General features: G+C 29.7%; 1 protein-coding gene across 2 annotated transcripts; it reads right to left on the bottom strand.

Annotated features, from left to right (window-relative positions):
• Positions 1-24453: 24453 nt before the first annotated feature.
• On the bottom strand, positions 24454-71561 carry LOC107450960 (uncharacterized). 2 transcript variants are annotated; one of them, XM_087164057.1, is made up of 7 exons: positions 71340-71561; positions 45964-46008; positions 40103-40376; positions 36251-36278; positions 34887-35127; positions 30559-31164; positions 24454-24810 (listed from the first exon to the last, which is right to left on the bottom strand). In XM_087164057.1, exons 1-7 carry the CDS (start codon positions 71374-71376, stop codon positions 24545-24547), a joined length of 1497 nt encoding a protein of 498 aa, XP_087020183.1. In that variant the 5' UTR covers positions 71377-71561; the 3' UTR covers positions 24454-24544. The 2 variants fall into 2 exon arrangements, with proteins under 2 accessions (XP_087020183.1, XP_087020184.1); XM_087164058.1 differs by having other exon boundaries at positions 30571-31164; positions 71340-71552.
• Positions 71562-72089: the final 528 nt, after the last annotated feature.

Raw genomic sequence — 72089 nt, 5'->3', positions numbered from 1 at the left:
GGAAGAAATTTAGAAAACTTCCCGTGGATCCATCGGCTTATGTTATACTTACGAGGTGATGTGTAAATGGGCTTTCTAAAACCGGAAGAAATGTAGAAAACTTCCCGTGGATCCATCGACTTATGTTATACTTACGAGGTGATGTGTAAATGGGCTTTCTAAAACCGGAAGAAATGTAGAAAACTTCCCGTGGATCCATCGGCTTATGTTATGCTTACGAGGTGATGTGTAAATGGGCTTTCTAAAACCGGAAGAAATGTAGAAAACTTCCCGTGGATCCATCGGCTTATGTTATACTTACGAGGTGATGTGTAAATGGGCTTTCTAAAACCGGAAGAAATGTAGAAAACTTCCCGTGGATCCATCGGCTTATGTTATACTTGCGAGGTGATGTGTAAATGGGCTTTCTAAAACCGGAGGAAATTTAGAAAACTTCCCGTGGATCCATCGGCTTATGTTATACTTACGAGGTGATGTGTAAATGGGCTTTCTAAAACCGGAAGAAATGTAGAAAACTTCCCGTGGATCCATCGGCTTATGTTTTGCTTACGAGGTGATGTGTGAATGGGCTTTCTAAAACCGGAAGAAATTTAGAAAACTTCCCGTGGATCCATCGGCTTATGTTATACTTACGAGGTGATGTGTAAATGGGCTTTCTAAAACCGGAAGAACTGTAGAAAACTTCCCGTGGATCCATCGGCTTATGTTTTGCTTACGAGGTGATGTGTAAATGGGCTTTCTAAAACTGGAAGAAATGTAGAAAACTTCCCGTGGATCCATCGGCTTATGTTTTGCTTACGAGGTGATGTGTAAATGGGCTTTCTAAAACCCGAAGAAATTTAGAAAACTTCCTGTGGATCCATCGGCTTATGTTATACTTACGAGGTGATGTGTAAATGGGCTTCCTAAAACCGGAAGAAATGTAGAAAACTTCCCGTGGATCCATCGGCTTATGTTTTGCTTACGAGGTGATGTGTAAATGGGCTTTCTAAAACCGGAAGAAATGTAGAAAACTTCCCGTGGATCCATCGGCTTATGTTATACTTACTAGGTGATGTATAAATGGGCTTTCGAAAACCGGAGGAAATTTAGAAAACTTCCCGTGGATCCATCGACTTATGTTATACTTACGAGGTGATGTGTAAATGGGCTTTCTAAAACCGGAAGAAATGTAGAAAACTTCCCGTGGATCCATCGGCTTATGTTTTGCTTACGAGGTGATGTGTAAATGGGCTTTCTAAAACCGGAAGAAATTTAGAAAACTTCCCGTGGATCCATCGGCTTATGTTATACTTACGAGGTGATGTGTAAATGGGCTTTCTAAAACCGGAAGAAATGTAGAAAACTTCCCGTGGATCCATCGACTTATGTTATACTTACGAGGTGATGTGTAAATGGGCTTTCTAAAACCGGAAGAAATGTAGAAAACTTCCCGTGGATCCATCGGCTTATGTTATGCTTACCAGGTGATGTGTAAATGGGCTTTCTAAAACCGGAAGAAATGTAGAAAACTTCCCGTGGATCCATCGGCTTATGTTATACTTACGAGGTGATGTGTAAATGGGTTTCCTAAAACCGGAAGAAATGTAGAAAACTTCCCGTGGATCCATCGGCTTATGTTATACTTACTAGGTGATGTATAAATGGGCTTTCGAAAACCGGAGAAAATTTAGAAAACTTCCCGTGGATCCATCGACTTATGTTATACTTACGAGGTGATGTGTAAATGGGCTTTCTAAAACCGGAAGAAATGTAGAAAACTTCCCGTGGATCCATCGGCTTATGTTTTGCTTACGAGGTGATGTGTAAATGGGCTTTCTAAAACCGGAAGAAATTTAGAAAACTTCCCGTGGATCCATCGGCTTATGTTATACTTACGAGGTGATGTGTAAATGGGCTTTCTAAAACCGGAAGAAATGTAGAAAACTTCCCGTGGATCCATCGACTTATGTTATACTTACGAGGTGATGTGTAAATGGGCTTTCTAAAACCGGAAGAAATGTAGAAAACTTCCCGTGGATCCATCGACTTATGTTATACTTACGAGGTGATGTGTAAATGGGCTTTCTAAAACCGGAAGAAATGTAGAAAACTTCCCGTGGATCCATCGGCTTATGTTATGCTTACCAGGTGATGTGTAAATGGGCTTTCTAAAACCGGAAGAAATGTAGAAAACTTCCCGTGGATCCATCGGCTTATGTTATACTTACGAGGTGATGTGTAAATGGGCTTTCTAAAACCGGAAGAAATGTAGAAAACTTCCCGTGGATCCATCGGCTTATGTTATACTTGCGAGGTGATGTGTAAATGGGCTTTCTAAAACCGGAGGAAATTTAGAAAACTTCCCGTGGATCCATCGGCTTATGTTATACTTACGAGGTGATGCGTAAATGGGCTTTCTAAAACCGGAAGAAATGTAGAAAACTTCCCGTGGATCCATCGGCTTATGTTTTGCTTACGAGGTGATGTGTAAATGGGCTTTCTAAAACCGGAAGAAATTTAGAAAACTTCCCGTGGATCCATCGGCTTATGTTATACTTACGAGGTGATGTGTAAATGGGCTTTCTAAAACCGGAAGAAATGTAGAAAACTTCCTGTGGATCCATCGGCTTATGTTTTGCTTACGAGGTGATGTGTAAATGGGCTTTCTAAAACCGGAAGAAATGTAGAAAACTTCCCGTGGATCCATCGGCTTATGTTTTGCTTACGAGGTGATGTGTAAATGGGCTTTCTAAAACCGGAAGAAATTTAGAAAACTTCCCGTGGATCCATCGGCTTATGTTATACTTACGAGGTGATGTGTAAATGGGCTTTCTAAAACCGGAAGAAATGTTGAAAACTTCCTGTGGATCCATCGGCTTATGTTATGCTTACGAGGTGATGTGTAAATGGGCTTTCTAAAACTGGAAGATATTTAGAAAACTTCCCGTGGATCCATCGGCTTATGTTATACTTGCGAGGTGATGTGTAAATGGGCTTTCTAAAACCGGAGGAAATTTAGAAAACTTCCCGTGGATCCGTCGGCTTATGTTATACTTACGAGGTGATGTGTAAATGGGCTTTCTAAAACCGGAAGAAATGTAGAAAACTTCCCGTGGATCCATCGGCTTATGTTTTGCTTACGAGGTGATGTGTAAATGGGCTTTCTAAAACCGGAAGAAATGTAGAAAACTCCCCGTGGATCCATCGGCTTATGTTATACTTACGAGGTGATGTGTAAATGGGCTTTCTAAAACCGGAAGAAATGTAGAAAACTTCCTGTGGATCCATCGGCTTATGTTATGCTTACGAGGTGATGTGTAAATGGGCTTTCTAAAACTGGAAGAAATTTAGAAAACTTCCCGTGGATCCATCGGCTTATGTTATACTTACGAGGTGATTCAAATTTACTAAAAATTTTACAATTCATAATAGTTTTCTGTAATTTATAAGTTCTAACATGTGGTGAGTCTAAAACAAATATAATATCGCAACATAAATAAACTTTAAGGTTTGCCATAATTTTTTGTATTATCTCTCAGCTGTTATCTATCTCTTATTTGTGTTATTATTTGGCTATATTTGTGCAAAGTATCGCCGTTTGTTATTTTTTTTTTGGAGTAACATCATAGCATGCTTGCGGAGTGTTCCGAAATCATTTGTGTTTTGTTTCGTTGAAAGTTAAACTGAAAGAGCGTGTTATATGGTAAACACTATAAGCATAATATTATCTGAAAATGTGTTTTTTTTTAATTCTTAAGCTTAAAAATGAATCGGAATTAGTAATTCGAAAGTCTTAGAACGAATTTTAGCCCCATAGCGCCATGAACCATCCATAGTGTGTGATGAAAACGTGACTCAGAAGGAAACGCATGCGTACTAACTTTTATTAAATCGACAAATATTTTGCGTAGCTGTAGTAATATTTATATTTTAACTTTAAAATAATACACAAGTATATATATGATATTTGTTAGTTATATATATATTCTATCTCATGTTGGTCAAATATTAATGAAGGAAGCATTTTATAATAAATGAGTCAGCATCATCCTGGGTTACTTTAAGACTTTTTTGTCGTTACAATTAGGTTATTTAGTCTTTTCAATTTAAAATATCTGGCACTAAGGGCATTTATTTACGATAAAAATTTATTGTAAAACTATCGTCTACACTTAGACTTAATGTTTACAAGCATGACTTTTTTCAAAAAAATTTCGAATAAATTTTGGAAATGAATACCAATAACGAAATCAATTACACTTTATTTTTAAAATTTCCATAAAATTGAAAGTATTTCATGTTTATAGGGTTCCTTATTAAAGTGCTTTATTTGAACTGCTACCTCTTGTTTGGACAAAACCGCATTCATGTGAATTGCCAGTTTTTGTACAAAAAGTTTGAAAGCCTGTTCATCAGTTCAGGGAACAAAATTTATTTTAGATTTTACTCCAGTTTAACACGTTCACGCCGGGAAAAGTGAAAATACTGGTTTGGGAAAAGAGAAAATACTGGTAGAAGAACTATTTCAATATTAGATAATATTCGGGAGGAGTAAATCTATTCTCAACAATAACAATTCACTGAAAGGAAATTTATCACGGAGAAAAAGCAATTCAATATAAAAATTGCATTCGTTAAAAACAATTGGTAGTTATGGATTTTTATTATTCCTGGAAAAAAACTAAGAAATGAAATTTATTGTTACCAGTTTTTACTCCGGTGCGCTGCCAAGATGAGACAATCTAGCGTGATCTAGAGCCCCTGAATTAGACAGGCCGACTTATTATTTATTGTTATCATCATCATCATCAATATTTATCTGGGCGCCTGGGGCCGTTAGCGGCCTTTTATTTTTTATTGTTGGAGCAAAGAGCTAACATAAGCACAGCGAATAAATATTTTAAAGTGGTAGTTTATTAATTGTAATTCTTGGTTTAATAAGTTCGATTTAGTAGATATTAATCCGCCACTATTTCTAAACAATGCATTGGCTTATATAATTCACCACTTTATAGTACATATTACATGCTTTACATTTTTAAAAGCAAGCAAATATTGTCAACTATTTGCAAAATTTACTTAGTAGTTATTTACCGTTTTTTAAATTATTTTGGCGTGTCCAGAGCAGTTGGCATCTCTGTAATAACATAACGAATACTAAAATTACGTTAACTTGCGAACTTGTTTGCTCCAATATTGCTTGATAGGTCAGCTCTGATAGTATAGGAGCCTTAGCGTGACCCACCGGTGGGTCACCCCGGCGTGAACGTGTTAAAAAGTAAACATAATCGCTTTTATTCCTAGAACAAAATTATTTAAATTGTACCGTGATAGATAAATTATTGTCTCTTTTATCTAAAAATAGGCGAAATCAAGATTTGATATTACATTTAAATGTTATTGTACTGATTAATGATACTGATGATTTTGACTGAGCATTTATCAGAGATTTCAGTGTGCTATGCTATCAATTAACTAAATTTATGACAAGATTTACGACTCCTTAAATCAGCATAAGATTAGTTTTTAAAAAAAAAACAAGTTAGCACTCTTTTAAGCCACGCCCCATTTTGTAAGTACTCTTCTACCTGTAATATCATAAAACTATCTTCTATCGAATGAATTGTGACTTAGTTAGAAGTTTAATTTTACTGGCGTAGATCTACTAGACTATATACCAGAGTTGGCCAAAAATGTAATCATTACATTTTTTGATTACAGTAATCAATTACTTGTAATCATGATTACAATTTTCAAAAATTTTTGATTGCAGCTGTAATCATGATTACAATTTTGATTACAGTAATCAATTACTTGTAATCATGATTCCAAGTAATTGCGATTACAAGTAATCACAACAAAAACGATTACAAGTAATTATGATTACAAGTAATCAAAATATATGATTACATGTAATTTGATTACATGTAATTTGATTACATGTAATTATGATTACATGTAATCTAATTACACGATTACAAGACTATTGTATTCTTATAAATGATTATATTTTACAGTAGATAGTAGAATGTATTTTATAATGATACATTTTGCACGTATTAACATGTACTGCATTTTGTACGTATTTGTATACGTGCAAATGAATGTAACTGAAATGTATGTACATATGATTTTATCTAGTGCATATGTTCAGACATTTTAGTATCACACACATGTACATACACTTATATTGTAGGTATAAAATATATGTACGTATATATATAGATAATAATTACGTATGTATGTGCAAACAATGTAGGCATGTACATTTATACACAATGAATATATGCATTTTATGCAAATATTTGTGTATGTAAAATGTATATCTATGTTCATGTACGCATGTATATATAAGTACTTGTGTTTGTACGAACATACATACATTGTCTGTACAATGTATGTCCCATGTATGTATGTGCAATTTATTTATGAAGAGTACAATATATGTTTGCATGTACAATATAGGTATATCTGTAGGATGTACAATATATGTATGTATACATGTACATGATATGCATGTCCAGTGTATTTATGTACATGTACATAATATGTTCATGCTCAATGTAAGTATCCAAATATGCATAATACATTTGTGAACTATTGTACGTACATTGGGCGTATTTATATTTCACATATATTCATACATGCATTCGACATGCATAACGTACGTACATACACACATTTGAGATGCATATATTGTACAGATGTATATACATATAGCGTACAGATGTATATACATATAGCGTAAAGATGTATATTCATATAATGTACATATGATGAAATGAACATATAGTGTTCATATAATGTACATATGTGTGTACATATACAGTACGTATGTGCATAAATATATTGGGCATAATTCTTTCGTACAAATTTTACATGTGTACATGCATGCTATCCCTATCTATGCATATGGTGCAATGTATATATGTACAATGAATGTATCCACACATGTGCAATACACCTATGTTCTATGTATGCATATCCATATGTACTATATATGCACGTACAATACATGAATGTATGTACATACATTGTACATACATTACACGTATACATATGTACATTACATTTATGTCTAAATATGTGTACAATGCAATAAATAAAATGCATGTAAGTTAAGTTTTAATGACTCAAGCAAGTTAAATGGCAAAATCAAACGATATTTAAATTTAGTTTTCAGCTTTAATTGTTCTATATCATTTTAAAATTCTCTGAATAAAAAATTATTTTCATGAAATGTTTGACAATACAGATTTATTTTTTTTATAACGTAATGCATGATTCATAGAAATTTTTTAAATGGTAAGAAAAACGGTAAATTTTATGAGTGGAATTAATATTTAGAAATTCCAAATAAAATTATCGTTTGCTTTCTAAAAAATATGAGGTCGAGTTTCATATACCTTAGAATAATTTTAAATCAAATTTCAATAACTTTACTCATATAAATTTTTTTAATGTACGCACAATGTATGTGTATATTGTAATTACATATATTTAAATGTACGCACGTATTTGTACATTACTTGTAATTATGTACATGCATACGTTGTATGCACATGCATACATTGTGCATATAACTATTTTTTTGTACATCCATGCATTACATGCGCATAAGTATTAACAAAGTATGTAGTTATACAAGTACATACGTAAGTTGTACATAAGTACATACTCTGCGTGCACATATATCGATGTACATATAAATATGCATGTATACATGTACGCATTTTATTTACGCAACTATGCGCATATATTGTACCTTTAAATAACATTTTTACATATTGTACGCAAATACGTACAATTTTATATACAAACGTACATTGTATATACGTGCTATTATCGTAAATTTATACAATATATGCACTTAAGTACATAAAAGCATGCAAACGCATAAACATTATTTTCATATACGTTCATACATACATTGTCCATGTATACAAAGATACAAAGCATTGCCTTTTTGTACAAACTAACATACATGCGTACATGTATCATAAATGCATAATTATATGTACTAAGCATATGCGCATTGCATTAAGTATATTACAATATAATTATGAATATTGTACGTACAAACAACGTTTGTGCATACATTGTATGTATAGGAATCGCAAATTGTACGTTCATGCGTGCGTACATTCTATGTACATAAAAATATGTAAACACATGAATACTTACATAAAAAATTTGACTATAGTATACAATCGTAATAACTTGTAATCGTATAGTTTGATTACAAGTAATCACAATTACATGTAATCAAATTACATGTAATCATGATTACATGTAATAATATATTTTGATTACTTGTAATCATAATTATTTGTAATCGTTTTTGTTGTGATTACTTGTAATCGCAATTACTTATAATCATGATTACAAGTAATTGATTACTGTAATCAAAATTGTAATCATGATTACAGCTGTAATCAAAATATTTTTAAAGTTGTAATCACGATTACAAGTAATTGATTGCTTGTAATCGTGATTACAAGTAATTGATTACTGTAATCAAAATTGTAATCATGATTACAGCTGTAATCAAAATTTTTCGAAAGTTGTAATCACGATTACAAGTAATTGATTACTTGTAATCGTGATTACAAGTAATTGATTACATAGCTGTAATTATCTGTAATCAATTACAGTTGTAATCGATTACTGTAATCAACGGCCAACTCTGCTATATACTGTATAGTATATAGGAAGTTAATTATGACTTTACTTTCTTAATGTAATTAATAACTAGGGACACATTTTCCTACATTTTCATTTTTAACAGCTCGTTGAGACCACTGCAATATATAATTGATAGAGCATCTCTATAAAACTACAATAACTAATAATATTCTTCTCTTTGTCTCCTCATCTCCAGAAAAAACTCACCATCGGTCGAAACAAAATAATGCTCAAAATTACTGGAGCCAGATGGTATATCCATACCTGCCAACTTTTAATTCTAACGAGGATGATTTTTCCCAGTGGTAGTAAAACAGTGTTTGAATTACTATTTAATGCCGAAACATCCGCTGTATTATGTAAAAGTTTCTGCGGATTGTCTCTTAGACTTAGACTAATTTCTGTCACGGAGTACCTGTCCGCGAAGCGGACACTCCACTCCTTCAACTGAGATAGTGCCCGTGGGCGCCTGTGGTACTGTCTTTAGCATGAAATACAAGAGAAGTAGCAGAAGCTTTGGTTGGCGTTGGTTTATACCCTGAGCCTAGCTATATAACTGTAAGATATTTGATCAAAAAATTGAAAACTGATAGATTTAAAACTAATACATTTTTATATATATGCTTAAATTTTTTGAAAATAGTGGTGGTCAAAAAGATAATAAATTAAGTTTATAAATGTAAGGTATAAATAGAAAGCATACATTTTACTACCACTTTAAATATAGAAATAAAATTTTACGCCAAATGCGTAAAAGTTGGCAGGTGTGTATATCTGAAACACCAATATCAAAAGAGATCACAGAATTCCCTCTCTTATGAAATACATTTACAAATTAAGCGCCGATTTCTTTTACTGATCAAATCAGCTATACTGAAAGAACTACAGCTATACTTAGCTATACTATATTCAGCTTCAAGATGAAAATTTCACCCAAGATATTCACTTCCGACCAATTGCTGCCCACTAATGCTTTACTAACGACTAAAACCGTTAGCAGTTAGTAAACCAGAAATTCAAAAATAAACCATTCGAAGTAGGCGTTACCTCACTTGTGTGTCCCGCCTACTCACTGACTACCTCGACCATACGTCATTTCTCCGCTTGTCAACTTTCCAGTTGGACATGATAGAGCAAGTGTGCTTTGCTTTTTTCATTTCCGACTTTTTTTCCATCCACGGGTAGACTGGTGTCGACTTCTGCAATAAGCAGAAGGCTTCAACAATGTGGTTTGTTCGCTATGGGATCAGCCATTTGCGTGCCACTGCCGCCTTGCCATAGAAAGGAGTATTTGAGGTGGGCGCAGCAACATATTAACTGGATGGCTGACTGCGGAAACTAGTAATTGGTGCACCAGAGTACCTGGCCAAAAAGGCCACCTCCGTAAATAATATGATTACAAACTGAATCAAAGGCCATTTATGTTAAAATTATTTGGGTTAGTAAACTTAATGTTAGGTAGTTAAATAATATTGTGGAAAAAGAAGATAGAAAGGACAGCACAAAACAGGGATATCACAGAGAGGTAATAACATAGACAAGCAAATGAAGTCGTTAGTCTAAGACAGGGATGGGCAAACTACGGCCCGCGGGCCAACTGTGGCCCGCCGGATGGTTTTATGCGCCCCCGCGGAGAGAATTTTAACTTACCGATCCGTGGCAAATATAAACTATATACATTATACATCCATTCTCTTGTCTACTTTGTTTAATGCTATTTTTGTTCTTTTTTTTTTAACAAATTACTGATGACCTTTTTATCTATTTTTTTCTACAAAACATAAATTGATGGAAATAGCTGACACAGACAGAATTATGAAGATGGTTTGAAAACACTCCATTTTGAGTTTGAACGTAGATTTCAAGATTTCAGACAAACAAAATTAGTTATTTTTACCATGTTTTTCAACGCAAATTGTGAAATACTGTGTTCGGATTTGCAGCTTGAATTAATTACGCTGCAATCTAACAATCATCTGAAACAGTTGTTTCGAAATAAGCCTAAGTTGAGTTTTACAAATCATTGCCAAAAGCTAGTTTCCCAAATTGAATATCTCATGCCCAGAAAATCCGTATCATATTTAGTTAATCTTATATATGGGTCATTCTCACGAAAACTGTCATTTTTCAGTTCATAAAATCCCAAAAAAGTAAAGTGAATAAAAAGCTCTGAAACTTTTTATATTAATAGAAATATGTAATGGCATTATAAAAAAAAGTATATATCCTATAAATTATACTTAATATTTAAATAAATTAATTAGTTTCACTTTTTAGGAAGTGAGGGAATGATATTTTATTTTAATACATGTTTTTCTTTAAGTTACAGCTACCGCAAGTTTGAAAATGATAACATACTAAGTATATCTAACATTTATTATAATTTAGTTTTATATTGTTAATAGTTTTTACAGGTTTGGGAAATAAAATTGGCTGGTACGATTGAACAAAAAAGAATTTAATAATATACTCATCTTGAGTCATTCCCTCACTTCAGCGTCATTCCCTCACTTTATACACTAGTGAGGGAATGACAAATTTAACAAAATTTAAAAATAACAGTTAGGCCTAATTAATTTCTGAAATCAATCACATACAATTATATTCATACAAGAAAGCAACATATAATTATCCACTTTCTCGATGAAGTTGTATTTTATTTTACTCTAAAAAACGACGTGAGGGAATGACAAATGTAGAAAATTTTACCTGGTTTGATTCATTCAAATTAATTCCACAGCAAACCTTCTTTAAGTTGAAGATGGAAACATACTGCAATTTTGTTCTATGATGCCAGTTGTTAATTGCTAAAGTTTTTATTAAAATATTTTTATTCTTAGAAGATTGCAGGTGATGAGAACATTGTTGTGAGGGAATGACGCGAAACACTGGGGACAAAGTTTAAAATATTGCTGTGTTAATATTTTTATCAGAAATTAAATTTAAAATTGATTCTCTGAATTCTATATTTCAGTATTCTGAAATAAAAAACACGAATTTGTAATTTTTTTATTTTTATTTCAGAAACATTTTTTTCTTTTTTTAAATCATCAGTGGGGACAAGTGAGGGAATGACATATTGGTATATTTCAATTACCTAAAATAAATAAAAAATGAAAATTGATTATTTTTATTTTAATTCTTTCGTTTGCCTGCATTCTGAAGGACACTTTCCCTGATTGATTGATTGATTGATATGAGTGGAATCTCGGTGTTAAGCGCGAAGCACTTCTAACCGATTCATCTATACTGTTTTGGCATTTAGTCCAGAGGTCATATACAGTTCATAGTTCTAAGTTAGGATCAGATAATAAGTCCATGATGAGGTGAGGCATGAGTTGATTCAGTAGTACATCAGTTGTATGGGGAATTCCCCTGGATTAAAGTTGGACACTTTCCCTGAAAATTTTTTTTTCGTAAGTTGTAAAACAAACATAAAATATACTGGGGACATGAAAATGACTGTTTTTGTGAGAATGACCCATATATGAACAAATGTTTTCAACTATGAACCTTAGAAAAAATCATTTTAGAAGTAGACAATCATTAAGTCTCGTTCCGTAAAATAAGTACATCTCACTTCGAACCTCAATATAAGGAACTCTTAAAGACGAAATCGCAATTTCATTCATCTCATTAAATATTTAAATTAAAACTTGCATATAGTTTTTTTTATTTTATTTTAGAAGTTTTTACTCAGCTCACCAAACTTTTTTTTCCCGATTTTTGGCCCTCGACCAAAAAAGTTTGCCCATCCCTGGTCTAAGATAATATTTTATTTTTTTAAAAATTATAATTGTTAACAAATAAGCAGTTAGTGATTAGCATTGTTAGTAATTGTATTAGTAAACTGATTCAGAATGAGCCGCAGTAATTCTGCGAAGGAAGGGGCCAACGGTAGAAATCATATAAATCTCGGTGCGCTGCCGCGAAGCGGCATTAACCGAATCATCTGTAGTAGTAATTCGATGAAGCGGAGTAGTGAGGTGGAATGGAGATGGGGGGAAGAGGTGGTGCTTAGCACCAAAAATCGAGAGTGTATTTCGTGTGCTAGGGCAACGTCATATCCCTAAGGAAAAAGGCAGTGATTGGGCTAAATTTAGTGTAGTCGTCAATTAATTCAATATCTAGGAGTGAGTTAAATCGCTGGTGGTACAGGTTTTTGCTTCATCGTGGAAATTTTGGTTTAACTTTTTTATATAGACGTTGATGTCATCAATTTTAGAAGGGGCCAACCATGGCTGAAAGCCCTTATATAGCAAGACGGAAAAGATGAAAAACTGGTAGGAAAGACATTTTATTATAGCATTTTTCCGAGAAAAATAAACTATCTGCAACTACCAAGATTTCTTTAAAATTTTAACATATATATAAATGTGTTTCTTTATAAGATAAAGTTAAATATTTTTCAAAAATCAATTATTGTACTTATCAAATCCATACCTGACAACTTTTAATCCTTTCCATTATCATTTTTCCCAGTGGTATTTAAATGGAATTAAAATTTCAATTTTAAGCAAAAAAATAAGCTGTATTTGAAGAAACTTAAGCTGGCAACCATGATAGAAACACACATTAATATATGTGCTTAATTTTTTTAAGAATAGCGGTGATCAAAATCAGTTAAAAATTAAGTTTATGAAAGAAAAAATAGCATATATTTACTACCACTTTAAATATGAAAATGAAATTTTACGCCAAATGCGTAAAAGTTGGCAGGTATGCAAATCATATTTTATCTTTATTTTTAATTTAAGTCTACCATCAATATTTCTAGTGCTATGCAAAAACGCCAATTTGTCATATTGAATTTTTTCATTGTTTTATTATTTCACAAGTAAACGGCTTGATCTTTTTTAATGGCTACCACAAATCATTAAAGCATGCTAGATGGCGCCACTACGGGTTTGCAAAATTTATGTAGAATCTTCATGATTTTGAATCCCGATTTTCTGTATATATGCTATCATCAATTTTTAATGCTCAATTCCAAATTTCTACTGCAATTAATGTAAATTTCACAGATTAAGCTCGTATTTCATGTATATCCATCTAATCATGGCTGTATTCATTTTTCAATGGCAATTAATGTAAATCTCCGATCAGGTTTGTACATACTTCTAATCATGGTTACTTTATTATAATGTTACGACATTGTTACATAATTCAAAATGTTTTATTCACTGTATATAATTTTCATGATGAATGGGCTAGGGGCCGCTGCGCGGCCTAGGCACCCAGTTTTGGTTAAATAAAGAAATAAAAAGAAAGATAAAGTTAATACAGATTTGACTGTAAATTTTTACAGAGGCTTCACTGCCACAAGTCACAACTACTATATTACTAGCTAGATGAAGAAGTGAGATGCCCGCTTCGCAGGGCAGGTACTTTGTTCAACATCCTATCAAGTCAAGTCAAGAATGAGATAAAGTAGATATTGTTGAATAGTTTAAAAAAAAGAATAAGTAAACTCCTCCCGAAAACTAGAAATTACTGAAATGGATTTACTACCAGCCTTTTCTCTTTTCCGTCTCGCTTTCACCCCTGGGGTCAACCCTAGCAGGTGGAAATGGGTAATGATGATAGAGGAGATGAGAAACCAGTCAGGGGGAAAGAGAAGTCAGCAATACGACTCAAACGATGTCTTGAAGATTTTTATAGCAATAGAGAATGGCCGTCTCCTGCAATTAGGGTCATTTGGGTCGTAGTCAGAGGAGAAGTTAACTGGATTGCTGACAAATGGAGGTCTGTCCTCTTCACACTCCAAGTTAAGCCTTTAAAGTGATAGTAGGCTCGATTTATTATATACAGCTATTTCATTGTCTGCTTACCCCCCATATCTGAAAACTTTTATCCTTTCAAGGTTGATTTTCCCAGTGGCAGTGAAGATTGCTGATTACCTGAGGGTAAATAAAACAGATAAAACCAACATCCTATCTTACTTTCCGCGCATATCAAGTTGTGCAGAAAGCTTTAATTTTGTAGATAGTAGGTGTAATTTTGTAAACTAGACAGGAATTACTTACTTACTTTATTTATAAAAAATTGGGCACCTGGGCCGCGCAGCGGCCCCTATCCCATACATCTAGAAATTTACATAAGTTTAAAGTAATAACATTTTGAATTTAGCAGTCGATGTGGTAGCTAATACAAAATTACAAGCACTTTGCATGGGTAAATAAACATTTGAATATCGAAACTAAATTTACACATATAAATAAAAACATAATTTGAAATATATATACATAGGCTGACATAGATAAATATGGTAGATATAACATTTGAATATCAAATCTAAATTGACACATATAAATATAAACATAATTTGAAAGGAACATATTTACATTGTGGTAGCCATAAAAAAAAAAATCAAGCAGTTTGCTTGTGAAATAATAAAACAATGAAATTTTCAATATGACAAATTGGAGCTTTTACATAACATTCGAAATGTTGATTCTAGACTTACATTAAAAATAAAGATAAAACATGATTTGATATGTACAATAATTGATTTTTGAAAAATGAAAGACATAATTGATGAATATAGACAAATCATACCTTGATACATGATAAAATAACATATTTGGAGAAAATGCAGTAAATATATCGTATCAGAGAAATATTAGAAATATGCAATAATAGAATTTGCAAAGAATTTAACGTGCATAAGTTGATAAATATATATGCAAAAATTGGCTATATTACCAGAAAATAAATTTTAATGTAATTTAATTTAACTTAACTAAAAGTCTGCTGTGAAAAGTTCAGTGAATTTAACTTGAGAGTCTTGAAAATAAAAATAGAACTCACTGGGATTAAGAGGTTTCTCCGATGATTCCCCGCAGAAGGCGGAGCACTTCTTCATTTTTGAGCAATTCCTGTAATTCGTTGATTAATGACACTAATCGATGAGCAGGTTTAATCTTCAAATTTGATGTTGCTCGAGGGCTCCTTCTGCTGGGTCGGGTCTCGCACCCAGAAAAGTTGGCTGTGTGGTTTTTGTAACAATTACAGCATTTTGGAGTAGTTGTTCTGTCTTTGTTGCATTCATGAGACCTGTGGTTTTCAGCGCATTTTACACACCTTGCAGGTGCATTGCAGTGGCTTTGCGTATGTCCATAATTTTGGCAGTTGTAACATTGTATTGATCCTCGACCTCCTCGAAATCGCTCGATTTTGATCGGGATCTGCTGTATGTTGGTGACTTCGAAAACTCTATGGTGATTCGCCGTTGATGTTAGGATTATGAGAAAAAGCGGGAGGAGTCGATAGGCCTCTCCCGTTCTCTTCTTAAACTGCACAATTTTAAAGGTTTCAATATTGTTTTTCTGTAATTCTGTATTAATGGCATCTGTATCAAAGTCCACAGGCAGGCCCCGGACCAAAACCTTAATAAATCTGGCTTGCGGTGTTATTTCAGATTTGCTGGGGGGATCCCGTACTTTGTCGATATCCTCCTTAGGTTTTGTTGTCGGCAAGATAGTGGCGTCATCTGTTGAGTTATGTTGGCTAGAAGAAGGACAGCTGTTTGTAGACATGAGTGTAGAATTATCTTCAATTATTTTAACTGCATTTTGCTTTTTCTTCTTCTTTTTTCTTTTCTTTGCTGGTGGTTCTGTATTATTGTTAATATTGACGTCCGTGTCAGTTTCTGTATTCGGTGTTGTAATCAGGTTTTCATCTTTATTTTCCATTGTTATGTCTTCAGTGCTTGGATTAGTTTCAATCATTATTGATTCGACTTGAATGGATTTCTTATTCATATCCTTGTTTTCTTCTGCTTGAAAGTTTTTCCTCTTCCATCTGACGTGATAAGCTGCATTTGTCAGTTTTAGGAAGTATGAGTATTCATAGTCTCCAGGGTAACTTGATCTTATTTGAATGAGCAGTTTGCTTAGTAATTTGTCTAAACGAATCAGTTCCTCTGTATCAAACTGAGTGTAAAACTCTACAAGATCGTCAATATGTCTATGTTCAACTAATGGAAAATATCTTTTTGAGATCCCACAGGTAGCAATGATTTCTTCTAATGACGTGGATTCTTTGCAGTACGACGGTGAATTACGACCAGAAAGTGAAACCTTTCCACCACGAGCTGTTTTATGATACGGCATGACTTGAAAAAACAAAATGGCGGGCTCAAAATCTAGACAATCAAAATGGCCAGTTGTCAGTATTGTCTCTCCCGACTCAGGAACCTGACGAGATCAAAATCAGTATCACTCACCAGGATAATCAGCATGACCGGCATCGCAAGGGAGAAGAGGACATCAGTAGAGCATGAACAGCATCAGTTGGCAGCATCCTTGGGTATCATTCACAGATGGCTTTCTGTACTCGGACTGTCCCTAACGCAACATCGGATACTTCAGCATGACATCAAGGCCGTGAACCAAAGGTGGGAGCAGAGTTGAGATTTGATGTCAGGATCTAAGTCGTTTAGCTATCGAGTTGCCAATTCACTCACAAAAAATCAATTCTAGACAGGAATTAATTTTCTTAAAAAAATATATATATAATTCAACATAGTTAATTACTGGTGTATATCTCAATAAAAAATTTCAGTTGCATTATGATACTTGAATGAAAATAATTAACTATCCTCTTCTTAAGAGACTATTGTCCATTAGATTTGCCCGTGTTTGCTTTGTTTATGTTTGTGCTTTTAAAACTATAGAGTAAAACAATTTTTAATCAATGGTAATTTAAATAAATAAAAATATTAAACTAAAAATTAAAATCAATAGATAAAATTTCTTTTTCGTGCAAAGCCATAAAAAGTATGATATTAAAATTATATTTGATTTTAAAATTATATTATACGATTATATTATAAAATTGTAATATTATTCCTAATTTAAAAATAAATTAATGCCCATAACTTTCAAAATTAAAAATAATTAAATAAATAACAAGAGTTTTGCAAAAACATTAAAGAACATTAGAATATTATTCAATAAAATTTTAGGTTACTTTGAATTTTCGATTTCCTAGAAATGTACTTTTAAATCGTTACTTTTTAAAAAAAGAACTTTTTACTCGTTACTTTTTTTAAGAATACTTGTACTTTTACTCGTTACTTTTTAAAAGTAACGTTGCCATATATGTTAATAACTACTAAGTGTTTTTTCCTTTCCTAGAAGCAAAATTTATAAGGAATAAAATGCTTCGTGGCGCCATCTGTTGGGTCCATCTTTACTGACAGTCTCGTTGATATATACCTTGAAAAATTTTTTTAAACAAAATGTGGGAAAGCTATGAAGAATTTCATCAATATGGTGAGATTTTTTTTCTGACAACATTACTAAAAATTTACTTATTAAGTTTGTACTTTGCTGTACATTTAATTACGAAATTAGTATTCTTTAAAACGAAATATCGAATTAATGACATCATTCATCATTTTTAAATGCCAATAACTCAACTACTGAAATTTAGAGATAAGATTTTTACTGTAATAACGTCATGAAAATATTAGTAACGAGAAGAATAATGAGTTTTAAATAAATATTTTATCTGAGCTGAAGTCTTTTTTCATGTTATTTAAAAATATTACAAGAATTAAAAAAGTTCCCATATTGGTTATTAAAAATTATACTATTTTATAGATTGGTTATTAAAAATCATACTATTATATAGATTGGTTATTAAAAGTCATTACTTGTCATAAAAATGACTACTAAGTATACGATTAATTAATATAACTAATTACATCAAAAATTGATGATATCGATTAATTTAACTATAAATTATATATATAAACTAACTATATGAATATACTATATAAAATAATTTAACTACAAGCTAAATATATTGATTATTTATTAAAACATTTAATCGATTAATTTATACCAAATTTTGATAAATTATAACGATTAATCGTATTGATTGATAGAAAATATTGATTAATTTTATATCGAAATAATCGCAGTCACTACTATTTGTCACTGTTACTTTTTTGAGACCCAATAGCAGAAGTAACAGCGACAGAGATGCAGCAGTTTTGCCTATCTTTAGTAGAAAAATGGAATTTGAATTACAATTTTAGGTAGCAACATACGATGTATCTTGACTTTTGAGGAGGCCTAAGCGAACTGCCACAAGACTATTACGTGATAATATATATGCTTAATATTTTTAAAAATAGCGGTGACTAAAAAGATCATAAAAAAAAAAGTTTATAAATGCAAGGAATATATAGAAAGTATACATTTTGCTACCATTTTAAATATAGAAATAAAATTTTACGCCTAATGCGTAAAAGTTGGCAGGTATATAATCCCATACCTGCCAACTTTTCCGGAAGATTTTATTTTTATATTTAAAGTGGTAGTAATTATATACTATTTTTTCTTTTATAATCTTAATTTTTAAATGATACTGATCACCACTATTCTTACAAAAATTAAGCACATATATTAGTATGCATTACTATCCTGGTTGTCAACTTAAGTTTGTTCAAATACAACGTATTTGTGTGCTTAAAATTGAATTTTTAATTTCCTTTCAATACCACTGGGGAAAATAATAATGGAAGGGATCATAAGTTGGCAGGTATGTAATCCCATCGTTTTCACTTCATTCCGTTATCCACTCGAAAATATTTATCCACTGTCCGGGCAAGTTGACATTTCAGCATTCTTCTCAGATGGAGCATCAAAAAATTACAAACTCTTTTCAGAGTTCGCGGCAGCTGCTCGCTTTTGATATCATGAAAAAATAGAAATTTTGAAAAGAAATTTTACGAAATATTGTTAATTCGAAAAGTAATTAAAAGTTTCACAAAGTTGTCAATGTCACAGGTTATACGAAGTATTTTTTTACAAATTTTTTAATTACTCATTTATAATGGTAGGCAAAATCTCTCTTAAAATGATGTAACCAGGACTTGAAACTACTACGCTTTTTGAGAAATATTTTATAGGGTGATAGGCAATTAAAATTAAAGTTCCCACAGTTTATGGATTTGCAATTACAAAATTTTGAAAATAAAGTATAATACAATAAAACATAAACTTAACTACCACAAGAGAAAAATTTCCTTATCTCAACATCGATGAATCGGTTAAAGCCGCTTCGCGGCTGTGTACGGAAATACATAGAATTTCTACCTTTTTTTCAGTACTCTAAGGTCCTGTATAACCATCAAAGAAAATATTCTCACAGGCGCTGTAAGCATGGCTGAAAGCCCTTATATAGCAATACGGAAAAGTGCAAAAACTGGTACGAAAGACATTTCATTTTAGAATTTTTTTGGAGAAAAATAAAGTATCTGTAACTATCAAGATTTCTTTTATAATTTTAGTCTATATATGAAACTGCTTATTTTACAAGGATAATGTAGATATTGTTGAATAGTTTTAAAAAGAATAAGTAAACTCCTCCCAAAAACTAGCTATAACTGAAAAGCTTTTACTACCAGCCTTTCCTCTTTTCCGTCTCGCTTTCACCCCTGGCTGTAAGTTGCAATGTCAGCTGTAAAAAGTAGGCGTTACTTTTCATGACGAAACTGATGAATCAGTCAGGGAAGATATAAAGTAGTTGTTACTTTCATTAATATCAATTAAAGTAACGCCTACACAGGTGATCTTTATAAGGAATAAAACGTAACGATAATTCTATATAAAACGAGGCGACAAGTTAAAATATGTCATTCAACACTTTCTGATACTGAATTATTCAAATTTCCCATCATATAAGCAGTTAAAGCTTTAAATACTAAGATAAATTAAAAGAACAGAATTTTTTTGACTCTCAGGTTAAAGAATATTGCAAAAGATTATACTTCTTAGAAGTTCTAATTGTCGGATTGCAACACTGTCAATCAGTAAGTGTCTGAATTTCTAACTCTTCTGATGCTCTTGGACAGTAAATGTTGCAAAACGCTGGTCAAAGGTCATTTTAAATATGTATCCTCGTTGGAAGGCGAGTGCTTTATCACCTGAGCCATCACGGTACTGTTGCTTTTATTTACATATATAATAGTTTGAATAGTTTTAGTTACTGCAACTTAGAAAAATTCTGCAAACCCTCCCTTAAATTTTTCTCCAGTCTATAAAAATAAACGCCTTAAGTTTGTACTAGATATATTTTGGAAGAATCACTTACAAATATAACTTTTTAATTATCATTTCTTTTTCCAATGCCTACCTGGAGAATGATCTTTCGTCATACAGGCATCTGAAGGGCAGATTTGTTGGCCACTTTTTCAGGGGTACCATATTAGGGGGAGCAACGTTGCCCCAACAGTAAGGACAGATAGTATAAAGAATGAAAGAACGTCCATGCCATTCCCGGGATTCGAACCCAGAACCTTTCTGTTTATTTTTCTTAAGAAAAGACTTTAATTGCGATTTTCATGAAACATTTATACATAGTGGATAGAGCTTTCGCCTGCCAATGAATTTAACCGGGTTCAAATAACAGCAGTGGCTGGTTGACGCGAATTCCGCATCCGGCTTGCCCCGACCGTAAAAATATGCTGTCGTAAAAATATCCTCAGTGATAGACGGATTACGGGTTATAGTTCCCTTGCGGGCAGGGAACTGTCCTTGCATCAGAAAGGTTCTGGGTTCGAATCCCGGGCAAGGCATGGATGTTTCTTTCCCTCTATCTGTGTTCTATGTCCTTTCTCCTTTGTGTGTGAATGTGTGAATGTGACCTGCCCTATAAACGGGTTGTGGTAGTGTGACGTGGGCGACGCTGTTCCACCGCCGTGGCTTCGCCACAGGTGCCCACTGGGTAACGAAAAGAGAATTAGCAGTTCTGGCACTTTCTGTGGCCAATGGACAATAGCTCCAAGTGCCCGCCATTAAAAAAAAAAAAAAAGTTCCCTTGCACCCAGGCTAACCATGGGAGGTTTTCGTGGTTTGACTCTCCATGTAACTCAAAGGCAGGTTATTTCCATCCAAAAGTCCTCCACGAAGGCAAATTTCTCCCAATACTTGATCCAGGAGTTCCCTTGTCTTCTGGATAGGGTTCAAAATTACAAGGCTACGGAGTTGAAAATTACTAGTCTTAAACCCAATAAACTGGGTCAGCTGTTCAATGAAATATAAAATAAAATAAACATTACACTTTATGGTATGTATGGTGTATCTAATACATTTGCTTTCGTGATTTTAAAATAATTTTCGCCATTATTTGATATTTTAAATATTTTTACACACTATTTAATATTTAAAATATTTCCGTAAATTATTTAATATTTGTTTTAAATATTTTTGCAAGCTATTTGATATTTTAAGCATTTGTTTAAATTATTCGTCGCAATAATTTACAGAGTAATACAGGTTACAAAAATAATATTTACAGCTAAATAAGGCTAATTTTGTAAAAATATTCAGCTTTCGATAAAATGATGGTAAATGCATAATATTTTAATTAATATGCTGCAGCGATAATTATGTTGAATTGCGTGCACGTTTATAATTTTCAGTAGTTAAGTAAAACGTTACATAAATCGGCATAGAAAAACCACACAGAAAAGATTATAATTTAACTTTTCGATTCCCTTCCTTCATTTGTATTCGAAACGCGTATCTCGAAAGATGAAATGAATCGTAATTTTGAATTTTGTTTCCTAGAAAGATTAGCTCCACCCTTGTTTTTGCTACTATTCTGAGAATCTGAGAATCTTTTTTAGTTTCTTTTATCATTTTATATTTATTGTAATTCTGAATGAAATTGATGGCCCAAGAATTTGATAATAGTAATTAGTGCACAATATATTAAAGGGGCAATGTATGTGCTCAGAGGGAGAAAAAATCCTTTAAAATCAATTATTTGGATTTTGAAATATTAAAAAAAATTCCCATTTTACTAAATAATATGAAATCAATCGTTTTCAAATCAGAGTTTCCTTTATCGAGTTAAAAAAGGATTTGAATTTGTAAAAATCTACATATTAGCCACTTCCCTCTCACCCCCCCCCCAAAAAAATAAGAATCACTGATGGGCTTTTGTCTCATATTTCTCGTGCCCGTGATATTTTCGGACTAGAGAGTTCAAAAGTAATGCATCAAAAAGGAAAAAAAACTTTCAGCTCTTACTTTAAATTTTTTTTTTTTTAAAGTTTGTACTCAGACATGCATTAATATACAACCGATATTCTGATAAAATGTGTAGTGAATAAAAATTGCAAATTTTTTGTTTTGAACATTCATTGTCCCCTTAATGCAATAGTAGAATTAGGTAAGTTGCACACTGAAGGAGCGAAGGAAAACAGAAGGCCGAATTCCATACTTTCGCATTAGAATCTGCAGAGATGATGTGCACAATGCGCATGCTAGAGGAAAATCCACCACCCTCTCACTCCGTGCTCGCTCCCTCAGAGTGCAACCACACGCAGTAAGTGGGAGAGGTTGACGTATACCCATTGGTCAAAAATTTCGTGTAGTAAATTTTACCTTTAAAATATATTTTATTGATTATTAATAGTATTTTATTTTTAATTGAAGAATGAAATTTGTTTCAAGCTTTGGCGACGAACAGCTAAAGCAAACTAAGCTATTAGTTGTGTAGAAACGAAAGTTAAAAGCAAACTAACAAACATTCTATTATTATTATAATTTTTAATTTTAAAGTTGTTAAATATTTTATGCTATAAAGAGAAGAACTTTATTGAAACGTCAGAATAGAGATAGGGAGATTAGACCGAAACACTTCAGTGTTAGTCATACTTAGATCTTTCTAAGGTGATTTTCTTTATCTAAAGTTCCAAGTTTACAATACTGTATGTGGTGAAAATTTATAAATTTTCAGGATAGTCCACTTTTATATAATTTATGCTGTGCGATTTGTTTTACTTAGTACTTAGTATTTGTTTTACTTACTATTTTTTTTACTTAGAACTTAGAGAACTACTTCCATTTTTACCTATTCCGTAGCTAAATTTTTTCCATTTTCTTGTCTTTTTTTTGGTTACATGCTTTTTATGAAACAGTTGGGGTAAAACTCCTTTGATTTTAATAAAATTCAACTTCATGGATTTTTCTAAAGACTCCTCCGTTATATGCAGAGAGAGAGTGAGAGATTTTCCCTGTTTTTTGGAACTATAGAAGTATTTATATTAGTTTACACTTTTCTTAAAATTTGTATTGAATTTTATATTAGAAAATCCATTTAGCCGATTTTATTAAAAAATTTATTTGCTTCCTATTGACTTAACTGATGTCTAATTATGAACTTTTAGGGTGTTTATTAAAAAAAAATGCATTTAGATTAAAATTAAAAATACATGTTTTTAACGTTGTAAAATATATATAGATCATTTCATTCCACGAAAATTTACATCAAAAATTTAATGTGGAGAAATTGGAAAGTGTCCTTTTCTTCCCGCATATCCCTGAAAATTTGGGAGAACATTTTAGACCGGGGCGTTCCAGACAGACCCCGTGAGAAGGCTGGGGCAGCATTTAGACTTGCGGTGGGTCATGACTGTCTTGCGCACCACCTCCACCGCATTGGTAGTTTTACGAGTCCGAATTGCCCACTCGGTAGGAAATTCGAAGTAATGGATAGGAAGCACTTGATGGGATGTTCGGCTGTACATGGGAACTCCGAGGGGAACAGATATTGGAGTGCTAGACATCTGCTAATGAGTCATTGATTTTTTTCTCTTATCTATGTTTATTCTTCTTGTTAAGAGTTTGTCGATTTCTGCCGTTAGAAATAAAATAAAAAAAAAAAATAAATAAAAAATAAAAAATAAACTTTGTAAAATTATGTTCTGATTATGATGTAAAATTATGTTTTGATTTTGATTTAAATTAAATTCGCATAACATAAATGATATATGAACAATTTTTTTTTTATTTATTGAAACTATTGTTTTAAAAATATAAGTTTCTATATCACATTGCACTATCACAATCTTCTACTCTACATCAAACTCAAAATTTGAAGCTTCCTCTATATCGTAGACATCGGAATCATCCATAAAATCTGATTGCCCATAATTTTCATAATTTTCTGGTTCTTCCGGTTGCTCTAAAGTATCGTAACCTCCTGACACTTCGATAAGATCCGGTTGCTCGTAATTTCCGGTATTATCAGTCCCTTCCAATAAATCTGGTTGTTCAATATTTTCCCTATTTTCAGCTGCATCTTGGTAGGCTGGCAACTCTGGAAGCTCTGTGTCATCTATGTAAGTATATAAATTGAAATTATATAATTTAACGATTTCGTATACAATTGAACCGTTTATTTTTCGAAACTGCGTTAAACATCATCCTCAGCCAGTGTTCCATTTTTGGAACAAGTCTTTTTTTTGTTCGAAATGATAAAGACTGGTAACTTATTTATTTCATTGGTAAGATTAATTTTGTGCCATTAAAACTTTCGTACCCAACAATATATTTCAACAAAACCAAAAATCTTTATTTGATTTTCAAATGTTCCTGTTGTTATATTATAACACCAAATTAGTTGCAAAGTGAATAAAATATTTATTTAATTTAATCACATATAGGCTATCACTTGATTGATTTCCTTTTCCCATTGTAACAAAATCTGAGTTCAGAAAGTAAACGACTAAAAACGATAAGGTTTTATGAATAAATATTTGGTTGTTAATGTTATGCATAAAACAAATATGTGTCACAAGCAAGGTATTAAGAAAACATACTTGGTATTCTTAAATCTTTTAATAATTATCTCTTAATAAAATCCCTCGGTATTCATAAATCCCTTAACAAACTACATTCAATGTAAAAAGATGAATTTTTCTTTATGGACCATAAATTTTTTTTATTTTTAAGTAAGTAAATGTTTTGATCTCGTTGAGTTTTGATCTCATAATTTTTGATCGTGAAAGTTTTGATCTCATACATTTATTTTTTGAAGTAAAAGTTTTGATCTCATACATTTATTTTTTGAAGTAAAAGTTTTGATCTCGTTTAGTTTTGATCTCATAATTTTTGATCGTGAAAGTTTTGATCTCATACATTTATTTTTTGAAGTAAAACTTTTGATCTCATAAATTTATTTTTTGAAGTAAAAGTTTTGATCTCGTTAAGTTTTGATCTCATAATTTTTGATCTTAAAAGTTTTGATCTCATATATTTATTTTTTGAATTAGCTTGAAATGCTAATTGTATTGTAGTCATGTACTTAAATATTTATTTACATCTGAATTATATTTGGAATTTGATATTTATTTGATTTTAATTATGCTTGAGAAGCAGAATTTTGTATGTATGTTTAAATGTTATGCCAGTTTTGTCTGTAATTATAAGAATATATTTTATACATTGATTTTAATATTTGATTTTCAAAATGTTGTAACAATTGCCTTAAGGTTGCTTAGATCTTAAATCAGATGTTATTTACATACTGTTTGTACACAGATTTTAAAAATTACTTACTTCTAATAATGTTTGATGAAAAACTTTGTTCTGATCGTTCACCTTAAGCTATTTTTTTTACTATTAATTCGCATATTTAAAAATAGAATTAAAATTTATTATTTTTGAACGAAATCTTCAATAAATAGTTTGTCACTTATGTCTTTTATGAAGATATTTATTTACAACTTATATTTTGAAAATTTTACTATCTGAATTAACTTTCAGCAGAGACAGTTTAGTTTGGTTAATCATATAATATACCAGTTTTTTCCCCAGTATTTATGGAAGTTGATTCCATCTAAATTTTATTGCTATTTCATTGAACTTGATGCTTCTGTAACGTCCGTAATGCAAATTAATTTTTATAACTTAACTATATGAATCATTTTCTTTTCTTTTAATTTAATTGTGTTTAGATAAATGCTTCAGCATACCAGCATTCGTTCAAGTTTTACTTATAGACAGAATTTAAAAGTATTTTAGATTTCATAGTATTTTCAGAAAGGTCAGCTAGTTTAAGCATTGTGATGTTTTTATTCTATAGTTTGTAAGCATTTTACATTTATGTATTTGTTTTGTGTTTTCTTGTTTAAGCTTTGAATTTGTAATTCATTCTATTTTCATTGCTCTTGGGAGGAAACATTTTTCGCCAGTTCAATTTTGAAAAAAATTTCAATTATTATAAACTTTAAAGCACTGTATAATATTTCAAAAATAAATTTTCAAAATTGGAATTATGGGAGTAAAATTAATTAATTTTGGATTATCTTTTTATTCTTGGATTAAACACTTAGCTTTAGGTTATCTTTTATATTTTCATCAATCAATTCGGATCTTTTCTTGTTTATAAATACTTTTATTTTACAACACTTAAGCTAAATTAAAAACTTCAAAACACGAAGTTTTTCATGCTATTAAGTCCCATTACGGTTTTGAAATAATCAAATATTCTCCTTAAAAACTCATCGTTGACATTAAAAAAATCAATATGTCTTCTGGATTAAGAATTTTGCTAAAAAGAAAATATAACGGGTTTCTGAAATAAACGATTCATGTGCAATTTTTTCATGCAACTACAGAATAAAACACAAAATATCAAGAATCAATACCTTTAATACTTTGAATTTTCTACAAATATAAATTTAATTTTAATAAAATTTCATATTAAATAATTAAAAAGAGTTAAAAGCATTTATTGCTTTAAACAATTTGATTTTTAGATACAATTAGTTTTATAATGATATCTCACTATTAATTTTTGGGCATACAGGGTAACCGTTTACAATAGAAAATATGTATATTAAAACAAAATACCCTCTTGCTTTAAATCCTTCTGAAATATACATTTTCAAATGTCTTTTTCGTTTAGTAGATGTGAGAAAAATATTTTTAAATATTACAGGGAAAGTCTATTTTTATAAAAATAATAATTTTTTTTTTATAAAATCTTCAACTAGATTTTTTCAAACTTCATGAATTTATTATACAAAAGAATTCTAATAGTTTTAAACTGTAAACATATTTACAGTTTTTAATCATATTTTAAATATTTATAACATGTTTTAGCATTTTTCATCAATTCTAGTAAATACGAATTAATTATAAGATTTAAGGCCAATGTAATAGTTAAAAGATAATTTTTATAATGAATTTTATATACATACATATATATTAAGTCAATCTTCACTCAAAAAAGTGATTATTCGAACTTCGAAAAAATTTTCTACGTTTTTGACGAAACAGTTTCCTTGGGAATAATGGGAATATGTCGGCCATTGTCGAAAAAGGGATTTTTTTTAAGGAAATGAATATTTTCTTCTGTTAGCTACTATTTGATTTTTGAAAAGAGTAAAAAATATTTACTTAATATGAAAACAGTCCTTTTTCAAGTTAGAGGAATTCTTATAGAATTATCACAATTTCCGTGACATATGTGTCATGCCTGGTTAAAATTAGTTAATACTTAGAAATTTAATTAATTAGTTAATTAGATTAACTGGCAATAAAGCTGTTAATTAAGTCTTTTCTAATATTTCACACAAACAATGAAAAAATATCAATTTAAATTTAGCAAAATTACAAGAATGCTACAGCATTAAAAGAAAGAAAAAATAATCATTTTTCAGATGCAGATTGGAGAAATTTTTTCATCTTTTTTCGAAATCAAAATTGAAATTTTAAGACCTATTGTTATTTTAATTTCGCACACGACACGAAGATGATACACGGAGGAGGAAGCAATTCCGTCAAATATCTAAAAGTTCGCATTTCGTCAAAGACGCACGATTTCGTAAATAAATGATTGTCAAAAATAACGAAATACAGCTCCCGGCCTGTTTTATTTTCAGAAATCAGATTTTTATTTAGGATAGTGTTTTGGAAATTTTGGTAAATTTGCAATAAATAAAAGAGAAATGACGTTTTATAGAATTCATAAAAATCAATGAAATTTTTAAATATTCTTAACGAGATATAACTGAATTTTTCTTTGCAATTATTAACGTATATATACACAGCAGCAATTTTATGAAAATTATCAACATTATGGAAATGAATTAATGTTTTTTTCGTTATTAAGTAAAACTTAAAAAAAACGAACACTTGCGTGTAATTTAACTGAAACCGTGACTATATTAACTGTTGTGAACCAACACAGTAGCGGTAAGTTTTTTTTAACAGTGTGAATAATTTTGAATAATTTAGGGAAAAATATTTAATTAATTTTTTTCTAAGTAAATATTTTTGCATAGTAATAGTAATAATTTCAAGTCAATATTTCACTTAATGTTGAATGCGTAATTTTAAGTGTAATCATGTCATAATTTTAATTTTTTTGTAATAATTCGAATTTCAAAAATTAAGAAAAGATTTTCCTGGATAGTGATACTACATTTTTAATTTTATTAATTCTTGTAGTTGACCTTACTTTTTGTTTTCTTTCTACGTTTTTTGTAAGTTGTTGTATTTGCTGTTGTATTTGAAAGTTAATGATTAAGTGCTGCCAATTTTTACATTAGGAATTTTTCCTATCCAATTTTAAGTTTATTCAGAAATATTTTTAATCTGTTTTCTTATATGTTAGGTGCGTTGCTTGGATATTGGTACACGTAATATAATAAGAATATTTTTTAAACCTATTGACATATTTACGACGCGTTAAACATATTAACAGCTAACATTAATAGGAGAAAAAAGCAAAAGATTATTATCATGCCGAGATTATTAACAAATCTATAGATACATACTGGTATTTTCTATTTTTAAATATATATGCTAAAAAGAGAACAAATAGGTAATTGACTGAAAACATTTAATATAAACTTGAACTATACTTATATAGACGAAATATTTCCAACGTACCGTGCATTTTGTATTGAAGGAAATCACAAAAAAAAAAAAAAAATGATTTTAACTAACGTAACGAAAACATTGTTTTCCAAACAATAAAAAAAATATATTTTAAAGCAGGCTTGCAACAAGTTTCATTAACTAAATATGTTTGAACACAGAAGATATATTAATTCAATTGTGATTATTTTGTTTTAAAAAATTATTTTCAGCAATTAATAAACATTTTTAAAGCCTGGCTTGTTAAAGGTTTCGTAGACTAAATAGTTTTAAACATAATAGTACTGAATCTATTAATTATTTTGTTTTAAAAAAATTCTAGTAAAGCTGAAATTAATATTATTAAAGATACAATACGCTAAATTTATTAAGTTTTTTATGACAAATTATTTGTTGGCCCAATTGGAGAAGAACAGTTTTTAAGGAAAGTAAAATTTAAACATCTAACATTTAAAAAAAAAAGCTCTAAAATATATTGTATTATCTGGTATAAATTTTTAACTGTATAAATTTATGAATGGATTGCTTTAAAAATTTGCATTACCACATTATTATACGAATCAGCAAATATTTACGTATAATAAATCTAAAGTGCGCTTCATTTGTCGTATAATATTACTAATATTAAGTTATTATAGTGTGTTAAATCATTAAGGTTTAGAGCATTTAATTTACAATCATTGCAATTTAGTTTCGTTTGAATAATTCTTTTTGCAGATTTTCGAAACATCTTAATAATGGTAACTTGATGCAAAAACCATAAAATATTTCTTGGAATACTTAAAAACTGAACTTATGCTGAACTGAAGACTTGCTGTAGTTCTCAAAAGCTTTTGTGTTTCGTATTTAATTTAAAGAAACGCTCTCATTTAAGCTGAAAAAAAAGGAAAAGGGGCAATTTTTCAATGACAAATGTAAAAATTTGTGTAACCTCTTAAGAGTATTTTGGAATCCTTTTTGTGCCTTCTAGACACAATTAAGCGTACTTTAGTTATTATACGTATTTCGTGATACAAACAATGTTTATAAATAAGTGCAATATTAATTTTAATACAAACAATTCATCAAAAAGTGCAATAGAACACATGCAACACATGCATTTGTTTCTCGCTTAAGGAACTTCCATATAAAAATGTTTTATACAAAAGCCTTAAAACCACGATTGCATATCTGTTTTCTTAAAAGCCAATAGCACCTCCAAAATCACCTCCTCCAAAGTCACCGCCTCCGAAATCTCCTCCAAAATCCCCTCCACCACCAAAATAGTCGCATCCATCATCATACCCTCCTCCACTATATCCGCCATCATAATCTGTACTGATGTTATTTTCCACTGGCACATATTGTTCAACAGCAGTTGTTTCCTGCAAGGGAAGTGCTTGAGGTGCTTGTGCCTGTTCGATAGCAGTGTTATTAGTCATGTCCAGGTTATTATTTACGATAGTAGTATCGTTGTCGTAATAGTTATTGATTGTTACGTCGTTATCTTGAGTACTGTGATGATGATTCCAACCGGAACCATGTCCCCAACCAGATCCTCCGCCAAATCCACCACCAAATCCTCCACCAAAATAAGATCTCGAACCCCAAGCTGTACCAAGAACACCACCTGCAAGCATGCCCATAGCAAATTCACCACCTCCTAATCCACCACCCCCAACATAGTTTGGACGATCTTGTTGAACTACCACTGTAGTTCCCCCTGCTGCAGGAGCTAGGTAAGGCTGTGGTTGTATTTGATTGTAACCTTGATAGGGAAGAGGGCGGTATCCGGAAGGTGGTGGGTATTGAGCTGGATTTCCTGGAAAAAAAAGCACATAATTAATACGAGCATAATTGTATAATATTTACTATAACGAGCATTATAATTAATGCTATTATAATTAACAGTATAATTAATACTAAATAAATACATTGTAATTTCATTATAAAATCCTCCTTCTGAACATTTAAATTTAAAGGCTCCTTCAAACAAAAACAAAACCAAAAAATAGGAAAAAAAAAGAAAAGGGATTTTACTTTTTTTATATTAATTTGCGGAAAATTACATGTCTAGAATTTTCGTACTTATTCAGTTAAATAATTATTATTTTTGAATAAATATTGTTTCATTTTATTCATTCAAATGTGTTCGAGTAAAGATTGTAAGTATTCAGAGTTCAAGTTTAAAAAAAAAACTTGCAATTTTCAAATTTAATGTTACTTAACTAAGTTCAATAGAACGTAAAAATCGTTCGAATGCATTATTAATTACTGAATAAATAAGAAAATTGCTCTCCCGTAGCTTTCAGCAAGTAAAGACGGAAGACTAATATCATATTTTTAGTATGAAAAAGGATTTTAGTGCTTATTTTTTTAGAACCTCTACTTTTAAGATTTTTGTAGTAATGGTTAGGAATTTTTTTATTTCTCTTTCAGTATCATAATATGGAAGTTATAGGAAAAAATAAAAATATGATAGTAATACAATATGGATTTCATTACTTATCTGGCTGTGTAACAAAACCACTTTATTTGTTGAGCAAAATGAAAAGGATCTAGATGGTTTCATGCATATAATAATTTATCTTGAAATGCGGATCAAAGCTAAAAGTCATTGCTACCATCTGTAAATTAATAAGCTCTATCTTCTAAAACAATGATATTCTTACAATATGGATTTCATTACTTATCTGGCTTTGCAGCAAAACCGCTTTATTCGCTGAGCAAAATGAAAAGGATTTAGATGGTTTTATGCATATAATAATTTTATCTAAAAATGCGAATGAAAGCTAAAAGCCGTTGCTACCATTTGTAAATTAACAAGCTCAATCTTCTTTTGAAACAAAATTGTTCATTTATGCTTCAACTGTTTTTCTTTTAACTGTTTTATAATGCCGAAAATTATTTACTTTTAAAAAGCAATACAGCATGTTGTAACAATTTAAGCTTCGATATAGCTTTCAATCAAATTGTTTAAATGATAAAATTTCTCTTAAAAATATTTGTTTCGAAAAACAAAATTGTATTTTTTTCTTCTTTTTTTAAGCAAATAACCCTTACAGAGATTTAAGGTATATTTGAGGCTGTTTTGAGGGGTCAAGGTTGATTTGAGGTTTATTCAAAGTTGATTTCAAAAACAACCTTAAAAGATCAACCTTCCGAAGTGTATAATGAAGGTGTATGAAGTTGTTTTAGTCACACTTGAGGTTGTTTTGAGGTTGATGGAAATCTCCTTCAGAGCAACCGAGCTTAGGGAGCTTGTTTTCGAGGTGTATGGATTATTTTTTCTGAAATGCAAGCAAATAAATATATTTGAGGTGTGAATAACTCCTCCTGATCTAAACTAAAATTATTTCTGAGTTACATAAGAGACTGATTTTCTGAGGTGCAAATGAGGTTGAAATTAAGGTTTATTAATGAGTTTTTTTTGGTGCAAAACATAATCTCATTTTCTATCTCAGGTGTATTTTTGATATCAGTCAACAACAAAACAACCTCAAAAACACCTTTTTTTCGTAAGGGAACAAATAAATGGCTTGATCCAATATAAAATGTGAAGATAACAACTTTGTTATGTTGGTATTCGTTCGAAAATTTGTTAATGCTAGTACTGAATAAAATCGATCGTCATCTCAGAAATGTTTATTGAAACTCTTAATTATTTTACTATAGTTAACCGGCCGTTATGTGAGAAGTTTGTAATAGAACTTTTTTTATGCTAGTGCTAAATTCAATAAATCCTGTTGTTAGAAGTTTTTCTTATGAGCGCCTTCATTTCAGCTAGTACTAAATTTAAAAGACTATTACGTGCAAATCTAGTGATATTATTAAAAATCATATTGCAACAGTCTGCATTCGACGACTACGTTAGTTCAGTTTGTCACAAAACGTCTAAACAATATGAACTGTCAGAAATATTGATGCAGGTTAAACCATAATAATCATTCAAATGCGTTACATCCTCAATACAATACTAAGTTGAACCACATTATGCAGTAAATTAATCAATCTGTGATTTAGGCTTAACTGTATCACTTTATAGCATTAGGACGATTATAAAGATTAGATGTTAGGATTGAAAGTACCGAATTTATGGTTTGCTGTAGAACAGATTTTTTCTAAGAGTGAACATAACTAAAATTAGAACGAATAAAATTTGTTATTTTTCCCACGAAGCTTCTGAAACGTTTGTGTATACACTTAAGTGATTGATTTGCAGTAATTTTACCGTCGGAGTAAAATATTTCTGATGAATCCTAAATTTAAAATAATCTTAAATATAATTTTAAATGATTTTAAATATTCGCCTTTCCACGTTCCTTAGGAATTTGAAGTTTCATAAATTGTATACAGTAAAAAATTTCGGCTCAAATTATGGTTTAAAGTACAGGCATTTTGGGTACATCATCCGTAAAATCCATTTTCATCCTAAAATATTATACCGTAAATTTTACTGTAATATTTATTTAATAATAGTGATTCAATGATTTTATGATAATTATTACTGTAAGAATTACGGTGAATTAAATTTTTTGTTTCGTAGCATGTCTCCATAAAAATGGATTTTACGGTAAAACGTAATAATTACTGATATTTTTTATCATAATTTGATTCAGAATTTTTCACAGTATATTTGTTACATACAGATTGTTAAAATAAAGTATATTTTCATAGTATATTTGTTACATACAGATTGTTAAAATAAAGTATATTTGTATGTTTTCATAGTGTATTTGTTACATACAGATTGTTAAAATAAAGTATATTTGTATATTTTCATAGTATATTTGTTACATACAGACTGTTAAAATAAAGTCCATTTGCATATTTTTATAGTATATTTGTTACATACAGATTGCTAAAATAAAGTATATTTGTATGTTTTAATAGTATATTTGTTACATACAGATTGTTAAAATAAAGTATACTTGTATATTTTCATAGTATATTTGTTACATACAGATTGTTAAAATAAAGATAATGCAAACATTCCTCACATTACCCGTTCTTAATTCTTAAAGAATATTTTTTCAAGTACTCTAACTTTTACCTGATCTTACTTGATCGAAAACTTCATTCCCTTCAGAAATAAACAAATTACAGTTGACATGTTTTAAGCTCTTTAAAAATAGGCGCCTATTTTCAAGACTTACCAAGCTTGAATCTAAAGAAACAAAATGATTTGAAATAAAAAAACGTGAAATTGCCACGAAAAATAGAAAAATAAAAATGAGAACCAAAACAGAAAAAACCACAGAAGCCGATAGAGAAAAAAAGTTGAAAACCAGAACAAGAAGAATCACAATGGCCGAGTGCCAAAACAGGGTAAAATGCATTCCCACTCGTTATGGAGAGTTAGAGAGAAACTAATGTCGTTAACAAGAGAGTTAACATTCAAATGAACAAAAAAAGATTCCAGGACATCAAGATGAGCAGATGTAATCATTATTACTTAATTACTCTAACCTTTATCATGATATTAAGTTTAAAAAAACTTTCAGCCCTTTCTGTATACACTGTAATGTATCTTGTGATTGATACCTGGTGATGATCTTGGAGCATAAGCTGGGGGCTGTCCCTGATGTGGTGTATATTGAGGTGGCGGTTGTTGATGCGGTGCATATTGTGGTGCTTGCATAGGCTGCTGGGAGATAGGCTGATGCGGTAGGATAGTGTCCTGAGGCATCATCTGATGGTTATTTATAGTTTGATCGTTGCTTTTATCTACAGAATTGTTCTCTGCAGATGTTGGTTCTTGAGGAGCACCTGGCGGAGGTGGCATCTGAAAAAAACTATATTTAGTATATAATTATTTTATATAATTATATATAGTTGATCTAGAACTTTGAAATATGCGAAAACCATGAGAACATGCAAATACGTTGAAAAACTTTCTTTTAAGAAAATGCGAGTAGGATGTCAAGGCTATAAAGGACAAGTATAGTTTGATTTAAATAGTGGAATCTCAAAATCATGTACTATTAGGTTCGTGTAGCGGGGAAAAGCAGTGAGCAAAGCAAGAACCACAATAATTGAGAAATAGAAACATCTGGCTTATTTAAGTATAGATTTATATAAATGTGACAAATTTAACTTATATTTTTTAATCGGATGCAAAAGCAGCGAGATATATATTTGAAATGAAGTGTAACAGGAAGAAATAAAATAAATTCGAAACTTGAAGAAAATTGCTTGGTAATCGCTAGAAATGTACTTAAAAAATTGGCATGTTCTAATGATAACGAATGGCCAAATCCGCAGTTTGGGTTGGTGATTAATTTTGAATTTTAAAGAGAATCCTTAGCCGAAAATGGATAGCTTTTCATAAAATGAAATGATTCTTACAGATACTCGGTTAATGAGTAAAAAACATAATGTAAAAAGAAGTGAAGGTCTAATTCAAATTATATGTAGAAGTGTGTTAAAAATAGAAATCTTTTGAAAAAAGTGAATTAATTGAATAAATATGTCGGAATATTATTTCAAAACATTAGATCTACAAAGTAGAAAAAAATAACTTTATTTTTTTTTTGAATAAATAAATTGTGGGACGAAAATAATAATTATAATAAATTTATTGTAATACTATATACAGATTTATTCGTTTAAAAAAAGCTTTACTTAAGTAAACAAATAAAAACATGAGCAGTAATAAAAATATGTATTATAGAACTCATTAAACACAGAGGTTTACAAGAAATGACTTAATAAATTTGGTTTATTCTAAATAAAATAAAAGAAAATTATTTCTCGTAACTTAATAGTCACTTTTTTATTGTAAAAACTTGCGAAACTTGTTTATCTTGTTTGATACTGTTCTTTATCAATATGTCAAGCTAAATCTTTAAGAAATGTTAATACCAGTAATCATTAAAAATTATCTTTAAGAAAGTAAATAAATTTACCGTTGAAGCAATTGATGCCATCCAGCTCCTGAAATATCATAAAACAAAGCTTAATTAGGAATCAAAAAATTTACAAATTAAAAAGGAATATTTGTTTTAAGTAATTTATCAAATGCTAATTTTTTTACAAGATATTTTTTTTTTTGAATAAATAAGAAGACCTCGGAGAAAAGCTTAACCCAAGAGCCAAGAATACAGGAGGTACAACTCAAATTGGACCATTTAGCGGAGATATTTTAAGAAATATTATTCCTATGAAGTCATAGGTAACAGGATGAACAGATGATTCCCAACAGAAGATGAATACCCCATTGTATATTCGCAAATGTAACTTATCAAGAAGATATTAAGAACATGGAATTGATTAATATTTTGCTGATAAGTACTCATGAGTAACTTACGTAACAGTAACATAAGTATTGATGTGCTTGAGTGTTGATGAGTAACAGTAGCTTATGTAGGAAATAAAGTTGATGAGATATTAAATTTGGGCACTGTACTACAGTGAAATTAGTTATTGGTTAAATAATTTTCTAAATGCTGGAAAAAGTAAGTTTCAAACTGCTATTTTCGTTATGTTTTTAAAAAATAAGAGGTGGACCTGTGAAACATCATTCGAACTAAAGTTAATGTAATATAGTAATTTTCAGTTTATGATTTTTCTGTCTCCCTGTTTCATTTTGGTTCCACTAAAGTGAAAAAAGAATTCAATTATGGAACCCTTTTATGTCAAACGTAAGTGATAATATGTTAACAGTAATTTATACATTGCTTGACAATTGCTAAGGGACAACTGATTTATGCAAAGTACTGTTACTGACAGTCGACCAATAACAGTAAAATCAAGTGTAGAGGACGTGATAGAGCAGTATCAGTTACCTGCATAAAATCTGCATGAAAGATCGTGCACCCAATTTCTTCATTCATTTGAAAATTCATAATGTTAGGTATTTGACCAAGATAGCACCATAGGTTGTTGAACTTATTTCTGTAAAATTCATTGTGGTATTACAATAATTAAGTGCAAAGTGTTAGTAAGATATCATTTGAGTTCTCGATCGTGGATAAGTTTGATCATCATATCACCACAGAGGAAGTATTATCTGGAGTGTAAAAAAGAGTCTTCTCGAGATTAAAAAAGACCGCTGAAGGTGGAGATGATATGCTATAGCATGCCGGGGATCATTGTTGGAACACCACACCTCAAGAGTAAATGTATGTATTCTCAGCAGCAGAAAGGAACAAAAATGTCACTACTAGGCTGATAGCTGCAGACCTTGCAATCCCTACTGGTACACATGCTTCTCAAAGAACAATTCCATGGTGATAAAATCAATTTGATTTGCATGCTCGGAACTGCTCTAATTATGTAATTGTCGAGAGAGATTACGTTGGTGTAAGGAGCGTATTGGTTCGGATAACCAGTAAAGATCCAGAGTGATGTTCTCAGATGAATCCCGATTTACTATGAAAAGTGATTCTGGCTACCAGGTAGTGTGGAGAGAAAGGGGAGCACGTTGTGCGCAACAATGGGTTCATGAACGTGATAGGTGCGGCGCAGACGTTGTTGTTGTTGCTGCTCATCCTCTCTGTCTAACGGAGTCAGACAAGATCCACGAGTTCGTTGACTGAAAGGAAGTCGAAGACTAGGAGAGGATTGTTAAAGAGATCCTCCTTAGAGAGCCCCATGCAATCCAAGATGTGCTCAGGAGAAACCTGATGAATTTGGCACTTGGTGAAGGTGACGAAGGTTTTCCTGCCATCGTTGAAAGTTAGGCACTTGATGTCACCTATAACCTTGATAGAACAGTCCGGGTACGTCTGTCACACTGGAAGTCAAGGGACAAACCCGGTTTTGTCCCTTGACCTCCAGTGTACCAAGATATGGCTCAGACGTATAGATCGGTATTGCGCAGACAGTCTAGCTCAATGGCTGAACACCGCTTCACATCTTTGAGCAAAGTAACATCACATCGCAGCGGTATTGCAGAGGGATTATTCTTGATCATGTTTGTCTTTTAAAGGGGGGGGGGTAGGTCCAGACTTATATTTATGGACGACAATGCGTGGCCTCACAAGTGCGCTGAGGTATCGGACACACTAGAAAGTTAAAATATTGACCTATGCAATGGCCTGTGTACTCCTCGGACCTAAATCCTACAGAGCATGCCTGTTGCCCTTCGTAGACGTGTTTCACAATGAACGCTCCCTTTCCAAACCGTGCTTGAGCTGAAAACCGTCTTGAGGGAGGAGGAGGACAATATACCGATCTTTGATTCGGACTCTTCGATAGTTTAGTGGGCAGCATAAATAACAGATGTAATATGCGCTAGTGTCCTAGCACATACTGCATCTAGTGTTCGAGGTAATCACACATATTACTAAGATACTGTTTCATTCCGGCAAGAAAATCCATTTTTCATGGTTGTTTAGAAATGAGCATCTATTTAATTTTCAATTTTATTATTTTCGATACGTCGATACTTGAGCTATTTTGCATAATAATAAATGCACATTGTATCTACTAAATATGTATTTGTTTTCATTTCATCAATCAATGTCTATTATTATTTATTCCGAAAAATGTAACTATTCCTTAGAAATTGTCAAGCAGTGCTTAAAAAGTTCTAACATTCGAGGTTAATGCGTATTTATTTGCTTGGGACTTTCAGCACATTAACGTACACTGTAAAAAATCCTTGATTGAATTTCGGTATAAAGTACGGGTAGTATAAAGTTGAGTTCAATATCCGTAAAATCCATTTTTACCGTAAAATACTATATCGTAATTTTTACAATAATATTTTTTTGATTAGAGTGATTCAATGATTTTACTGTAGTTATTACTAAAAAAACTGCGGTAAATAAACACTTACAAACCGTAACATACAACCGTAACAAACCGTACGGTAAATAAAAACTATAAAGCCGTAACAAGTTCCAATAAATGGATATTTCGGTAAAACGTGCCGGTGAGCGCTGGTATTTTTCGTTGCAGTTTGATCAAAATATTTTTACAGTGTAACGGGCTCAAAAAAGTTAATTATCAAAAGATAAAATCATTTACTCAAGAAAAGCTGATGAATATACACTGAAGAGCCAAAAAAACTGGTATACCTGCCTAATATCTTGTAGGGCCCCAGCGAGCACGCAGAAGTGCCGCAACACGACGTGGCTTGGATTCGATCAATATGTGAAGTAGTGCTGGCGATAATTGACACCATGAATCCTGCAGGGCTGTCCATAAACCATTGGGAGTAAGAGGGAATGGGAATATCTTCTGAACATCGCATTGCAAATCATCCCAAATATGATCAATAATGCTCATGTCTGGGAGTGGATCCAAGAGCACTCTCCTGAATTTAGACACTTCCGCTGGCCACCAAAATCCCCGGACATGAATATTATTCAACATATTTGGGATACCTTGCAACGTGATGTTCAGAAGATATCCCCATTCCCTCTTACTCCCAATGGTTAATGGACAGCCATGCAGGATTCACGGTGTCAATTATCTCCAGCACTACTTCACACATTGATCGAATCCATGCCACGTCGTGTTGCGGCATTTCTGAGTGCTCGCCGGGGCCCTACACGATATTAGGCAGGTATGCCAGTTTTTTGGCTCTTCAGTGTATTTGGCACGGTAAGCGGTTTCCTCTTATATAGCATAACCGTTTTACTTCATTTAAGCACCATTTTTATCACTGTAGCTGCAGACTTAGAGGGCATACTTAAGATGTGCTATTAAAGTTTTACACAATAAAAATAGTGTAGAGGTGTTGCATTAAGTTCTGACTATAATTACAATACATTATTTGAGTTTCATGAAATAAAATAAAAATTACTTACGCCACTTCTTCCTGATTGGGACACAGGAACCAATAAACAACATCTTTTCCTCTTACTCCGAATGCAAGGAACTGTTTTGGTTCATAATGATCCGGCAGAGGTGGGCGGTCAGGCACTTGTGATGTGTAGGTTCCGTAAGCTATAAGTTCTGGTGCATCTTTAAGTATAACGCCGCCTTCCTGCTCTTGTCGAGACTTGTCTTTATACCAAAGTAAGCTACTATCATTGTATAAAACTGAATGAACATCACGCCAATTGCTGCCAAAGAAACGTTCTGAAAAAAAAAAGTAAATTGGAGTTTGGACACATATATGCTAGAAAATACAATTTAATTTGTTTGATTTTGCATTTCATACAGTGAATTGATAATGTTTGGGAGCAATTTGTTTCTTTTTTTTCTGTTGCATGGAACTATTGGAACAGATTTTAGTTATTTTTGGTCGCTGAACTCAAACCTGCAATTGACTTCTCTCAACAAACTATAGTTTTTATCCAACTTAATGATATATTCTATTCTTTTGAAATTCTTTCGACTGAATATTAAGTGTCCCCACTTCTCCGCAATGAAGGGCGTGGTAAGAAAAACGTGGTAAACCAGTTCAGTTTATGATGCGATACGTTAGGATATATTTTTTGTCTTAAGTGTTATTTTAAAAGGAGTAGTGAGAGCCGTGATGTCATAGGGGATAGAGCTTTCGCCTTCAATTGGGGTGAGCCGGGTTCAAATACCAGTGATGGATGGTCGATACGAATTCTGCACTCGGCTCGCTCCGATCACTCTGCTGACGTGAAATATCCTCATTGGTAGACAGATCATGTGTTAGAGACCTCTTTTGCACAGCTAACCGTGGAACATTTTCATGTTTTTCCTCTCAATATAACGCAAATGCGGGTTAGTTTCTTAAGAAAAATTCCCCCAATACTTGATTCCCAATACTTAAGAAAATTCCCCCAATACTTTATGTAGGCAAATTTCTCCCAATACTTGATTCAGGAGTTCTCTTGTCTTCTGGATTGGGCTCAAAATTGCTAGGCTACGGAGTTGAACCTTAGTAGCCGTAAACCCAAAATTGTGTCGGCTGTTCAACGACCGGCAATAAAATAAAATAGAGTAGAATAAAATAAAATAAAATAAAATAAACTGAATTATAAAGTGTGTATGCATGCATGCAAACTGATACGATACTGCACGTTCAGAAAAAATTTCACATAAACTTAAAATTACATTATGAAAATAATCTGCATCTTTCGGAGCGAACCTAATTTCAGATTTTATATTCCCTCACCGAAATTACGTAAGATTAAATACTATTATAAATGAAACAAAAAATGTGTTCCCCAGAGTAATGTGTTTAAAAAGGTAAATGCGAATGCTGTTGATCAATTTATTCTAACCAGAGATTTGATTGCTGATTTGAATGGTGTATATATATATATATATATATATATATATATATATATATATATATATATATATATATATATATATATATATATATATATATATATATATATATATATATATATATATATATATATATATATATATATATATATATATATATATATATATATATATATATATATATATATATATATATATATATATATATATATATATATTTTCCACCATTCCAACTTATATACGATAACGCATATTTTTAGTTAAATTAGTTTTTGACGTAACTGTAGTTCGTTCAGTATAATTTTAATTTTCAATTATATTGAATATTGGTCAATTTTCATAAATCTGTACAATACGTATCTACATATTTTATTGTGGCTCCAAAATATCAACTCTTAATCAAATTTCTTTCCCCCCTAACTTTTCATACAGTGCTAAAGGAACATAAATTAATTTCAATTTTTATAGCTCCCATATTTAAACCAATCATATCAGCGTAGTTAAGATAAACTCTTTTAAATTCATATTAATATGTAGATTAGATATAAAGTTTAATGTTGTTGTTCTTTGAAAATCTTAAAATATTACACTAGCATTCTGATTTTACAAAACTTACATCTATGGAGTTTTTTTAAGCACATATTTATTTATCTAGAGTTAACTAAATACGGTTAACACGACCGCTTGTCGACCCATAACATTTCCTCGATTACACGTCAAATTAAATTTACAATGGCAATGTTTAATCAAATTTAAAAGTGTACATTATACCGTTTGTCGAAATGTAGCTGATTGTGACTTATGTAATACTAAACTCTTTATTTAAACAGTTCAATTAAATATCAATTAATTTTGTACTTAAAAATCTTAAAAATAACCTTTGATTATAAACTTTTTCTACCCATTGTTATATTTTCATAAAAAAAACCCTTTTGAAATAATATGTTCTTAAGAATGCCAAGTGTATCTTAATTTCTCTAACTCACTGCATACACTGGTTACTGAATTTAACTGCCAAATCACTGCAGATGAGTTTTTTTTTTGTAACACAACCTACTGTTATGAACTTATAATTTGGCATTTACACTGAATACCTGAATGAAATGATGTGTAAAAGGTGTTTCAACTTCCAAGAACAAAATGAACGAGAGCAAATGAATGAACTGCTATGATTTATAATAGTCTTGACAGTTATTCATTAAACTGGATCACTGCCAAGTTTTGTGATTAATCCATGGAGAAACGATTCCCGATTTTCCTGTTTCTTAAATGTGTATTTAAAATTAAAGCTCCTTCCGAAATATCCTCAGATACATAGTGATTGAAATTATATGCTGTTACTGTTATAAAATCACCTAATGATAACAAAGTATGAAATGTTATTATTTGAAATTACATCTAATAATATCGAATAATGTGAATAAAATGAGTAATTACCTCTAATGATATCGAACAGTGGAAACAAAATGATAAATTACCTCTAATAATATTAAATGATGTAAATAAGATGTTAATTACCTTTCGTTATTTACCATATAAATAAAATGAGATATTACCTTAAATGAAACAAAATGATGTAAAGGAAAAGCGAAATTACCTCGTATGATATCAAGCCTCGGAAGTAAAGTTAGAAATTTCCCCTTATGATATCAAGTGTAAATAAAATAAACAGTTTCCTCTCATCGGGGATGGACTGGGATACTCTGGAGGGTGGTAGATGCAATTTTTAGGGGGTGCCGTGTGATATGCTTGCATTTATATTAGTATGTAAGTATATATACACCGAAGAGCCATTACATTATTACCCTCCATCTATAACAATGGGCTGGCCCAGGTTTTCATGGTTTCTCGCCCAGGAACAATGTTTTCATGGGGCACATTAGGACCCATAATCCTTATAAAACAATCCCTGATGTCTGTAAGCTACTTGAACATAGCTACAGACTAGGTTCACCCATTCATGGCAACAGTTTTTCCTGCAGGGGATGGTGTTTACCAACAGGATAATGCACCATGTCATAAGGGTCGAATCGTCATGGATTGGTTCGAGGAACTTTCCAGTGACTTTTAAGTCATTTCTTGGCCCCCAAATTCACCTGACCTTAATCTAATAGAGCATTTGTGGTCTTACTTGGAAAACCAAATTCGTGCTGCCACGCTACCCCCTCGCATTTGTGAGGGAATTGCAGGACCAGTTGGTGAGCGCTTGGTACCAGATAACTCAGACTACCTATCAGTACCTTGTGGAATCAATGCCACTGCGGGTGCTAGCAGTTTTAAGAGCTAAAGGTGGTCCTATATGTTATTAGCAGGGTGGTCATAATGTAATGGCTCTTCGGTGTATATGTATATGATAAATTGGAAAATTTAATTTGAATTTCTCTAGTAGTTAAATTATTTCAAATTATTCAATTTTTTAAACAAATGAAGTACTAATAAATAAATCATAAATTGAAATTGAAATTTTAATGGCAGAAGCGCAACAACTAACTTAAAATTTTGAAAAACACTAATCTAGAAATAATATCATTATAAATCCTTAGAAAAAAATTTCAAAAAAAGAATTTTTTCCCAGATGCATCAATAAATTGCCTTTACTAACAAGCATAAGAGTTAGTAAAATCTTTACTAAACCTTTCTATAACCTTAACTAGTATAATGGAATGAAATAGATTAATTTTGTAATATTTATATTTAAAAAAAAAAGCTTTTGCAGGTTAAAGTAATATTTTATAAAGAACTAAGACTGCTGCTTTAAAAAGTTAAAACTGGTTTTCTCCTTAAACATTTCCGAACGGATTTCACACGAATAACGTCACTTTTAAAGGGAATTCAATATGTCTTTCTTAGTAACCATCATAACAAGCGCTTCTAAATGTTAATCGTCCACGAAGACGAGACTTGATGATTTTAAGTTTAAAGAACAATCTTTTACATTTAACTTGAGTTAAAAGAATTGTTAATAAGTGTTGTGAAATAAGAAATAGGAAATTGTTAATAAGTGTTGTGTGATACACATCTATTTTTATTATTCTTAATTTTAATTATTAAATTCCAGCATGAAGTATAAAAGTAAAGTAGATTTCGATAGTTTTGAAATATATTATTGTTACTTCAAATATCTTAAACAAATTTTAAATATCTTCTTGACTAATAACTATGACCACCCATTAAAAAAATCATTCTTAAAAATAAAATTGAGTGCCTTTTCTAAAATAAGTTTATAATAAAACTTCTTCAATTATTAATGACCCAAACAATTCATCTTTTACAGGTAACACAATATAAATGTTAAATAATTAATACATATATGAATAATTGCATTTGACGATTCGAAAAAAGTAAGTAACTATTTTCTTAACTCAGTAGGTGGCTGGAGGGAAAGAATTTTTTAGTGATGAGCTCAAGCAAAACTCTTATAAGAGAAGGACAAAAAAGCCTGGGCTTCCTTGTGATTTCATTTGAAGTTTAAAATTGTATTTCTCTGTGGGTTTCTTATTAACAATTCTTCAGCAAAAGAAAGCCCCCTAGAAAATTTCCACAGGTAGAAATAAGAAATTTGCGCCTGAAATTCGGAGATAAAGGACCATGCAGATATATACCCCTGGGGGAGAAAATTAAAAGCTCTGAGAGGAGTCCAACAGCACTTTTCCTGAAGCAATAAAGATATGACGCGTGAAGACATTTGAATTAAAGTATTTTCCTATCGGTTATCAAAGGAACGTATATCACCTCGGTGGGAGATGTATAAATGAATGATTTGGTGGGCATTTTCTGCCAAAGAAAAGATCAAGCTCCCTTGAAAGAGAGATTTTTAATGAACAGAAGGTTCTATTGGAACATTTTATTTCCGATGGAAACAAAATTCATCAAAATGGAGTGGTTGTTAGTTTTTAGAAACTTACCGGCGGTTTTGCTGTGAACTACGACCTCTTTACTCCCTCATTGTGGTCAAATGGAACGAAGAAAAAAAAAGTTCTTTTTTTTTTTTTTTTTACCTAAGAGAGGAGTAAACAATGTGAAAAGAGTGAACGATTAAATAAAATTTTATTTCAAATCATTCATTTATAATATTTCCCCCTGATTTTTCTTCTTTTAATTTATTTCAACCGAAAGTAACCAAGTTGTTGGGCGCCAGTTAGGAGGGCGCACAGAGATAAGTCCCGGGTATCCCGGTGGGCCAGTCCATCCCTGCCTTCAAACAGTGTAAATTTAAATCAAATAGTGTAAATGTAATAAGAAATTACCTCACAAAATATTAAATCATGTAAATAAAACGAGAAATTACATCCCATGATATAAAATAGTATAAATATAATGAGAAATTACTTCTAATAATATCAAATTATGTAAATAAAACAAAAAATTACTTCTCGTGATATCAAGTAGTGAAAATTAAATGAATTATGAATTTTTTTAAGGAAGAATAGAAATGTTAGTATTAAGAAATACTTACTTTTGTGCCAAAGCATGGGGCCGCTTTTTATCTCCAAGGACATTTCTGTAAAAAGAAATCACAATAGAATTCAAAAATACAATAATACGTAGAGGGAAAAAAAGCCTAAGAGACAAAAAAAAATATTTATTTTAAAGGAAAGTTCGCCTACCCCCTTTAAAAATAAATATTTGTTTAGTCAGGACTATTTATTTTTGTTTACCAATCAACACATATAAAGAATAAAATTTTTGATTTTAAATCATATTTTTTATCTAAATACATATGTTTTTAATGCAAAATTATTGAAGCAATATGTTTAGAGTTTGCAAATAATAACATAGATAACTTTTTATGAAGAAAAACATATTAAATCACCGCATTTAAACTGCAAAGATGTAAAAAGAATGTGTATAGAAAACAGAAGAAAAGAGTGATTAAATAAATATATATTAAGTTAATATATTTGTTTAAACACTTTATTCTAAGACTTTTTCATATGCTTTATTTTAAAAATTGCTTATTTGTTACTTTAATGAACGCTAAAATTAGTAACTTTAACTTCATTACAACTACTTTAACAGTATTGATATAAATGTACTTGCAATTTTTTTTCATTAAATATACAAACTGCGTTAGAATTACAACTACATTCGAAAGGCACGATATTAAAAAGAGTTAAATCAAATCAATAGACTAATGATACTGAAATATATTGGTTAATGAGACAGTTGAATGTGTTTAATTTAATAATAGAAGAGAATAATATTAAGAAGCATAGCAAGTAAATATAACTAATTAATACCGTTAAATAAGAAATAAATTTACAAGTAAGTACTGCTTTAATTTATAAAAAATATTCTGCTGGCAGCCAAAGATTTCTTAATCTCCTTCATTATTGAAGATACTGTCACGTGATTATTTTATCCAATGAGAAGGCATGACATTGTACGAAGATAAATAAATTTCTGTAACATGCGGAAAAAGAAAATCGAATTCATGTAGTTGCATTAAATGGATTCTTTTAATTTACGGGCGTAATAAGTAAGAAAAAAATTATTAAACACTTAGAGAGCTGTTTTTTTATTAAATATAAGCATATAATTCATTGACTAAAGTGTTGCAATTAACATTAATCTCAAAAATTGTATTTTCTTTATTTTTATTAAATTTTGCATAAATTAAGCATCAGCGTTCTTGAAAATGACTGTTTTAATTGCCAAAACAATATGAAAGAACAAAGAATTTTAATATATCACACTTTTAAGATAATTAACTAAAAAAGTTTTGTATTAAATTTGTTTTAGCGCATACATTTTAATATAACACAGCCAGTTCACTCAACATGTCATAAATTAACTATATTTTTATAATTTTTATTTAGAATGTAAAGGTTAAGTGAGACGTCTTTATTAAGTATCCAGTGAACTGTTTGTTTGGCAGACATTTACGTTACCAGGCAGTTTTTATCGCCAAATTATTTAATTTCTTCTTTAACCTAAAAACGAATCAAAATGAAAATCGTGTCAAATGAAACACGTTATAAGCACGAAACATTGTGTTAGGAAACTTCAAATGCACTTGGGTCTTTTGAAAAATATAAAGTAAATGTCATTTCATAATGATGAATTGGTACATTTGCTGAGAGAAATTCATTTTCAACGAAATAGCTTTTAGTAGTAAATTTAGGTAATTGAAATTTGGATAGTAATTTAGTTATACTTTCGTGACGAAGATTAAAATCCATTAAAGCATTCAATTCAAATTAAAGAACTACAGGTATGACAGAAAAACAAATCTAAAAAGCTGCAAGTGGAAATTTTTATTGTATACGTTTTTCGTAAAAAGGCAAACAATTTATACTCAAATTTTACTTAGAATTCTGTTCATATTGAAAACTGCCGAAAGCTTTGTATACTTAATTATCTGTTTAATCTATAGAAAAATAAATACAGAAATAAAATTGAGTTGAAACTAATATTGACACCAGATTAAAATAAGTGTGAAAAACAGAGTAACAGAATATGTTAAAAAATAATTCATCCTTCCTTCTCCAAACTTAGAATAAATATTTTTAAGCTAATAGAAACACAAGATCCAAATAAGAATTTGTACTAAATAGTATGATATCTGAAAAAATATGCTCATCATTCTTCGATTGCGTTGTGCATGTACGTGCATGTTTATTTAATTATTTTGCTGATGTATAAACATATTTTTGTTACTCTCGAAAATTTAAGAATGGTATGGTAAAACAGATTACATTACTTTTCAAATTTAAACAAACAATATCATAAATGTTATAAACTAACATAAATAAAGAAAAATAATAAAAAATTATTATTGTTAATTAAAGAATGAAATAAACAACAAATAAGTGGCAAAACATAATTTCGCAATTACTGAATTTATATTACCTCTCGTTTTACTGTAAATGTAAGAAGTTTCATTAATAACATTCACTGCATTGTTGTTTTACAGTCCATAGCATTATTTTTTAATATTAATTTGCAACTAAAAATTATTTCGTAGCATTTTCTTATCTAATTTCAATGGGTTCAAAAATGGTTATTAATATAAATTGGATGTAACGATTTTGTGTGGTAAAAAGTGTTTTATACTACAGAGTGTTAAAAAAAAATCTATATTTATAAAGTTAAAACTTATCCAAAATTGCGATATTTTTTGAAAATTTCTATCCATTAAAACTATTTAGCAAAACTTTGCTTCGTTTTTATTATCATTGAGGTTTATCAACGTCAAAAAATAATTACTAAGGAGCAAGAAGTTTCTAATAGTTTTAATGTAAAGAAAAATATTTTATGAAAACAATTAACTTTTTTATGTTTTTTATTACTTAGTAGTCACTTTTGGTGACCAGCTTGGTCACTTTTCAAAACTATCTTGTACAGCATGTAAGCTTTGAAGGTAACCTATCTGAATGCGTAGCACAACTGCATTTGAATGTTCAAATTTTATAACCCCTCCTCCAATCCTAACACCTATATAAGTTTTAAACAATCATCTAAAAAATTTTTTTCTACGTCTATATGTTGCCCTCGGCTTTACCCATGCAGAAGTACTTTGATTTCTATTACAACTATTTTCAAGAGATGTTCAAAGAGATGTGATCAAAGTTCTTTCTATACTGAATTTTAGTAAAGATTTAAAAACTATCCGGCAGCCCCGTAAGTATGAGTTAGGGATATTTCTGTACAGTATGCAACAGAAATATTAATATCAGAAGTATTATATAGAAGTATTTGAAGTATTAGTATATATATATGCGTTATTTCACGGTATTTGTAGAAATTTGTATAATAATTTGTATGACAGTATGCAACTATAGTACTGTTTATCGTTTAAATTTTTTTCAGCCTTTTCAGAAAGGATCAAAAGTAAATCTAAATTATTATTTCGTAACTAAGATTTTATTTCTATAAAATCTTAGATTCTTCGCAGATTTTATTTCTATGAAAATAGAAAATTATTCTAACGCAGTATTCTAACGAAAATTATATGTTAAGTTAGTAACTTAACGTATACTAACTATTCAGTATTACCTAAATTATTACTTAGAACAATCTAACAAAATGAATAATAACTCTAGTATAGCAAATAGATAGAAAAATACCCGACCATATGGTGCCAAATAAGAGAAACATATATGGGTGATTCTTCTTAAACATGACAATTCGGACCAAAAAGATTTTTCAAATTTAAAGTAAAAAAATAGTCTAAAATTTTTTTGTCTACTTCTTTAGTTACATTTAACTCAACTTAAGCCTTTATGTTAGATGGACCATAAATTGCTTAAATTAATTCTTTTTATCCACTGTATAAAGAATCAAATTTTTTTTTTGTTGCTGATATGTACAAAATAAAATTGTGTATAATAATCAGTCATTGAATAAATAAATAGCTTTGATTACATCTAACCATATTACAATCCTACATAAACTTGGTATTAGGTTAATATTTGCTTTTCCTCGTTACAGTATTAGCAGTTAAAAAAATTTTTTGGTAGCACTTCAATGTTTTGGAATTCAAAAGTCAGGAAAATGACAGCCAGGGTAATGACAAATTCGCCCTTTTATAGCATGTAACTTTACTTTAATTTAATATTTTGTCCTAAGATGTTTACATTCTGCAGAAAACAACAGGATTTCTTAAAATAACTTAGATAAATCTATGTAGTTTATGTTATTAATGATTTAAAGAAGCCAGTAAAATGACAACACAAAAGCCTACTCACCTTGAAAAATTTTTTGAAATAGATTTTGAACCAGAAAATTGGTTCTTTATTCATGCAACAAGGCATTTTCATATAGGAGGGTATCTAATCAATCTATTAACATAAGATATTGATTGCTGACTCTATTTATTTTGGTTATAAACCACTAAATAAAAGTAGACAGGAAAATCGCAGATTTTCTTGGGACAAACAAATTATAAACAGAAAAAAGTATTTTAAACGAAGTTTTTGTAAATAATACCCTCTGCGTATATTCTAGAAATGCTTGCACCAGTTGAGATAAAAAAAATTAGAAATTGTGAAATTTATGGGAAGTTTTGAAGCAAGTTATTATAAGAAGCACTGTTTGGGACATGCCAGGAAAATGACATTGTGAAGTTCAATTAAATTTTTTAACTATACAAGACAGTCAATGCTAGTGCAAAGTCATTTTAAAATGCTAACAGCAATGGAATTTATTAATTTTTTCGAAAAAAAGTTCTTTTAGTATTATAGTATTAGATCCTGGAGCAAGAGACAGTGAATTGTCATATTTCGTGAGAATCACCCATATATAGATTATTAAAAAAAAATTAAAATAATTATCCTAATATTTTATGATAACTTTAGGAAACTAATCTAGGATACTGATATTTTATTTATATTTCTCTTTGTATTAAATTGCTGTTTAAGGAAGAAATCAATGTTGTTTATTATCTATGAAGTAAAATACGTCATCTTAGACCTAATGTCTTTTTTTCGATTGACAGATCGGATATTGGTTTCTCGAAAGTTATTGACATGTCTATTTGTACAAAATAATTGTCATTTACAATTTGTATAAAATAAAAATGACGTGGAAAATTGAAGAACTTTATGGATGAAGCAGGTAAGTGACATTTTAAGGGGTATATAATAATCAAGTAAAATAAGATAAAGCGATATTCACTTCTGCATTGCCCAGGACTGCAATACCGATTTTTTTGCTTTCATTTTAATTTTAACATAACTAGTCAACATTAGTTTTGAGTATACTTGAATGATTTAAATTTCAAATTAAGTAGTGGTAAATAAATTAAGACAAAAAATTCTAATTCCCGCTTTTTGATATATCTAAAATAAAATAAATCGGATACCATTTTTCCTCTTCTTAACCGTATTATAGCCACTCTGAAAATGCTACATACCTAGTTTTCCACTTATTAGCTCTTTAAACAGCACGAAGAGTGGCAAAATGTACAGTCCGCAAAAAAAAAAACGAATCACCCTGAATAACTTTCGTTCTACTGATCGGATTTTCACGAACTAAGTGTCAATCTTAATGGTTCCTGGGGGTGACCTTAAATATGCTAATTAATTAGTGCTAACTATTAATTAAGTTACGAAATCAGACACAAAAACGTACTTTCTCTGAATAAACATGCATTTTTTTTTACATATTTGGATTTCTTATCTTCAAAATATAGGGGGTAGCCGCAATCTGGAAAATGTGGTCCCCATAGTTTGGTCAGGAGAGCGATTCAAAGTTCGTACCCCTTAATGTTAATTTCGCTTTTTGCGGTTTCAGTCATATTTTCAAAACTAATGAAGCAATTAAAAAAAAATTGCACCCACTCATAAAACTCATTTACCCAAAGATAATTTCATGCAAAAAATAATTTTTAATAATTATTTATTATTTTTTATTATTTAATTAAAGTGAGGATGAAAAAATATTGAATTATAAGATATGAATTTTTTTATACCATATTAATCTACATATTTTTCAATTGAAAAATCTAAAGTTTCAACTGTTTTTATTTATTAAAAGCTGAGAAAAATTAAAATTAATTAATTTTAAGAAAATAATTTGGCGACAATAAAGAAATAACTAATTGGGGCGATTAATATTAAAATGTGATAAACTTGGGAGGAACTTGACTTCGCGCGCGTAGCGTAAAATTTCATTCATATTTTTTTCGCTAATAATCGTTTGCTAATCTTTTTATTTTTATTTCTTTCACACTATAAAATACGATGTTTCTTTTTCAGTCATTTAATAATTTATTTGCAATTTAGTAAAGAATTTTGAATAAAAAACACTTTATTCAACAAATGTCTAGTTTTAAAAAAGCGTGCTTCTGATAGAATACACCAGATTGTGCTTATTTAATGTGATTATTTTTTATTTTTTTTATTTTGTTTTTCAATAACTGATACAATTTCAATAATATACATGCGTATGCATAGATTTGGAATAATATATTTATCAATTTCTTGAATATATATTTTATAAATATTAATTAAAATACGTAGTCAACATTTTTAAACATCTCTCACAACATCGCAAATTTCTCAACATCTTATAGGGTAAACTAAACAATGAAGGAACACTTAAGCTTAGCTTGCCTTTAAAAAAAATTTATAAAAATTTCAAAATTTGTAATTTTAGCTAAATGAGGGTGTCGACATATTTGTTATTAAATGCAAATTATGTAAAAAAAGTTAGATAACTTACATAATATTGTTTTAAGCTTTTGGTGGCTTAAATAATAAGTAGTAAGATAACCAAGTGAAGGAACAGTTCTTACCAGTGAATAAACACTAAATTTTCCAGTGAATGAACACTTAATTTTGAGAATGTTTAATGCTCGTTAGGAATCCATAGGCCACACAAATGCCTAAAAACAAGATTTTTCTAGGAATTACAACATTAACGTGGAAAATGTTACTTTTTTCAGGCATGGAATGGAAAGTAAAATATGTTTGAATACATAATTTTAAAAAAATGTTTTTCATTTTTTTCTCACAGTTTAATAGTCCGTTCTAAATTATGAATGTTTATCATTGTGTAATCTGATGATGTTTTTATTATTATTATAATTCGATAATTTTTTTGTTTAATCTTTTCCTCATATTTTTTAAGCTTTTTTTAAAAATCTTTTTAAGTATTTTTTTCTCTTCGTCGTGAGTAATTTATTTCTTTTTCTTTTGATTTAACCTTCCTCTTTTTTCCAAATTTTTGGCCAATGTAAATGTATCTTCGAAATTTCTTTTGATTTTCCAGTTCCATTTCCAGAATTCCTCACTGGATAATAAATGAGAAAAAGGAGTTTCGAAGTTTGAGTAAAACCCATCTCTCATTGACTTATATCTAGTAGTTACTTATGAAACCAATCGTTTTTGCAACTAAGAATGCCTCAAGAGGACTTATCTCAAAATCAGTTTTCAAGATACTTTCATTATTAATGTTAGTTGTCTCAGCTTCAGAGCCAAAATTTGATTATACAATTGTTCTTTTTGAAATAAATTCTTCAATATTGAGAAAAGCACAGACTATTGGATATTTGGGAGATTAAACTTTTCTGTCAATGTTCCTTTAAAAATTTGCAACATAACTTGTGAGATTTCCTTCTCAAGCTTCTGAAGAAATAGCGCATCGTTACTCTCGAAGCATGTGTTTTGTTGATAAGTTGTCTTGCTCATGAACTCTTGGTGTCTGTTTTGCATGCATTTGTTACAGTCAACGTTTTCTACATCGAATGAAAAAATATCGCATTTCATAAAAGCATTTTAACTTCATCAGTTGATGCCTCAAATCTTATTTAAAAATGGATGCAAAATTTTCTAGACATATTGTTTTACAATTCTTTTGTTTTCAAGATCTAACGAGATTTCCAAGAATTACGTCGAAAACTAAATCAGAAAATTTGTTTTGAGGAACAAAACTTGCTCAGTTTCAAATTGATATGAGATTTATACCTATCCAGAAGAAGCAAAATATGGAATTTGATTGCATTTTTAATTAGCCATGGGTAGAAACAATTGCAATATATTTGTAAAATGTTGCTGCGGTCATCGTTTCATTTCATGAATAGCTTTTTCCAATGAAATATATAGCAGGGACTGATTCTGTAATATCTCAACGAATTCTTCTGTAAGGAAAAACTACCAATGGAGGTACTTTTTCTTTCCTAGGTACTTTAGAATATAAATCCTTATAATTTTTAAGACCGCAGATTTTTCCCGTTTAAGGGCAGTATTCAACTCTTGTTTCATTCGCATTGTAAATGCAATCACTTTATAAAAGGATGCCAGGACTACTTCCTTCCTAAAGATTCTCTGAAGTTCTTAAAACCAGTATTTCGAATATTATTCTCTAAGGGAAGTTTTGCCTTTTGAAATTATCTTCGCATTGCACTGAGTTATCGGTGGATGTCACCTTAAAAAAACTTCACCCATTTTTCACCTAGATAATTGTCTTTAAATGGATTTTTTCTACCAGTTCCCGTTAGGACAAAAAGAGACGGCAATAGGATAATAATTTAGCTAATTATTGGCACAAAATCCTGCAAAGATTCCATTCAAGCTTTTATTATTATATTTAGTTGTTATATTTGGTTAATAAACATAGTTTATTAAGGTGTCTAAGGTATGATGTAATAACTAATCACTACATTTATAAAGATAAATAATGAATTAATTATTATTATAATTCTTTAAATAAATTTAGCAATTAAATTTGCATATTTAAATGAAATTGCTATAGGAACTATTCATACAACATTTAACTGAATTTTAGGAGTCCTCTATGTCGCTGAACTACTAATTATCCATGTAAAATCATATTTCACACATACTATTCATTCACTGGGAAATCTATTCTCAGTGAAGGAACATGCCTGTTCCTTCACTGGTTAGAAGTTTTTTTTTTTTTTTTTAACATAATTTTGATTTATAATATGACAAAAGGTACAAGAAAATTAAAATTTTTCTTTTATTTTCATTAACTTGAAAAAATCTCAGTAAAGGAACACTTGTTTATACATTGGTTTTTCATCGTTCGGTAATCCAGTTAATAAACACCCCCTAATCTCAGTACTTGCTTCTGTTATGATGCTTAAAATAAATAAAACGTAACTTCAATGACCATATTTTGAATTCTTTTTTTCACAATGAAAAGAAAAAGCATTATTATATGCAATTAATTGTAGTTTAAACGGATAACAACAAACACTGACCTTATAATTTTGTCAAAGAAACAAGGCGTTGAACAGATACTAACAAATTCAAAACTTTTTCCAGAGAAGACTCAAAGACCAGATAACTAAATGCATTGTTAGAGGACTTCCTATTGTTAGGTAGTAAGCTACTCTTACCAATCAATCTAAATTGAAACGTTTAAAATCTTATTTCTAAGAAATATCTATGAAATGCTCCTTCATTTATGGGTTTACCCTTTATCATCCTAATCTTAAAAGAAATTTCCGGAAGTGTATCACAGAACTATTTTACCAACTATTTAATAAAATTTTAACATTTTAAAATTCTTATTCTTTTCCATTTTACGTTTATTATTTCTTCATTAATATACTAATAATTTTTTTAGAACTTTAATTTAGATTTTCTTTAATTTAGGTTTCCTTTTCAAATTATAGTCAAGTTTTTTTAAAGAATTATTGTCTGCTAGCTAAGAATAAAACCTTGTTAAGAAATTAAAAACATTCAGCTGTTTAAAATTTTTTAATGCAAAACAGCTGATTATTTACTTAGCATACTATTTTTTTTGAAAAAAGAATATAAATTATTGATTGTCTTTTTTTTTTGTTTCTTGTGACTTCAACTTAGATTATCTAAAATAGTGTTCATGTTTTATAAGTCACTACAAAGAGGATAAAGATACCGAACATAAAAAGCTATGGAATAAGTAGCCAATTTTTTCAGTGTCTTAAAATATCTCAATATCTTAAATGTCGTCCTACTATCTTAGTTGTGAAATTAAATTTTTAATTATCTGACCACGTGTGATTCACTAATTATTTCATTATATCTTTTACTCTTTATGATACCAAGTAGATTTTTTTTTCTGATAATATACTAAACTATTTAGTTTAATTTTTTACTTTAGCATGATTTCCAAGATATTATTGTAGTATAATTTGTTATCAGGAAAATACCTTATTTTGTTAAGCAGGAAATACTAAAAATTGAAATTTGTAAGGATTCCGAAGCTGTGCCAATTTTAGAGTCATCTGATTTTTTAAAAAAATGCTATAAAAAATACACAATTTCCGACCTTATTTTAATAAAAAAATTTTTTAAAAAAAACGTGGCAAGTAGGCTGACATACTTTTTACAGAAACTGTGAAAACTAATTTTTCCTATATTTCGTCAAAAGAGGATAAGAATGATATTGCTCCAAGGGACCTACTCAATAATTTCACTATTTCCAGAATGAAATCTGTTTGATCGAAACATGTTATTCCTTGAAAATTAAAACGAGGGAAAAATTAACTTTTATTACTTATCTAAGCTTATTCCATTTATTTAATGATAGCGGTATTGAGGTTAAGGATATGCGTCGGAAGCTCCGTTTATTATTATACTATAAATGCATTAAATCATGTAGCTTGAATAATTTGTTTTAAGTAAATTATTTAATAATTTTAAGCAAATAAGGGTGTAAAAATAAACTCGATCGAAATACTCCGAAAGTATACCCTGAAATATATGTCGAATAAACTTTGGAATCGATATATAAAAAATACCTTTTAAATAAAATAAAAAATAAAAAAAAAATTTTTACTGCATTAATTTTTTTACAAAGTAGTGAATTATTTTTTTTTCAATCTAAGAACCTGTGCCTATAACATATGTAAAACTTATTTTAATATCGAGTGAAATAATTTAATATGTTGTGTAACTAAATGGATAATCCCAAGAAACTGAATCGAAAATATAAAAACTTCATTGATTTAAAAAAATAATAGATGATAATAAAAATAGACATGTTTTGAGCGTCCAATAATAAAAGTCACAAGTTATCCAAGCCTGACAAGTCTTGAGAATGGGCTATTATATTTGAAAACTCGAAACATGTCGACTTTTACTTCCCTCTTCATATGTTTTGAAGCCAGTTGAGTTTTTATCGTCAATTATACTGTTTTACATTTGGGTCTTGATTATTATTTTGATAAGGATTTTACACTAGTTAAAGTAAACATATGCATTTTAATATTTTATCAGGTTATTAATTATGGTCTTTAAAAATGTAAGAACATCAATATTGCAAAAGTTATATTTAACTTAAAAATTAACATTTTGACACCAGATATTTTGAGTTAATGAAATTAAATATTTTATCTCTTAAGTTTTTGTGCCCCCATTTCAGTATCTTAAGGATCTTACGAGCTCTGTTTAAAAAGAGATCATCAGATATATATAAGAAAGCAAAAATAACCATAGTAGCAGTATTTGGTGGTAAATTTAGCTTATCGTAATTGAAGAATATGCGGTGCGACATTTTATGGTGAATTTGCGAACGTATAAGTTTCAGAATGTATCGAAACATGAGGATGCTATTTGCTAATCATCTTTATCCAAAGGAAACGATGTAACCTAAATATCTAGTAGAAGGAAGCGATTTTTTAAACAATGAATCCTATAATTTGCAACATATTATTTCAATATCTTATTCTTAAACATAACATATTTCAATCTTTTTAAAATGTCACTAAACATTCAGCAATTCCTTGAGTTATAGAAAAAAGAAATATCGTAAATTATAGAAAGCCTTGTGAATGTGCATTAGAATTATTATATAATCTACATTTTATTTTTCAAGCACTTTTTTTTCTTCAAACTTTCTTGCCTAGAAGACTCGATTAAAGCTGTAAAAATGATTATCCCTAAAATTTTGTATATAGCTATAATAAGTTACGCTCATTTTATTTTAGTATAAAATCCTCGAATAAATATAGTAAAAACAGTGTAATCTAAATAATATCAGATAAAAAGTTCATGTATTTAAATTCTAAAAACTATCATAAATAATTTATAAATCGATTCAAATTTACTTTTCAAAGGAGATTAAAATAATATTTTTTTTGCTTTTTGGACAGAAATCCCCTAAAAAAATTGTTTATGACCTGGAAACTTCGAGATATTTTCTATTAACAATAAATTTAGCCCCTCCGAGCAATCACTGAACATTATTTCAGTTTTTTTACTATCAGAGATTGGTTGCGTAGCAACCTAGTAAAATTAAGCACTCCTCTTTTGAATTAGTCAATGGGTTATCTTAAAATATTTATTTGCGCAGGCGACTTTTTTTGGCGGTTTTCTGAACTATCGCCAAATATATAAACCTTTATTGCGGCCCAATTTACCACCCAATTTTTTTAAAATTTTGTCTACCCCCACTAATTTAAGGGTCTAGATTCCAAATATGTAGAAAAAAATATATGTTTATTCAGAGAAAGTACGTTTTTGTGTCTGATTTCGTAACTTAATTAATAGTAAGCACTAATTAATTAACATATTTGAGGTCACCCCCAGGAACCATTAAGATTGACACTTAGTTCGTGAAAATCCGATCATTAGAACGAAAGTTATTCAGGGTGATTCGTTTTTTTTTTTGCGGACTGTACATAAGTTTGGAAGTCCTGAGTTTGTTTCACTTTGTTTTGCTATTAGAAAATTTATAATGAACGTTTTTATTTTAGAACACGTATTATATTTTATAATTGTTTTGTAACTAAATATTCATTTGGTAAAAGTTTTTTAGTTTGTTTCAGTGGGTAAAAAATAATTATAAATAACATAAATTGGATGTAACGTAATTAGACTAACAAAATGTGGTTTATACTGCGATGTGTGTAATGTATTATACGAAAAAAGTGATCTGAATTTATAACGAAATTAAATAAAAATGTGAGAATTTAAATAAAAACCAAACAAATTTTACAAAAACAGTGCTTCATTAGGGGGCACACTGCCATGTTAACATGCTGGTGGTAATAAAAAAATTGCGTTAATCAATAATGATATTGAATCTGACAGCAACTAACTATAAATACGAAATTATTGTCGATAAAAAGTTTACTATTGTTCACAATGCATCAGTATTTAAAAAATCGATCATTTTAAACCTAACAATAATTAAACAACGTTGCTATCAATAAATTTACTTCACATTCTCAAAAATTGCATCCTTTTTTAAATATTGATATACTATAAAAGTTATAGCATATGGCATCAACTAAAGATATAGTTTAATTTTAGTTTATAAAATTAAAATTATTTTAAACACCACTACACAAATATAATTTAAATTATTAAGATATAACTTTTAATGTAAATTTCAATTTCTACTAGGAAGGGTTTCGCAACGTTAAAAAGATTGCTCTTTAAATAGAACAATGGTTAAGAAGTGTTAGAAAATATACAAAAAGTGCATTAAAGCAAGCTTAGTCTTAAGCATGAAGTTTCAATTACTGAAAAAAATATTATCGAAGTTCTCTTCCTATAATTTGTTGCCATTTTTATATTTTGAATCTTTTTTAAAGTAGCATTTGAAACTTCATGGCTTACTCTAGGCTTGAACTCACTTTTTCTATACTTTAACACGTTCACGCCGGGGTGACCTTCCGGTGGGTCACGCTAGATTGTCTCATCTTGGCAGCGGACCGGAGTAAAAACTGGTAATAATAAATTTCATTTTTAAGTTTTTTTCCGGGAATAATAAAAATCCATAACTACCAATTGTTTTTACAGCATGCAATTTTTATATTGAATTGCTTCTTCGCCGTGTTAAATTTCCTTACAGTGAATTGTTATTGTTGAGAATAGATTAACTCCTCCCGAATATTGAAATAGTTCTTCTACCAGTATTTTCACTTTTCCCGGCGTGAACGTGTTAAGGAAAAAGATATTTTTAATATTTATCTAACACATGTTATGTAAAAAAAATATTTTAAGCTATTGTAAAGAGTTAATTTCTTAATGTTTTTAAATCCTTATTAGTAAAACAAAAGTCCTTAAATGAATTATTTCTTATTATTTAAGAAATAATCTTTATTGTTATCAAAATTATTCTAGGCAAACAAATATTTTTTTTCATAATCCACTTAATTCTAAACTGCTGTGTAAAGAATAAATCAATAGTCTTTGTTATTCATGAAATAAAATACGTCTTGACCTTGATAACCTTTTTCGATTGACAACCGGAAATTGATTTCCCAAAGGGTATTGACTTGTCTCATACATTTTATATAAAATACATTTGATGTGAACAATTATAAGAATAGAATTACATACTTTTCTTAGTTAAATCTTATACCGAGAATCTTAGTTAAATCTTACTGCCTTCAAACAAGTAATTTTACATTATATCGAGTTTTTTTTTTAATTTGAAGAAGTAAACATTATATCCAATTTTCATTTTAAAAATTTTCTTAAAATAAAATTCATTATAGATTGCTTCATAATATACCATTTTGAGTGTATTCTATTCAGGATATGTACTTCCGATTATATACTATTCAGGATTCTTTTTTAATGTATATTATTAAGAATCTATACTGTTCTTAAAAATGTACGATTCTGAACACATACAGGGCGATATTCGATAAAAGACTGCAAAGAAAAGAAATTAATCACTGGTCAGAATGATCTGATGTTTCATATCAGTATAAGTTATAAGGCTTCGTCTTTGCGAAAAAATAGTTAAAAAGTTATATATTAGACGGTGCTGAACTTGCCATAAGTTCTTTAAATTTTTTTTTAAAAGGGCATGCAATTTAATTTTCAGATGCTAATTTAGGGATGTGATGTGCAGAGCACCTATTAACTTGTCACAAAGAGAAATTAACATGCAGTTTCTGTTATTCTGCGTCTTGAATGGTTGTCATGACTCTGTCATTTAAGGAGCAGGCTCTGCTTGTGAAGTTAATTTACGAAAACGATAAATACTGCGCACTGTTCTCCATCTTTTTAGCATTAGTGTAATTTGTAGAGTGTATGTCATGTCTTTAAATTAGTGTCTGAAAATATTAGTATACCTTACAAAACAAATGATTTTTAGCATCTTATCTAGCGCAGCACCCTCTATCAGCTGAATTTTGAAAATAAAAATTTTTTTCTTTCAGAAAACAAATTCGATACTCAGAGGAAACTGAGGTTAATCTAAGCAGTATTTCGTTTTAACAGCCTTTCGAATGTGCAATTTTAATTATCATTTACTATTCTGAACATGCAGGAGGATCCCGAGTTCATGGTGCAAACTTTAAGGGTAAATACAGGAATTTGTAACAATCATTTATTGTATAGGAATGTATGGGTGTAAGATAGGAATATATGTCGGAAATGGGCAGTAGATGTCTAGTCGCGGTTCATCATGATTGCATCTCAATGGTGCGATTAAAAAATACTACAACTTTATCTGAAAAAATACTATACATTCTCAAGCGCCATCTACAGTAGTAATTTGGAAGTTTAAATAATATTAGAAGGATAAAATACGATTAAATGAATAATATTACTATTAAAAGGATAAAATAAAAAGATTTATTACTGCGAATAAAATAATTTTAAAACAGAAATGCAATTATCTTCTCCTTTTTGTGCACTTATACTTCAGGTAAGCGCGTAGTAAAGATTTCAAGCAGCAATTTCGTCTTATAAGAATTGTGAGTATCATAAATGTCTCTGTGCATCATAAAGGACTTATAACAAATTTGTGAGAAACCAAACTTAAATGGAAAAAAAATCTCATATTTTATTTTATATCCTATATGGAAAAATAAGTAAAATTAATTTCAACAATGTGCTGTTTTCACAAAAAGCAAGTTATATTATAATCTATAAGTAAGGAATAAATAAACTTCTGTTTCTTAAAATCATCACTAGATAGAGAGACTAGTATAAAACGAATTAGCGATACATCTTGATTTCCATGGCTATTGCTATTTAAAACTACGTCAAGAGTAACGCCAAGCTAGAATAATTCGCATTTAATTCAAGATGTATCTGGTTGGCTTAATTCAAAAAACTCTTTTTACTTTAAGAAACTAGAATGGCATTTCTCTTTGATTTTGAAATTGACAAAATAAAAAAAAAGCATACTAATAAAATACTACAAAAATACTTTTATAAAATACTACAAAAATACTTTTATAAAATACTACAAAAAATACCACATCCCTATTTTTTGGTGCAAAAATACTACTATAGTATTAAAAATACTACGTATGGCAACCTTGACGATGGGAGACTTTATGTATTGTATGCCGAAAAAGCAGACATGCATTGCATGTTCGGCCTTGCAAATGGTAACGACAAAGCCGCGCTACGAATGTATCACGAGTACTTTCCTGATCGACGAATTCCGGATCACAGAATTTTCAGTGGTTACATCGTTAACTTCGTAAATCATTGGTAAATCATCTTTTACCCATTGCGCCTTATCCCTAAACAGAAATTCTTTAAGTGTGAAATTCTTTTTTATAATTATATAGCAGGTTTTTTTTTCAAAGTCCTTTCTCTCCCACCCTATAATTAGTTATCTCCAAATTAGGGGATAAACATACTAGTACAGCATATTTCAAATTGTATTTCTCTATTTTACTTTTTGATACTTTTTTTAAATATTTCTTATTAAGAGGTGAGCACATTAAGGCTATTCAATCAAAGGGAACAGAGTTAACAGAATTGTCCCTTACAAGAGGTTCTGCTGTTCTAAAATAAAACTATATCCTAAAACAAATAGATTTTTGGCACTAATTTGTATTATGTGAATAGCCCTGACATTAAATAAGTGTATAGTAAAGAAATATAGTCTACATTTTTAAGAAAGATGACCCATCTATTAAAATAACCAATATGAAGTCCTTTTTGTTACAATATGAAATATTTATTAACCATTAGAACATCTAAAATAAATGGTTCGTTCTTGCTATGGGTTGTTAATAAAACTCTTCTATGCATCTGTTAGGTTTGAAATTATACATCCACTATCATTAGAAATTTATTTTCCAATTTTGCCAATGGAGTAATAAATATATTAGTAATCATATTTATCTTGTTTCGAAATTTAACGTATTATTTTTTATGAAATCTTAATCTTACTTAAGAAAGTTCATTTTCGAATTATAATAATCAATTTGATTTAGTTTTTACACAGACATCCCAAATACATCAGATATTTTTTATTGTTGCCAAGTTATGGGCTTTGTATCATTATATACTAACCTTTAGGGGACGGAGGGTACGACAGTTGTACCCTAAAAATAATTTTATTTTAAGACGGTTTCGGTACAACATTTGTACCACACATTTCTTTCCCCTTTCACTGTCAAATTTGCCCTTCAGGTTGGCATAGATTGAATGTTGGTGTGAAAATAGTTTAGCCAAATATTCCGTTATTTTAGCAATTCCGATGGCTCCTCGTAAGCGAGGTTTGAATGATGAAGATATCTGCAAACTCTTAGAGGACACATAATCTTTATGACACACAATGAAAATAATTAAGAAAATACAAGTGCTTATGACAAAATTTGCTATTATTATATTATTATTTAATTAAAAACGTATTAGTCTTCCTTGCAGACTAGCTCGGATGTCTATAATTAGATATTTTTCTACTTTATAATATTTGGATTTTCATAAGTATGTTAACTATAATATTGAAATTTGAAAAAAATGAAATTTCAGTTCAAGCAGTTAAACAGGAGTTTCACAAAATGTAATTTGGAATAAGTGTATAGGGGATTTATAAATTTACTGTAATTATCATTGTATATTACGTTTTGATGTTTTGAATTCATTAATTTTTTTAATTGTATAATAAACTTTATTTCAACTATAAAAGTCTTTTTTTTTTGAACAAAAATTTAAATTTTCTACAAATTCTTGAAATAGAGAATTTTTATTTCTTGCTAAACATAAAAATTTGTGTTATGCTTTTTGATTTGTAGAAAAAAAATTTTAAAATATGCGTTACTACGAGCTATTAATTTAAAAAAGTAAATTACTAAGAAGTCGGAATAAAGTATATTTAGATGAAATTAGTTTCTGATTTATAAATAGTTACAAGACTTTATTTTGTCAAAGTACATCTTTTCCTGTTCAGTTATTGGATTTATATTTTTATCTAATATAAAATCGATAATAAAATAAACATAGTACAAAGGAAAAAAAAGAAGGTCCAGAGTGTTATGAAATATTTTAGAAATTCTAATGTTTCTTGAAACATCCCAGTTAATATATTTAAGGTGAATAGAAAATCGATAACAATTAAAGTAGTATTACAGAATTTGAAATTGAATTGAACTTTATCATAGGACTTTAAAAAAAAAACTTAAGATTAAAAAAAAAACTAAAATTTTTTTAAGATTTCAAAAAAGTTAAGATCGAGCAATTTTTTTAAATCTAAATATTACGAAACTTAGAAAAAATGCATTATAGAGTAACATTATATTATAGGAAATAGTAGCGTAAATTAATAAAGTTTTAAACAGCAGTCAGTTAAATATTAAAAGTAGAAATAATTTTTACGTTTATAAAAAAAGTTTTGTACTTCTTTACATTTATTTCTTTTAAAAAAATATTGTCAACAAAGTTACATATTTATCTAATTTCTTTAAAAAAATCCTTCAAAATATATTGGTTCCTGCATTAAACTTGAAATATAAATATTTTTATTTTTTTACTTTTTTCAATACAACTAAAGAAACTGGACAAAATAAACCGACATTTTTTTCTACTTTATTCAAGGCTTTTATATTGTGTAGAAAATTATTAACTTTTATGAAAATAAACTCTATACTCTTTCGAAGAACATAATCAGTGTAAGTTTTTATATTTCTTTTTAAAATTTCTAATGCCATGTAAGAGAAATATTTTCGATATATAATATTTATTCTTCTTAACTCTTGTATTATTTGCAAAGTCAAACCCCTCATCAATTATTGAGCTAGACTGTCTACTTTTTACAATTGCATTTTGAATGTAAGCATTTCCTTTACTTTTACACATTTCCAGCAATTTCTTCCTAATGGAAACAACCAATTATTCTATGTCCTCTTGTCAGGTTTACCTTCTGGGTGTCTCTTTTCAAGTATGCGACGTCAAAAGAAATCTCATATATCACGTTATAAATTTCATTCAAGTTCCTATGAACTTTCTATTGAGGCTAGCACAGCTTGTTGCCATGCAACTTACTTTTCAGATAATGAAATTATTATTTCTTCTTTAAAAGAAAAAGATACCGAAACCAATTAAGTATTGCCACTTCTACATGCAAAGTGCTATTTCTTGGTAAATGGTGTTATCTTGTCAGAATAAATAGTCTTCTTGATAATATATATTGAGGTCTGTCGTTTTTAAAATTCTTAACAATAGTTAGTTCACAATACCTGAGGAAAAGACCACACCATGATCAACGGAAATGCATGTTTTACTTTCAACCAGCTGTCAACCAAGCTTGCATAGGTGTGTCTGATAACAATCGATGACTTTAAAGTTTTCATCTTCACAAGCAGGTGTAAATTGTGAAAGACTTCAGCTCAGGGGATGTTTTATTTTGTATTAAACTTTTCTAACTTCTTAGGAAAAACAAAAATTAGGAAAAATGCTTCTTTTTGCCTAATAAATAAATTTAAGGAAAACATTAGAAAATGACTCAGTTTAAAATAAGTAACTCTGATAATTAGTGTTATTCTGTTTTTAATATTATATAATACATTATTTTGCAAATAAATTAGACTTTTAGATCTGACAATAAGATCTTCAGATATAAACCTAATAGAAACGTGGAGTATATTTTTATTATTAAATATATTTGTTGGAAATAATGCTTTTCTTTAAATTTATTGTAAGCATATTCTTACATACTTTTAGAGTCTTTGTATTTATTATATTATGTAAAGAAATATTCTGGTAAAATATTCATGCATTCCTATGAATACGCGCATGAAACTTTTGATGTAATTCTAAAATAAACGAACTAACGACGAACTTTAACGATAAAATAACGAACTTTCTTTTTTTTGTACAATATTATTCATTGAAAAAAAATTGGTCTCGAAAATTTTCAATTTTGTTTCTCTGGTTACAACTATTTATTAAATAAAAAGAAAAAAAGTAAGCATTTTTGTTTAGCAAAAAATATTTTATTTATATATTAAGTGTTTAGTTAAATTTAAATAACTTTTTATTCAGCGTGAACGTTCTTCCAGGTAAAGGTTAAGAAAAATTTTATTAATAAGAAAATAATTTCTTGCAGAGTACACTTGATGCATTTATAATAAAAAGTTAGTTAGGTCAGTTTATGTATCAAAAATACAAATATTTTGCCCTTAAACTTTTATTTACTAATTAATAGTTTCCACAGAGGAATTTCCAAAGTTTTTCTTTTCCACCAGCTTTTTACATTCCTTATATCAGAATAAGCATATTCATTTAAGTAAATGTAATATGACTTCTTTTCTTTAGAAACATATTTTGCATCTGCAGTTTCCTATGAATAAAGTTTTAACAATAGAAATTGAATATTAGCTCATCCAAGCTAAGCGATGTAGCATAGGGAATGATATGTAAGACTTAGCGTAAAATAAGTCACGTGATAAATACTATTTAGTTTTGACGAAATTTATTGTTATTTATTTCTTTAAGGAGGTACAGAAACTTTTAGATTCTTGTAATTTTGTTAGGAGTAATTAAAAATGAGACAGAGTATATATATATATATATATACATATATGAAAGGTGGATAAATATAAAAATGAAATAGAAATAATATAGTTAAAAAAGAATATATGATATATTTTACATATAATATATTTTTACCGAAAAAATATCGCTTACTCAAAAATTGTTAACTGGGTGAATTTCTTTCAAGAAACCACATGATATAACGTTATAAATTATCTGCTTGAAATATAATTTCTGTCTCGAAGAATATTTGTGTTACAATTTTGTAAGAACGTAATGTATGCGACTTTAAATTTCAAGAAAAAGGTGAAAGAAAGATGAAAAATCCATTTAGTATAAAAAATTTATGAAAAAAAAATCTACATTTGACTAAATTATTTTAACGGAAAAATTAAATAAAATATTAAATTCGAAAAAAAAACATTTGAAGTTTCAGACGCATCTCATTTCTAAGAGAACAAAAAACTATGCTTTTTAACATTAGCTATCAGAATAAATTTTTTAACATTTTACAACAAGAATAATTTATTTGTATCTTTTAAAAACAGTAGAAAAGGCTTTTAAAAAAAATCAGTAAAAATTCTAAATAACTTTTTAAATATGAGTTGTTTCATTATAGAGAAAAAGTTTGCTATTTCGTAAAAGAAAAAAATCGAAAAAAAATTATATTTTAACTTTTTCACATAATGTCTTACACGTTCAAATAAAGTATGCCAAAATATTCATAACTGAGTCAAAATGTATGCCGATAACGATGCACGCTGCAACCCTCTACTGCTCTCCTCTTGGAGATGGATAGATAAATTACAACAAAACGTTTCCCATTTATAAGTGGTTAAAGTAGTTACCTCCCACTGACTAAGTGGGGGGCTGAATTTCTGCAAGAAAGCGCCGGGCAGAGAGGAGAATTTTTTCACCGAGTAACCGTATCCTAAAGACTAATTAAAAAATTCCCATTTGATTTTGGATGATAGATTCTTTTATTTATAATATATTCTTTTATATATATTAAAATGAATTGAAACAATCATTCATTAAATGTAAGGAGACTTTATAAAATGAATTCATAACTATAAGGAACTTCATATATTTTTATTATTGTAGACCAGGTGGCCAAGTGGTTACCGTGCCTGACTACGGAGCCGATGATTGCGGGTTCGAATCCCGCTCAGAGCATGGATGTTTCTTTCTCTCTCTCTCTCCCTGTGTTCTATGTCCTTTGTGTGTGTGATTGTGTGAATGTGATCCGCCCTATTAACGGGTTTGTGGTTGTGTGACGTGGGCGACGCTGCTCCACTGCTGTGGCTTCGCCTCAGGTGCCCACTGGGTAACGAGAAGAGAGTAGCAGTTCTAGCATTCCTGAGGACAATGGGTCAATGTCCCAAGTGCCCGTCATTAAATAAATATATATATATATATATATATATATATATATATATATATATATATATATATATATATATATATATATATATATATATATATATATATATATTATTTAAAACTGAATAATTTACTGTTCCGGATTTTAGCATAGTTTGTATTTTTTTGTGTAAAGCACTTAATAAAACACTGGCTTGGTTTTTATTCATTCACGTAAAAAAAGGTTATAACTGCGATTCTCTTATTAATAAAAAATATTGTTGTTAATAACAGTAGAGTGATGTGATTAGATAGAGCAATAAGAAGAGGTAATTTTGCGCTCTCATAACAGTATGGAACAACAGCTTTAAATATTTGTATCCTGAGGAACAATAATTTTTAACTACCTTTTCAGGCGAATATATTACTTTGAAATCTAATGCAATATTAGACGAAATGCTTGATTTACTAAAGCTCAAACATGATTTTTGGAAACATTTTGTTCCGGAGCAGTTTAAAGCACAGGTAGGATGAATTAGAACCCGATTTAAATGTATTTCAAATAATTTTGGGTAATAACGTCTGGTTGTGAAGTAAATAGTGTGAATTGAAACCGTAATTACATAATAACAATTAATTACATATCTGTTACTTAGGAAACAAATCCTCAAAAAACTAGGAAAAAAAAATTAATTAATTTCAAAGGAAAATAATTTTATCCAAGGCTTATTAGAGAATAAATATTGACATGTTTTAATTAAAATACTTATTTGCAGCAGAGTATTTCACTTTAGAAAGAAAGACATTTTGAACCCAAATCAATGTATATGAAAAACAGTATTCAAAAAATAAAGTATATATCAAAAAAAAAATTCTGCTTCAATTTATCTATATTGAATTACAATCTTAAAAAAAAAACTTGATAAAGCATCTCATTAAAATTTTTTTTAAATCTTTAAAACTGCACTAAGGTTTCGAGGTGAATTTTTTTATTTCAAATTGAAATCACTATAAAGGCATGTAATTCAACAAAACTATTCAAATTTAAAAAATAAGAAACATCAAACGTGTTAAAATTGTAACCAAGTCATTTGTTTGTTTATGCCGAATGTTGGTTACTTGAAACTAAACAAAGCAAAAGTTAATGTCAAAGTAGGTACAAGACAGCATAATTTAAAGCATATTTTCACCTATTGTTGAAATTCAGAAAATAAAATTTGTAAACACAAAAACGAAGAAAAACTTTGAAAATTACTTATGCAACTTAAAGGCCTTCTGTTACAGAATTTTTCTTTTCTGTCAATTGTTTTTGCTAATGTTCTTGTTCAAAATATTTTTGCTAAAGTATTCCCAATGTAATAACGCAACTGCACATAAAAGTGTTTAATCCATAAGACACTGCCGAAGTAGTTGATGAACGTTGCGAGCAGGGGTTGGAGCTTTCTAATTTAAAGGAAAACCAATAATTCGTGATATCTGCTGTTAATCTTAAATATAGAGACATCTTAAATTTCTTTTAGCACATGCCATTTAAAAAGATGATTTTACTGTAATTTTTCAAACGAAAATAAATATTTTGTTTTAATTTAAGATAGTTTGAAGTTACTATGTGATTTGTTATTTTTATATACATTGATTGGTTTAGTCTTCCTTTTCTTGGCTTAAGATGCATAAATTTTCTTTTTGAAACAAGCAATTTAAAAAAATAAAATCCCCTTTTTTTTGAGGAACTGAATTTGTCATTAAATTTGTATGCTGGTGTTCAGAAATTAATACATAATTTTAATGCAACTAACCTTTATAATCTACATTTAATTATTTAGAAATATTGTAATTCTGCGTTTTGAACATGCCATTTAATTTATGAATTTACAGTAATTTTTAAAACTAAAATTAATATTTTGCCTATTATATTTTGAACTAAATAAAAAGTTTGTTATTTAAAACATATATATATATATATATATATATATATATTATATATATATATATATATATATATATATATATATATATATATATATATATATATATATATATATATATATATATATATATATATATATATATATATATATATTGCTTCAGATAAGGGTCTTAAGATAAGATTTTTGGGTTCTGAAATTGGAAATGGAAACTGTCGATAACTTTACGGGATTTGTATTTTCTTAAGCCAGCTACTGATATATGATTTAATAAGAATATTATCTGTCTCATATAATATGTAGTTTATATTTTTGTGGATATTTGTATTATATTTTTGGATATTTATATTATATTTGTATTTTGATTAAATTTATATTTTTGGTAAATTGTATTTATATTTTTGGATATCCTAAACTTCTTTATCCTAAACTTGGAGTTATTTCTTCAAAAATTATTGTAGTTACCTTGAACACTCATATTTAAGTTTAGTAACAGAACAGAAACAGAACAGAAATCTAATTTACATTATAACGACATTTAAGACATATTTGGTAAGAAACTTAATTTATAATAATTTAATCGTTAATGTTAATGAGAATTTTTAATAACTAACATAAATCAATTTAAATTAAAGTAGAAGAGTTATTTAAAATACATTCGAAAAATATTTCACGTACATTCTTCTGAATCATTCTTGTATCTCAATTACATAAACAAAATGGCGAATAATTTATAATTAATTCAAAAAATATTCGCTTGCAAATGAAAAAAACTATATTAGATTTCATGTTAATGTTTATTTGACTATACGACATTTGAAAACAAATGATTTTTGCTATATTTTAATTATTAATTTTAATCATAAATGGTGAATAATTAATAATTAATTGAAATAATATTTGTTTTAAATTAGCTTGTAAAAACAAACAAAAATCTAATATAGTTTTTTTCATTTGCAAGCGAATATTTTTTGACTCTAATCTTTCTAATCTTATGCATTTTGTTTTATGTAATTGAGATACAAGAATGATTCAGAAGAATGTTACGTGAAATATTTTTCGAATGTTTTTTTAATAACTCTTCTACTTTAATTTAAATTGATTTTTGTTTAGTTTTTAAAAATTCTCATTAAATTAACGCTTAAATTCTTATAAATTCAAAGTTTCTTCACCCAAATATCGTCTTTAAATGTCGTTATAATGTTAAATTAGATTTCTGTTCTGTTTCTGTTCTGTTACTAAACTTAAATATGAGTGTTCACAAGGTAATTACAATGGGATGTTAATCCTACAAAACCGCCATAATTTGCAAAATCTACCGGACATGCGCCATGCGCCAACAACGCTCCTCAGAATGCAACAAAGGATAATATACTACCAGCATTATTGAAATTTTTTGAACTTACTGGATACTTGCACGGAATCTGAGTCGCAGCATCCCATGGTGGTCTTCTTAGACAACCACCAGTGCCCAGCAAATCGAATGTCACAACCATTAACTCAATCTTTTCATTTTGAAATAAAAAGCAACGTAGCGTGGAATAGTCATATAGTATGAAGATAGACTAAACTGGGTCTATTCGAACTTCCGCCCGCCCTTTTTTCATCGATTGCAGAATACGTCGGCCAGAGTAGATGCGTGAATGTGGCCGGATCGGTAGTAAGCGCATGAACTCGGATTGCAATAAAGAATTCCGGGAAATAATCATTTTAGTTCCGAAAGACTAGAGAAAAACATTGGGATGGTTTCTTTAATGTTTTCTCGAGACATTCTGCTTTTGATGCGATACTTTATTATTTTTTTCGTGCTGATATTGATTAAATTCTATTTTATTAAAATAAATTTTTGAATTACAATGCCAGTTACACACGAGAAAAATTTTTTTTATGAACATTAGCTTTTAGTGTAGAAGATCAGTGTTTCCAAAACTTAGGACTTTAGTGTACCCTTTCTAAATTTTCGTAACGCTGTGTACCACTAATAAAAAACTGAATGTATTTTCTGCCATAAAAAATTGAACAAATTTTAAAAATCGCAACTGGCTGTTGACACCACTAATTATCAACTGTTAACTCTGCAAAAAACAACCAATAGAAAAATACGTAATCGTAAATTTTCAGAGCTAGCTTTGTTTTTTAATTTAACATTTTGCTTA

Source organism: Parasteatoda tepidariorum, chromosome 5 (genome assembly GCF_982258835.1).
Source record: "Parasteatoda tepidariorum strain Cologne lab strain chromosome 5, Ptep-v5.0, whole genome shotgun sequence".
Classification (NCBI taxonomy): Eukaryota; Metazoa; Arthropoda; class Arachnida; order Araneae; family Theridiidae; genus Parasteatoda; species Parasteatoda tepidariorum.
Note: the sequence above shows the minus strand (reverse complement) of the source record. Positions and strands in the feature narration are given on the sequence as shown.

What these genes read in the sequence shown, in the direction of transcription:
- LOC107450960 (XM_087164057.1), bottom strand. Translation starts at nt 71,376, where the DNA reads ATGGGATGCTGCGACTCAGATTCCGTGCAAGTATCCA. An exon ending in CCCAATCAGGAAGAAGTGGC is followed by an intron (nt 36,279 to 40,102) that starts GTAAGTAATTTT and finishes ATGATATTTCAG; the next exon opens with GAGCTGGATGGCATCAATTG. An exon ending in TGCTCCAAGATCATCACCAG is followed by an intron (nt 31,165 to 34,886) that starts GTATCAATCACA and finishes TTTTTTTTCCAG; the next exon opens with GAAATCCAGCTCAATACCCA.